A 72,089-nucleotide genomic window follows, 5' to 3' on the forward strand; every position below is an offset into this window, starting at 1 on the left:
CTGTTGTTTTGAGAGGCTCCGGCCCTCCCGGGTACTAGGATTCGCACTGGGCCCGGTGTATGAACAGGCCTTGCCGACAGTCTGGAGCACCTCGAACCACCAGCGATCCAAGTGGAAAGTGCTCCCACAGTAGCGGCCCTTAGGTCCCCCCCACACGCGTTGACGCCATTGGAAACCTAACGGTGCCATACCAAGGTGTCGCCAAACACTTTACGGCCGCTACCTACAACTAACACACACTCCTATAGCATACACACACAAAAACCCAAACCTACACCATGCCGAAAAACATCAACTCTCGAAACAACACCACGCCGACGGCTACTAGCAGAAGAGAGAATAATGTAGTCCGACAGCCCAAACAAACACCAAAAGAAGAGGAAAACAGCATCATCCTCACAACGCTGAACCTAAAAAGAAGAACAAAGCCAACCAAGCTTCAAGACCAAGAGGCGAGAGAAGAAACAACGAACCATATGCGAGAAGCTACTCCACCCAGCACAGCCTGGAAGGAGATAAAAAAAAAAACAGCACGCCAACATCTCATCAGAACGAAAACTATGACAAAACCTTCCCAGACTCTCTATCCCCTATCCAAAATGCAAACCCAAACAAAAAAAAAACATGAAACAAAACCAAAGCAACAGCCAAATGACCCAGAAGATACAACCAATATCTCCCCTCCTCCCACCCCCACTACCTCCACCACAAATCACCATCAACTCTCCCCCTCAACATCGTATGCAGGCGAAACAACCAGCGAAGAACAAACACCAAACAGCAGCGCCGAAGAGGACTTCGATGATGAATAAAAAGAGAAGACAGAAGAAGACGGCACAAACAAAACAGTCAACCTTTTCCTCCAACGCTGACACTGACTCGGACTCTGAAGAGAACCAGAGGAAAAACAAGGACCAAGAAAGGAAAAGCACTCGCACTCCATCTTAGTCTCAAAAATGGAAAATAAATTTCTGGACCCTGCCAACATCCAAAAAACATCCTAGAGAAGATGTCAAAACTTAATTTTACAATTTTCTACAAAAAGACCATACAAGGCTTCCGTTTAACGTTCAATAGTGACGCCGACAAGCAACACATTCTCCACCGCTTCACACCTAGCAATTTTGGTCCAAATGCCAAAATATCAAACCAAGAGGCACATATCACAGAAGAACAGATAAAATCACCAAAAGCCACATTTACATGTGTCATTAAAGGAGTGCACACAACCACAGAGATCGACGGCATAAAGGAAGACATAAGGCAGCAGAAAATCACCTTCTCCAACATTACGCGGATGAGAAATGACAAAGGACCTCTACCTATCCTTCGTTATTTTCTCAGGATCCGCAACAGATAAATGAGCAGATCACCAACGGCATAACCATCCATTGCGCGAGATACCATGTAGATGCCTCCCCAAATGAAGCACGCCCCCTTCCATGTCCCAAATGCTTTACATATGGCCACACATGGTCGGAGTGCAAACAAGAACGAAAATGCTTCAAATGCGGTGAAAACAAAATCAAATCTCACTCATGCCCGGATGTGAACGCAAAAAAATTCTGCGCTACATGCAGACTGGAAGCCCATAGAACTGGGGCCAGCACATGCCCGCAACGCCCCCGAAGAAACGAAATTAGGCCCATCACGCATTTACCAAGAGGTCGCCTCACCACAACCACAAGAAAAAGTGACCGACGATTCGGACAACGAACAAATCAATCCTGCTGATCCCCAAATTCACTCACTGGACCCCATCATATCGGAAACCATTGAGACAGCCATTAAAAAAGCCACCCATAAAATTCTAAAATGGACCACCGTAGTTCTGAAAATGGCACTAACCCTAGACATGCAACAAAACCTAGAAATGGCCATTACTAAGGCTAGCCAAGACATCCTCTTGGAACGTGTCAACGCCGTCACATCCACCGACGGCCGTATACATGTGACATATGCGGAATTAGTACGCAAAAAGGACACCTGACTAAAGAAAAAAAGAGTAATTAACACCACCACGGACTCAAGACCAGATGGATCATAAGGAACAAAAGAAGCGCTAGGCAGATTAAGATCCTCTTCATCAATATACAATGAATGAAAGACAAATTTTATCGATATTCAAACCTTCCTTCAAGACCATAAAATAGATGTCCCCGTCGTAAATGAGACGAAACTCAACTCTAGAACACCATTCTTCATAACCAGCTATAAATGTATAAGAAACGACTGCACCGAACGACAAATTACCTGCGGCGGCACAGCCATTCTCATCCACAACAGCCTACCCTACAAGAAAATCCTTTTACCCAATAACCCTTCAAATAACGTCATCACCCCCATTATAATACAAATATCCACCTCCCAACCAATTTCAATTGCAACGCTATACAATAAACCTAGAGAAAATATCCAACAATGTTTCCCCTTCCTGAACTTGCTCGCGACCCTCCCCAACTTCATCCTTATGGCAGATCTTAACAGCCAACATCGCTTCATGGGAGACGTCATGACGAACAACAATGGCAAGAAATTACTCCAATATCTCACCAAAAACAGTTATCTCAGCATCAAACTCCCCGGACCAACAAGACCAGGCAGACATCCAGAAGAAGATTCAAACCCCGATAAAATACTAGTCACGCTGCCCCTGTACAAAACACGACATGAAACCTCTCTCAACCACGACCTGCCTTCGGATCATCTTGGAATAATCATGGAATTTAACAACATACAAATTACACGGAACTTAAAACAAATCCTCAACTACAAGGCAGCAAACTGGGAAGGCTACAAAACCTACATAAGTAACAACCTACTAAACATCAGAATAAACTCCAACTCGCAAGACATAGAGGAAGCAAACAAACAGATAACACAAATTCTACAAACAGCAGCCGACCAATTCATCCCTCTTCTAACAATAGATGTCAACGAAGAACGCCTCCCTCGACCAATCATAGAGAAAATACGACATAAACGCAGATTACAAAATACATACAAGTACCACAGACCGGAAACTAAAACAGCCATTAACGCCATCGCAACGCCAAAAAAATTCTTTCACGTGTACACCAGACATTAGGTATGATAATATAAGAAAATGAAGGGCGAAAATTTAATACCAAGTTCCGAACGTGTTTCCTACGGGAATCACCCTGTACACACTTTGCGAAATATACTTTGGTCTACCCTGACGGTAGCAGCTCCAGCGATGCCCCTAATTGTCACAGAGATATGTGCCATATCTCATTGGAAAGGTCAAATGACATAGATTCTGACAATGTAACATTTGCTCCCCCCTCCGTTGCGTATGACAAATTACAGTGATGCCATAGCCCCACAGGCTTCGAAAAAGTTTATTTTTCCTCGACTCCCCAAATTTTAACATGCTAGAGAGACCATGGATGTATCCGCTGAGGGACCTTCGATGTGCATGAAATGAACACCGTTGGAAAGTTTCAATCTTGCTGAAAAGATAGACACCTAAACAATCATTCCTCTAAACTGCTGACTCAATACCTGTGCCGTTAATCCTGGAGGGGTACCCATTTTAACAAAAACTGTAGATCCCGTCCTTTGAAATATTATTAACATCTTAAATGAATTCCCGACATTCTATCAATCAGCAGCAATATCCTCTCGTGTTTATATCCGATGTGGCCACAGTATTTCGAGTACTTTCTTTCCAACTCTTGGGTACTATATTGTAATTATGATGAATAAGAACTGATTTCAAGGTTAAAAATGCAATTTACGAAGTTGCGTTTCTATCATTTTCAGGTCCATTTGGTACTAGTTGTGGTAGTAGCACAACAGGGTCATTGCCAATAGTGTCTGAAGGTAATAGCAGTAGTCAAGCAGAAGCACAACAACCGATTGCTAAAAACCATAAATCCTCTGATCAATCTACATCAGTGACTTCTGGAGCAGCACTGAAAAACTTAAGGCTAGACGAATTTGTAATCCGAACCTCATCAACTGAAAAAAAGCAACTTGATCTTCAGATTGCGAGATTTATTTATGGTACCAACTCAGCATTTCGACATGGAACATACAGAGTTTATTAAAGTTGTAGAGATGTTGCGTCCAGGATACAAGCCATCAAATCGAAGTCAGATAGCGAATTAGTTACTCAATGATATTTATAACTCAGGTATCAACAATTTGAAAACAAATTTGACTGGTAGGGTCGTATGTATGGCGTTAGATGGCTGGAACAATATTCATGACGAAGCTATCGTTTGTGTATCATTAGCAGATGTGTTGGAAGAATCTGTATAATTGATTGATTCTATGGACTCTGCTGACAACAGGCACAATTCACATTATTTATTGCGTCTCGCCGAAAGTGCCATTAAATGATGTCAAAAATTTCAGTTCTCAGTTCGTAGTTTTGTTACAGATAACGCATCCAAAATGGCCAAAATGAGACAGGAATTGGCGAAATCTGAGGAACTTCAAGAACTTCGCTTATTAGACGTAATCGCTTATGAGTGTAGTGCACACATACTGAATTTGCTTGCTCATGACCTAGAAATTCTTGGAGTTACAGATAACGTCAAACAGATTATAAAGTACTTCAGGAACTGCCATTTCCCAGCTGCAAAATACAAGCAAGCAGGAGGAAAAGCGTTAATATTACCTGAAGATGTAGGTTAGAACACATTAGCAGACTGCCTGCAATCAATATTCAAAACATGCACATCATGTCAAAGTATGTACTCAAAACACAGCTGCTATTGACAAAAAGGTATTTTTAAAGGATCTCAACATTGATCAAAAAGGTGAGAGCAGAATATTACTTAAAGAAGCTAAAGTAGGTAGTTGTTACTGTGGATAAGGTCCAAAAGGATATCTACACAATTGGGGAGGCAGCAGAAATATGGCTGCAATTATTGAATGAATTCAAAGAAGGTTCCCCACCTGAAGAGTACAGCACTGGGAAAAACGGTCTGAAATTGCTATGACTCCGGCTCACTTCCTGGCTAATTTGCTAGACCCTCGCTACCGAGGAAAGCGTTTATCACAGGAACAAATTGACAATGCGAATATGTGGCGTCCTAACACCCTTCAGTTGCGCCTGAAATCGAGCCAAGTCTGCACCTTTTTGGGAATATTTGTTTTCAGGTCATGCAGTTCAATCAATAAAACCTCTCACATGGTGGATGGCACTAAAAAGTACCTTAAGTGATTAAATGACAGATGTAATTCTTCAGCTTCAAACCGCATCATCAGCAGGTATCGAGCGACTTTTCTCATCATTTGGGTTCGTGCATTCGAAAATCGGAAATAGGCTTGGATCAGAGAAAGCATCAAAGCTCGTGTCTCATTTTAAAGCATTGAACAAATTATAAAAATGAAAATTTTGACCATTTCTAAAGAGAAAAACTAAAAACAAAAATGTTTCAAAATTATATTACATAAAAAAGGTAGAATAGTTTTAAAATTTTGTTATTCAGAATGAATGAATGATGGGAGTTAATGGGGACGTCAGCAACGAGGCTATATGTCCCCGTCACGATCAACAACGTTGCTCAGGACTGCAAGGTTAAAAATGAAAGACAGGCTAAAATGAAGACAGTGCAAAGGAACGAGAGTGCTGCTAAATGAATAATAAAAGGAAAAAAGCAAAAGTGGAAGATAAAAGAATAAATAAGATAAAAAAATAACAATAACAATATACAAAAATAAACTTAAAACACGTAACAAAATATAAAAATTTAGCAGCAATAAAACAATGCCAACAGACTAAAAACAGTTCAGAGAACGTGAGCAACGCCAATATCACGAACGAACGCAAGCACCCGGCCAACAAAAGCACTATCATGGGAGTTAATGGGGACGTCAGCAACGAGGCTATATGTCCCCGTCACGATCAACAACGTTGCTCAGGACTGCAAGGTTAAAAATGAAGGACAGGCTAAAATGAAGACAGTGCAAAGGGACGAGAGTGTTCCTAAATGAATAATAAAAGGAAAAAAGCAAAAGTGGAAGATAAAAGAATAAATAAGACAAAAAATAACAATATACAAAAATAAACTTAAAACACGTAACAAAATATAAAAATTTAGCAGCAATAAAACAATGCCAACAGACTAAAAACAGCTCAGAGAACGTGAGCAACGCCAATATCACGAATGAATGCAAGCACCCGGCCAACAAAAGCACTATCATCTCCCAAAGCACGGGCGAGAACAGAAGGCAGTCCGTAACGTTCTCTGAGATCTGAGTATTCAGGACATTCCACAAGAATATGCTGAATACTCAGGGGGACTATACACTCTTCACAATATGGACGGTTCAGCCTCCGCAGCAAGTAACTGTGCGTCAGATGAGAGTGTCCGATACGCAAACGCGCCAGGAGCACTTCATCTTGACGACAATGGGACGAGGACGTACGCCACTCGCCTAGGAGTGGTTTGACTGCATGCAATTTATTCTCAATGGCCTGGTCCCAATCGGCTTGCCAGTGAGAGCGCATCAAGATGTAAAAATAAGAACGAAGATCGGAGCAAGGAAGGCTATGCTCCAGTGCAACCCCGGCCAAGGCGGCGTTCTTGGCAGCTGTGTCACCAAGTTCGTTTCCCCGGATGCCGACATGACCCGGCACCCAGCAGACAACGACGACACAACCTTGTTGCTGCAATTGATGGCATCTCAGAAGAATGTCCTGCACGAGAGTGTTCATACTGAAGGCATTCTGTATACTCAGAACCACGCTCTGAGAATCGGTGCAAACAAGCACACGACGTACTGAAAGCGTGAGAGCATGGTCTAAGGCAAGCTTAAGGGCAGTCAATTCGGCAGTGAACACGGAACAAAGGCGATGCAAATGAAATTCTGAGCTTCCCTCGTCGGTGACAAAGGCACAGCCTACAGAATCCCCATCCGGAACCGTCCGTAAAGAACACACTAAAATCGGGGTACTGAGCTAACAGTGCGGCAAACTCCTGCTGGTACACCTGGGAACTAGTCTGCTGTTTCGGACGCATAGGCAAACGTAACTCAAGGCGAGGGAGACGAAGCAGCCATGGTGGAATAGCAGAAAAGTGAACCAACGAAAGAGGGGGCCACACGGTATCGTTGCCAAGGAAACTCTCACACGCACGGATGTACCATGGACGTGTAGAGCGAGGACGTGCAGCATAGCGCTCGTATATCCGACCACCACGAAGACATGGTCTACAAGGGTGGTCTGGAATACAACGCACATGCGCAGAATAATTAAGAAGTAGTCTGCTGCGACGATATGATAACAAAGGTTCATTGGCCTCAGCATACAGACTGGCGATGGGATTAGTTCGATAGGCGCCAGTAGCTAGACGAATACCCAGGTGATGCACTGTGTCAAGTTGTCGTAACAGAGAAGCACGAGCAGAACTATAGACAATGCACCCATAATCTAACTTGGACCGAATTAGACTACGATACAAACGAAGTAGAACAGTACGATCAGCACCCCATGTGCGGTGGGAAAGGACACGAAGGAGATTCAGAGCTCGAAGACAAGAATATTTAAGATTTCGTATATGTGGTGCCCACGACAAGCGACGGTCAAAGACCAGACCCAAGAAATGGACTGTATCAACGAATGACAAACGGGTGCCATCGAGGTACATGTCCGGGTCAACAATGCAGGTACGCTGCCGGCAGAAGTGAACACATTGGGATTTCTCGGTGGAAAAGCGAAATCCAGTCTCATTCGACCAGCGAACAAGACGATTGAGAGTCAGTTGGAGCTGTCGAGTAACGCCGCGAAGGTGGCGGGAGCGACAGAAAATTAAAAGGTCGTCAACATACAGCAGACCAGACACAGGAGCCTGGAGCTGCGAAAGAACACTGTTGACAGCGACAGGAAACAACGTGACGCTAAGGACACTGCCTTGTGGAACACCATTTTCTTGTACAAAGCACTCTGAGAGATTGGATCCCACACGCACTCTAAATTGTCGCTCGTGAAGAAAATTCGAGATAAATTGGGCCATATGCCCACGGAGACCCCAGTCATATAATTGATTTAGGATTCCGTAACGCCATGTGGTGGCATACGCCTTCTCTAAGTCAAAAAATATAGCTACAAGATGTTCGCCGTGGCGAAAGGCGTCTTGAATTTCACCCTCAAGATAAGCGATATTGTCTGTAGTGGATCGGAAACGACGAAATCCACTTTGAAGCTTGCTCAGAAGTGCATTGGATTCCAAGTACCACACCAGGCGCATGTTGACCATGCGTTCAAAAAGCTTACAGACGCAGCTCGTCAGAGCAACGGGTCTGTAGCTCGTGGGGCTAGTTGCGGCTTTTCCTGATTTCAAGATAGGAAGAACAAAAGCCTCACGCGAAGCCGGTGGAAAAAACTCCTCGAGCAGAGGCGATTATACAGTTGCAACAGAGCAAGCTGTGTATCGCGGGGGAGGTTGCAGAACATTTCGTAGGGTATACGATCAAGGCCTGGATCAGTATTGGATGATTCACGAAGAGCAGAATCAAATTCAACGAGGGTGAAAGGAGCATTGTAATCTTCGTTGTTGGCGGTACGGAAGTTTAACGGTGTCCGCTCTAAAAGGGGCCTAAGGGGAATGAATGCAGGAGGATAATGTGCAGACTCAGAGATAGAAGCAAAATACTGGCCCAAAGTGTTAGCTATCTCCCAAGGGTGAGTAACTAAGACATCATTCACAGTCAAGGCAGGAACATCAACAGTAGAAGTATTGCCAGTAAGAGAGCGGACACGACACCACACCGTGAACATCGCTGTTCGACGATTGTTGGGCGAAACGTAATTTATCCAGCTTTGGCGCTTCGAAAGCTTGATAAGACATCTAGCTCGAGCACGTAGAATGCGGAAACGCTGCCATGGAACACGCCGGTGGGAAACGTCGTCACCGCATCCTGGAATGGAACCATGAGCAGCATCAAAAACAGTGTGCTCAAGAGCCTCTAGCACAACAGATACATGGAGATCATCACGACAATGAAACTCACTGAGCTCACGGAATTTACGCCAGTCAGTACGCTTCAAATTAAAGCGGCGGAGAGGAAAAGGAGGAGTAACAGGGAGACCTTCAACAAATAACGGGAAGTGATCACTGCCACAAAGATCGGGATGCACCCTCCATGTCAATGAGGTCAAGAGGCTAGCACTGCGCATGGAAAGGTCGATACAAGAATATGTGCCATGGGCAGTGGAGAAATGAGTAGGACTGCCATCACTAAGGATAAACAAGCCACTCTGCTCAAGAAATTCGGTGACCTGTTGGCCACGACCGTCAGTACGGACAGAACCCCACAGAAGGTGGTAGGCATTAAGGTCTCCTACAAGCAAGACATGCGGCTCAAGCTGATGGAAGTGCTGAAGCAGATAGGCGTTTGTGAAGGCTTCAGAGTGAGGAAGGTATAATGAACAAACTGTAAGCAGGCGAGAAAAGTATACTCGCACCGCAACGGCTTGCATTCGCGATACAATGAGAATTTGCTGAGAATGAACAGAGTGAGTGATTACGGGGGTAATGGGGACGTCAGCAGCTAGGCTATATGTCCCCGTCACGATAAACATGGTTGCTCTGTATTAAGAGATGGAAAGAAAACGGTTAAAAGAATAGGAAAAACTAAACTGCTGCTAAATAAGAGAAAGTGAAAGATAAATGGAATAAAAAAATAGAAAATACAACAATAAATAAATTAAAATATATAACAAGAACAATATATAGAAACACAATAAAAGCTGACAGAAATTAAAAATGCAGCAGCAATAAAAAAGTGGAAACACACTAAAACAGCTCAAAGAACGTGAGCAACCCCAGAAGCATTAACAAACTCAAGTACCCGGCGAACAATAACACTTGAATCCCCCAAAGCACGGGCAAGAGCAAAAGGCAATCTGAAACGTTCTCTGAGAGCTGAGTATTCAGGACATTCAACAAGAATGTGCCGAATACTCAGCGGGACTATACACTCCTCACAGTACGGACGGTTCAATCTTTGCAGCAAGTAGACATGCGTCAGATGAGAGTGTCCGATACGCAGACGCGCCAGGAGCACTTCATCTCAACGACGAGAGGACGAGAACGTACGCCACTCTCCTAGGAGTGGCTTGACTGCGTGCAATTTATTTTCAATCGCCTGGTCCCAATCTGCTTGCCAGTGAGAGCGCATCAAGATAGGAAAATACGAATGAAGATCGGAGCAGGGAAGGCTATGCTTCAATGCAACTCCGGCCAAAGCGGCGTTCTTGGCAGCTGTGTCAGCAAGTTCGTTTCCCCGAATGTCGACATGACCCGGCACCCAGAAGACAACGACGACACAGCCCTGTTGCTGCAAGTGATTGTATCTCACAAGAATGTCCTGCACGAGAGAGTTCATACTGAGAACATTCTGTAGACTCAGAACCACACTCTGAGAATCGGTGCAAACAAGCACACGACGTAACGAAAGCGTGAGAGCGTGATTTATGCCAAGCTTAAGAGCAGTCAATTCTGCAGTGAACACAGAACACAGGCGATGCAAATGGAATTCAGAGCTGCCCTCGTCAGTGACAAAGGCAAAGCCTACGGAATCACCATCCTTAGAACCGTCCGTATAGAACACACTAATATCGGGGTACTGATCTAACAGTGCGGCAAACATCTGCTTGTACACCTGGGAACTAGTAGCTTGTTTCGAATGCAGAGAAACTGGTATCATAGCGAGGTATACGAAGCAGCCATGGTGGAATAGCACAAAACTGAACCAAAGAAAGAGAGGGCCACACGAAATCATCAGCAAGGAAACTCTCACACGCCCGGATGTACCATGGAAGTGTAGAACGAGGACGTGCAGCATAGTGCTCGTAATTCCGACCACCAGGGACACGTGGTCTACAAGGGTGGTCTGGAATACAGCGCACATGTGCAGAATAATTAAGAAGGAGCCTCCTGCGACGATACGCTAGGGAGTGTTCATTGGCTTCAACGTACAGGCTTGCAACAGGACTAGTACGGTAGGCGCCAGTAGCAATCCGAATACCCAGGTGATGCACTGTATCAAGTTGGCGCAACAAGGGATCACGAGCAGAGCCATAGAAAATACAGCCATAGTCTAACTTGGACCGAATGAGACTACGGTACAAACGAAGTAGAACAGTACGATCAGCACCCCACGTGCAGTGGGAAAGGACACGAAGGAGATTCAGAGCTCGAAGACAAGAGTATTGAAGATTCCGTACATGTGGTGCCCACGACAAGCGACGGTCAAACACCAGACCCAAGAAACGGACTGTATCAACGAATGACAAACGGGTGCCATCGAGGTACAAGTCCGGGTCAACAACAGACGTACGCAGCCGGCAGAAGTGAACACATTGGGATTTCTCGGTAGAAAAGCGAAATCCAGTCTCATTCACCAGCGAACAAGACGATTGAGAGTCAGTCGAAGCTGTCGAGTAACGCCGCGAAGATGACGGGAGCGACAGAAAATTACAAGGTCGTCAACATAAAGCAAACCAGACACAGGAGCCTGGATCTTTGAAAAAACGCTGTTGACGGCGACAGCAAACAACGTGACACTAAGGACACTGCCTTGTAGAACACCATTTTCTTATACAAAGCGCTCTGAGAGATTAGATCCCACACGCACTCTGTGAAGAAAATTCGAGAAAGTGTCGCTCGTGAAGAAAATTCGAGATAAAGTGGGCCATATGCCCACGGAGACCCCAGTCATATAAGTGTTTTAGGATTCCGTAACGCCACGTGGTGTCATACGCCTCCTCTAAGTCAAAAAATATGGCTACAAGATGTTCGCCGTTGAGAAAGGCGTCTTGAATATGACCCTCAAGATAAGGAAGATTGTCTGTAGTGGATCGGAAACGACGGAATCCACTTTGATGCTTGCTCAGAAGTGAATTGGATTCAAAATACCACACCAGGCGCTTGTTGACCATGCGTTCAAACAGCTTACAGTCGCAGCTCGTGGGGCTAGTTGCGACTTTGCCTGGCTTCAAGATAGGAAGAACGAGAGCCTCACGCCAAGCCGGTGGAAAAAACTCCTCGACCCAGAGGCGATTATACAGTTGCAAGAGAGCAAGCTGTGTATCGCGGGGGAGGTTGCGCAACATTTCGTAGGGTATACGATCAAGACCTGGAGCAGTATTGGATGATTCACGAAGAGCAGAATCGAATTCAACGAGAGTGAAAGGAACATTGTAATCTTCGTTGTTCGCGGTACGGAAGTTTAACGGGTTCCGCTCTAAACGCGCCCTAATGGGAACGAATGCTGGAGGATAATGTTCAGACTCAGAGATAGATGCAAAGTACTGGGCCAAAGTGTAAGTTATCTCCGAAGGATGAGTAACTAAGACACCATTCACAGACAAAGCAGGAACATCAACAGTAGGAGAATTGCCATTAAGAGAGCGGACCCGACGCCACACAGTGGACATCGCTGTGCGACTATTGACGGACGAAACGTAATTCATCCAGCTTTGGCGCTTCGAGAGCTTGAAAAGACGTCTAGCTCGAGCACGTAGAATGCGGAAACGCTGCAGATTATCGTCAGTTGGATGACGATTAAAAGTGGCAAGAGCGTGCCGACGAGCTAGGATAGCCTCACGGATTTCCGCAGACCACCATGGAACACGCCGGCGGGAAACGTCGCCACCGCATTCTGGAATGGAACCATGAGCAGCATCAAGAACAGTCTGCTCAAAAGCCTTAGCCACAACAACTACAGGGAGATCATCAGAACACTGAAACACACTGAGCTCACGGAATTTACGCCAGTCAGCACGCTTCAAATTGAAGCGGCGGAGAGGTAAAGGAGGAGGAACAGGGAGACCTTCAACAAACAACGGGAAGTGATCACTGCCACAAAGATCGGGATGCACCGTCCATGTCAATGAGGTCAAGAGACCAGCACTACACATGGAGAGGTCTATACAAGAATATGTGCCATGGGCAGTGGAAAAATGAGTAGGACTGCCATCATTAAGAAGAAGCAAGCCACTCTCCTGAAGAAATTCCGTTACCTGACGGCCACGACCGTCAGTGCGGACAGAGACCCACAAGCGATGATAGGCATTAAGGTCTCCTACAAGCAAGACTGGGAGCTCGAGCTGATTGAAGAGCTGAAGCAGATCGGCGGTGCTAGAGGCTTCTGAATGAACAAACTGTAAGCGGGCGAGAGAAGTATACTCGCACCGCAACTGCTTGGAGGCGGGAGACTAGGTGAATCTCCCAGGAATGAAAAGAATCAGAGACGCATACGGCCACGCCGCCAGCAGCGTGACCAGCATCTGACTTATCACATCTGTACATAGTGTACCCAGAAAGAAGGAAGGACTTGGTAGGCTTAAAATGGGTTTCTTGCAAGCAGACGACAACTGGGGAGTGGTCTGAGACCAGTTGTAGCAATGCCTCACGGTGACAGTAGCAGCGACAGTAGCGAGGAAGGAAGGCCTTCTTTCAATCGACGCTTCGCATCTGTAGCAGAAACCTTCTCGACTACCATGAGTTCTCGGATACGCTTCTCGCGCTGATAAGCTGGACAATCCCGAGACCAAGCAGAATGCTCTCCCTTGCAGTTAACACAGAAGGGCTTGGTCGCTTTGCAGGGTTTCGCACCATAACTACCCTGGCCACAATTCGCACAAAGAGCAGCACTTGCATTACAGGAGGTGCTGGTGTGCCCAAAATGTTGACATTTAAAGCAGCGCAGAGGACTGGGTATGTAAGGCCGAACTTTTAAACGATAGTAACCAGCTTTCACAGACTCCGGAAGCGTGGGCAGACTAAAAGTAAGAATCAGTGACTGAGTAGCGACAAGTTCACCTGATTTCTTACTTTTGATTCGAGCTACCTCTATAAAGTGTTGGTCCGCTAATTCCGACTTGATCTCCTCTTCGGTGGCATTGAGGAGATCCCAACACGATATCACCCCTCTTGAAACGTTCAGCATACGATGAGGTTCGACTGACACCTTCACCGGTCCAATGGCAGTTAACTTAATTAACTTCGCCGTTTACTTCTCGTCTGTCGTTTCCACCAATAAAGTGCCATTCCGCAGTTTCTTTATGTCTTTAACCTCCCCGGCTTGATGAGTAATGACTTTATTGATTACAAAAGGGGATAAGCCCTTAATAGCACTCGGACGGTTTTCCTCAGTACTGGCACTTTCAACGTCTTTCTCTTTAATTACAAGATATCGGACAACAGGGGTCGCGATACTTGTCTGTTCCTCAATTTCACTATCATTCGGTTTGGGCTTCTTCCGTGAGGGACAGCCCGGTTCAGTGGAGAAAGTTTTTTTTACCCATAAAGAAAAGGATTTTTTGAAAACATTTATAAAGGAGAAAAGGGTGTGAGATCACACCAGGGCGTTAATGGAGAGAACTAACGTTACCCCCTGGCAATCCTTTCGTCACGCCCTCAAACTTAGGACCAGCGTGGGGCCGACGCGGTCAAGGGGAATGGGCGTGCAACAAAACCATTCCCGTCGACAAAAGCGCGTGGCCCCGGAAAAGGAAAAAGTACGACTAAACAAAACAGAACTGGCCAACAAAAAGATAGACCCCCACCAGCCCAAAGAAACAAAACAAAAACAAGAGGTGCGGATTTTTTGTACTTTTATTTTTTTATTTATTTTTTTTGGCTTTTTTGTTTTAGGATTTTTTTGTTTTTAATTTTCTCAACGATTCAACACGCCGGACAACACAAACACTGGACAGACAACAGCAGGCCGGGAGGGTGCACGTCCCCCCCCAAATGGAGGAAGACGTCCACTAGACCTTCCTCTTCCCGACTCCCACCAACCACTCGCGAGTCCGGTAGCGGTATTCGCGGCTGAGAAGGCATGCAATGATATGAATATGAGGGGTGATTAATGAATGACTTATGAAGCCGCCCTCTCAGCTCCACCCCTTCCCCGACGATGACGGTCCGCTACATGGAGGGGGATTTTTTTTGTCGAGTCCTTTCCAGCGATATATTACTATATCTCCTTTGCCATTTAAAATTTTCAAGACAACCTCACGTACCCCTATATGAGGGTGTCTGGGATGGACCTTTTATAGCTCAAAATCCTAGCCCCTTAAAATAATGACGGACGTGTTTTTGCGTTTTCTCATATTGGCATTCGATTCGAAGATACACGGTGTGCCAACGGTCTTTATGGATGTCCTATTATATATATAATGGGTATGTGTGTGTGTGTTTTAAACCAACATGACGTGCTTATTTATTTACGATGAATTGCAACGGATAGCGTTGTCATCATATTTATCTTTTAAAAATCTCAAAGCAACGACAGCCAACTATGTTCAAAACATTGAAAAGAATATATCACATAAAAGCATGGGCTAACACCCGCATGTAGTGTGTTAGAGCTGATAAAATCACTTTAAACTACGAGGTAGTAATAATTACAGCGACTTAAATACACTACTTGTCGCCCGGGCAAAGAACTCGACTTAGCTCCTCCCCTTGACCAACCAAAGCATAACGTTCCCCCAAATATTTGGCAAATTTTGCGCCCTCCGAATTCGGCGCCCAGGGCACAATTTCAGTTTGCCCCCTTCCTTAGTTAGGTCACTGACTAACCGTCACATGAATTCTGTGTTGGCTCAATATGGCGGATGCGCAATCCCACTTCACCCCACCAGGCTTTGCTTTCTCAGCATTGAGTGAATGCGGAAAAAAATCTGTTTATTTTGGGGGTGATATCCATTATATATGTATTGCTATGAAGAGGAAGAAGAAGTGTTTCGTCGTACGTCATAATTGTTTTCGTTAGGTGATAAATAGGGATGAAAGCATGTTAGGAAAAATCGGCTACAACCGTCGGCCCAGGTCGATACTTTTCTACATCTACTCTCTGTGTCTCAAACACTGGAAAAATAAATTCGAAGTTGTTTACCTTAGTTTCGATGTTGATGGCGAACTAGTACTGGGAACGCTGTAGTCTTCTGAACCATCATCTTGATTTTCAGATTACTTCGTCATGCTTTTGAGTAACTCGGAATATTTAAATGGATGATAAACTCGAATATGTGATCTCATATTAGATGTGTTTCCTTTAGCTCTGCTGCATGATTTTCCACACAAAATACATTTTACTTGGCTCTTTAAATTTGGTTCTTCGATAAAGTATTCCCAAAAAGGACTTATTTTTGAACTGCTAGCCATTGCAAAATCAACACTGCTGTACTGCTCTCTACTTCATCCGGTTTGGATATGCATCTTTCCAATTGTAGCACCCATGGGCGGCGATTAGGGGGCAGTTGCCCCCACTTTTTTGAAGAGACGCCCTAATTTATATAATTTCATTTGGAAATGTAAACAGGCTGTCTACACAATTTGGAGAAAAGATCTCTGACTTTTCCCTGACTTTCCATGACGAAAGTTCCAGATTTCCCTGACCCCTGAATAATTTCAAAATATAGAAAAAAGAAAGAGACTTCAGCCTCCACACTCCCCATAGTTGACCTTGTTCTTTTCCGCTTCTGTTTCTTTCTTTTTTCAATTTCCTTTCCAAAGGAATGTAAATTTACAAACATATGCATTAGGCCGAAATTGATTACGCCTACATATTACACAAACTATAAAGTTACAAACGAATGAATGAATGAATGAATAGGGGGTTTAATGGGGACGTCAGCATCAAGGCTATATGTCCCCGTCACGATTTACATGGTTGCTCTAGACTAAAACATGTAAAGAAAAAGGTTAAAATACTAGAGTGCAATAAACGAAAGTGCTGCTAAAGAAAAACATAAAATGAAAAAGAAAATAAAAGAATAAATAGTCTAAAACAGATAACAAAAACAATATATAGAAAACAATAAAAGATAACAGAAATTAAAAGTTTAGCAGCAATAAAAATCGACAACACATTAAAAACGCTCAGAGAACGTGAGCAACCCCACAAGCTTTAACAAAGTCCAGTACCCGGCTAACTATATCATGTGAATCCCCCAAAGCGCGGGTAAGAACAGAAGGCAATCCGAAACGTTCTCTGAGAGCTGAGTATTCAGGACATTCAACAACAATGTGCTGAATACTCAGCGGGACTATACACTCCTCACAGTACGGACGGTTCAATCTCCGAAGCAAGTAGCCATGCGTCAGATGAGAGTGTCCGATACGCAGACGCGCCAGGAGCACTTCATCTCGACGACGATGGCACGACGACGTACGCCATTCTCCTAGAAGTGGCTTCACTACATGTAACTTATTCTCAAGAGCCTGGTCCCAATCTGCTTGCCAGTGAGAGCGCAACAAAGAATAGAAATGACACTGAAGATCGGAGCACGGAAGGCTATGCTCCAGTGCAACCCCGGCCAAGGCGGCGTTCTTGGCAGCTTTGTCAGCACGTTCGTTTCCCCGGATGCCGACATGACCCGGCACCCAGCAGACAAGAACGACACAACCCTGTTGCTGCAATTGATGGCATCTCAGAAGAATGTCCTGCACGACAGAGTGCATACTAAAGACATTCTGTAGACCCAAAATCACACTCTGAGAATCGGTGCAAATAAGCACACGACGGAGGGAAAGCGTGAGAGCGTGGTCTAAGGCAAGCTTAACTGCAGTCAATTCAGCAGTGAACACGGAACACAGGCGATGTAAAAGAAATTCGGAGCTGGCCCCGTCGGTGACAAAGGCACAGCCTACAGAATCCTCATTCTTAGAACCGTCCGTAAAGAACACACTAAAATCGGGGTACTGATCTAACAGTGCGGCAAACTCTTGCTGGTACACCTGGGAACTAGTTTGCTGTTTCGAATGCAGAGACAAACGTAAATCATGCCGAGGTAGACGAAGCAGCCATGGGGGAACTGCGCAAAAGTGAACCAATGAAAGAGAGGGCCACACGAAATCGTCGTCAAGGAAGGTCTCACACGCACGGATATACCATGGACGTGTAGAGCGAGGACGTGCAGCATAGCGCTCGTATATCCGACCACCACAGAGACATGGTCTACACGGGTGGGCTGGAATACAACGCACATGCGCAGAATAATTAAGAAGTAGTCTGCTGCGACGATATGCTAACGAAGATTCATTGGCCTCAGCATACAAGCTGGCGACGGGACTAGTTCGGTAGGCGCCAGTAGCAAGACGAATACCCAAGTGATGCACTGTGTCAAGTTGTCGTAACAGAGAAGCACGAGCAGAACCATAGACAATACAGCCATAGTCTAACTTGGACCGAATTAGACTACGGTATAAACGAAGTAGAACAGTACGATCAGCACCCCACGTGCGGTGGGAAAGGACACGAACGAGATTCAGAGCTCGAAGACAAGAATATTTAAGATTCCGTACATGTGGTGCCCACGACAAGCGACGGTCAAACACCAGACCCAAGAAACGGACTGTATCAACGAATGACAAACGGGTGCCATCGAGGTACAAGTCCGGATCAACAACGCACGTACGCTGCCGGCAGAAGTGAACACATTGGGATTTCTCGGTGGAAAATCGAAATCCAGTCTCATTCGACCAGCGAACGAGACGATTGAGAGTCAGTTGAAGCTGTCGAGTAATGCCGCGAAGGTGGCGCGAGCGACAGAAAATTACAAGATCGTCAACATAAAGCAGACCAGACACAGGAGCCTGGATCTGCGAAAAAACGCTGTTGACTGCGGCAGCAAACAACGTGACACTAAGAACACTGCCTTGTGGAACACCATTTTCTTGTACAAAGCGCTCTGAGAGACTAGAAACCCACACGCACTCTAAAGTGTCGCTCGTGAAGAAAATTCGAAATAAAGTGGGCCATATGCCCACGAAGACCCCAGTCGTATAATTGTTTTAGGATTCCGTAACGCCATGTGGTGTCATACGCCTTCTCTAAGTCGAAAAATATAGCAACAAGATGTTCGCCGTGGAGAAAGGCGTCTTGAATTTCACCCTCAAGATAAGCAAGATTGTCGGTAGTGGAGCGGAAACGACGAAATCCACTTTGAAATTTGCTCAAAAGTGAATTTGATTCCAAATACCACACCAGGCGCTTGTTGACCATTCGCTCTAGCAGCTTACAGACACAGCTCGTGAGAGCAATGGGTCTGTAGCTCGTGGGGCTAGTTGCGGCTTTCCCTGGCTTTAAGATGGGAAGAACCAGGGCCTCACACCAAGCAGGTGGAGAAAACTCCTCAACCCAGAGGCGATTATACAGCTGCAATAATGCAAGCTGAGAATCGCGGGAGAGGTTGCGCAACATATCATAGGAAACACGGTCAAGCCCGGGAGCAGTATTGGACGATTCGCGGAGAGCAGAATCGAACTCAACGAGCGTGAAAGGAGCGTTATAGTCCTCACTGTTGGCGGTACGGAAATTTAACGGGTTTCGCTCTAGCTGAGGACGTGAACGAGCAAAGGCTGGTGGGTAGTGATCTGACTCAGAGATAGTGGCAAAATGGTGGCCCAAGATATTGGCGATCTCTGAGGGATTGGTCTCTAGAACACCATTCACCGTTAAGGCTGGGACAACAAGTAAAGAAGCGGATCCGTTTAGGGAGCGAACCCGACGCCACACAGTTGACATAGGTGTGCGACTACTGATGGACGAAACGTAATTCTTCCAGCTTTGGCGCTTGGAGAGCTTGACCAGACGTCGAGCACGAGCACGTAGAATCCGGAATTGCTGAAGATTGTCTTCTGTGGGATGATGATTAAAAGTGGCAAGAGCGCGCCGACGGGCCTGGAGAGCCTCACGGAGTTCCGCAGACCACCATGGAACACGCCGGCGAGAAACGTCGCCACCGCATTCTGGAATGGAACCATGAGCAGCATCAATAACAGTCTGCTCAAAAGCCTCAGCCACAACAGCTACAGGGAGATCATCACGACAATGAAACTCACTGAGCTCACGGAATTTACGCCAGTCAGCACGCTTCAGATTGAAGCGGCGGGGAGGAAAAGGAGGAGTAACTGGGAGACCTTCAACAAACAACGGGAAGTGATCACTGCCACAAAGATCAGGATGCACTCTCCAGGTCAATGAGGTCAAGAGACCAGCACTGCACATGGAGAGGTCGATACAAGAATATGTGCCATGGGCAGTGGAGAAATGAGTAGGACTGCCATCGTTAAGGATAAGCAAGCCACTCTCCTTAAGAAATTGGGTGACCTTGCGGCCACGACCGTCAGTACGGACAGAACCCCACAGACGGTGATAGGCATTAAGGTCTCCTACAAGCAAGACTGGTGGCTCAAGTTGATGGAAGAGCTGAAGCAGATCGGCGGTTGTAAAGGCTTCTGAGTGAGGAACGTACAAAGAGCATACTGTAAGCGGGCGAGAAAAGTGTACTCGCACCGCGACGGCTTGCAGTCCGGACACAATGTGAATTTGCTGAGAATACAAAGAATCGGAGGCACAGACTGCCACGCCGCCAGCAGCGTGGGCAGCGTCTGGCTTGTCACATCCATACATAGTATACCCAGAAAGAACAAATGACTGGGTAGGCTTAAAATGGGTTTCCTGCAAGCAGAGAAGTACAGGCGAGTGGTCAGTTAACAGTTGGATCAATTCCTCACGGTGACCATAGAAGCCATTGAGGTTCCACTGAAGAAGCGCCATACTGGGAAGGATTAACGTTTCAGGCGAACTTTCCCACGGGGTCCAATAACAGCCCACTCGGAATCCATAAGTTCGTCCTCCACCATGTCATATTTCAGAGAAACGGCAGGAGGCTTACGAACTGGCGTAGATTTTGTTCTCTTGGGAGTGAGAACAGTCTCGTTCAGCCGGCGAATATGTTGGCTGAGTTTAAGTCCGCCTATATAAGGTGGTCGGCGCTGGGCTGGAGTACGCCGAAGAGCACCACTAACAGAAACACGTGGGGTTCTGGGAAGCTCGCTTGTCGTTGAAACCGGGGTCTTCGGGGCACAACTATTCTTTGGGACCGAGTCTGTCTGGGTGGAAACGTCGGAAGTCTGGGTGGCTACAGATTTTCGGGAACTAGCTGAAACAGTAGCGAAGGGAACAGAAAGCGAAGAAGGGACGCTTTCTTTCAGACGACGCTTAGCATCAGCAGCAGAAATCTTCTCAACAACCATGAGTTCCCGAATACGCTTCTCGCGCTGAAAGGCTGGACAGTCCCGTGACCAAGCTGAATGCTCACCCTTGCAGTTGACACAGAAGGGCTTGGCCGCTTTGCAGGGTTCCGCACCATGACTACCCTGGCCACAAATCGCACAAAGAGCAGCACTCGCATTACACGAGGTGCTGGTGTGCCCATAATGTTGACATTTAAAACACCGCAAAGGACTAGGGATATACGGCCGAACTTTCAAACGATAGTATCCAGCCTTGACGTACTCCGGAAGCGTGGGCAAACTGAAAGTAAGAATCAGGGACTGGGTGGCGACAAGTTCACCTGACTTCTTACTTTTGATTCGAGCTACGTCGATAACGTGTTGGTCCACTAACTCCGACTTAATTTCCTCTTCGGTTGCATTGAGGAGATCCCAACACGATATTACCCCTTTGGAAACGTTCAGTATACGATGTGGTTCGACTGACACGTTCACCGGTCCAATAGATGTTAACTTAAGTAGCTTCGCAGTTTGCTTCTCGTCTGTCGTTTCCACCAATAAAGTGCCATTACGCAACTTCTTCATATCTTTGACCTGTCCGGCATGGTAAGTGATAACTTTATGAATAACAAAAGGGGATAAGCCCTTAATAGCACTCGGACGGTTTGCATCAGAAATGGCACTATCAACGTCTTTATCTTTTATTACAAGATACCGGACAACAGGTGTCGCGATACTTGTCTTTTCCACTATCTCAGGTTCAGTTGGTTTGGGCTTCTTCCGTGATGGAGAGCCCGGATCAGAGTTTAAAGTGTTTTTTCCCATAAAAGTGTGATTTAATGAACATTTTTGAAAAGAAAAAGGGTGTGAGGTCACACCGGGGCGTTAATAGGGGAGCTAACGCTACCCCCTGGCCATCCCTTCAGCACGCCCAACACCTTAGGATCAGCGTGGGGCCGACGCGGTCAAGGGGAATGGAAGTGCAAAAACCATTCCCGTCGACAAAAACGCGTGGCCCCGGAAAAAGAAGAAGAGAAACAAAACAAAAGAACCTGGCAAACAAAAAGATAGACCCCCACCAGCCCAGGAAGAACAAAACAAAACTAATGGTGCGGATTTTTTTGTATTTTTAATATTTTTTGTTTTTTATAGGATTTTTTAGTTTTTTTTCATTTTTTTGTTTTTTATCTATATTTTTAAAGACTCAACACTCCGGACAACACATACACTGGACGCAGACAACAGTAGGCCGGGTGGGTGCACGTCCTCCCCAAGTGGAGGAAGACGTCCACTAGACCTGCCTCTTCCCGACTCCCACCAACCACCCGCGAGTCCGGTAGCGGTATTAGCGGCTGAGAGGGCGAGCAATGATATGAAGATGAGGGATGATAGATGAATGAATGATGAAGCCGCCCTCTCAGCTCCACCCCCTCCCCGACGATGACGGTCCGCTACTTGGAGGGGGAAAGTTACAAACGAAAGTGTGCAGTATGCAGAGTACTCCAGATATGAAAAAATACACATTATATGCTTACACATTTTAATACCAATTACACAGCATTATAATATTGCCTATAGTAATATACAGTTCATACATGATTTTACTGATTATTAAAAAAATACACACAGACACACATACTTTTGCTAGTGCAGTTGTTAAATGCAACACATTTAAAAATTTGTTTTCATCCTTTCTCGCATAGTTTTCTTCTCATTGTTCTCAATATCCTTCTTGTTGTCTCCGCAGTTTAATTTTCTTTTCTTCTTCCTCCAGCTCCTTTAGTTGTTGCTGAATCTTCCGTTTCCCTCTTCTCTTCTCGTCTCCAGCATTTATTTCTCTTTTCTTTTCCAGATACACATGGTATTCTCATTGAACTTCTCACTGAATTTATCATATCTCTTGTAATTATTAATCCTGATTATCCACGTATTTTCATCACAGAATCATATATGATCCATTGAGCCACCCGAGATTCTTCTTGTAAGTTGTCAACAATGAGAATTTTATTTATTGTGAAACCACTTTCAAAAAATGCGTTTCCGTGAAAGAAGATAAAACACAACTTCATGACTGACCATAAGTCAACGAAGTTCTTCCCATTTTCTAAGACTAAGTAAAAAAACTCATCAAGTCCAATACAATATCTATCATTGGCTATGAATTCATTCGAGTGTTCCTTAAATTCTTCAGTTGAGCTTTTACTGTGAGTTGGAGAAAATATTTCTTCGCGTTCTCAGTCACTTGTCCAGATATCCTCATGGTACCATGCAATTTTTCTAGAACAGCGTCTACTCTTTTGAGCAAATATGCCAGGATGCAGTTAGATATGTCTTTTTCGCAGAAAATTAGTTTCAACAACTATATCAGAGAAAACTACATTTTGCATCCAGTAACAGTATAGATACCAACCCTATTTCATAAATTCAGTAATTGAACAATGGACCTAAATCGATTTTTCCCTGACTTTCCCTGACTTCACCTGATACATTTATACTTCCTTGACTTTCACTTATTTACAAGAATGTGGACACTCTGTTAAAGGTTTTGTATGTATTACTGTTTCATAGGAAAAAATGGTGAAATATATTTGCAGTTGCGTGAGTACGTATTGGATATTTGTCTTCCCGTGGAGTTAAGAAAGCTACAGGAATTGCGTTTTACTTGCAATTCAAAGCAATTAATATTGCAATTGCATATTTCCTTAAATGTCATAGCATATGCTTGCAGTACTTACTGTATTTCATTTTCTAAGAGAAAGTTCTTATGGAAAATATTGAAAAATGGCCTCAAATTTTGCAAGGGGTTTTATTTGCACATAGAACATCAGTGCATTCTTCTACCAGATATTCGCCATTTTATGTTTTGTACCATAGAACTCCTGTGCTTCCTGCGGATGTATCAAGAAAAAAATCCACGGCAAATGAAAGTTCCATATCTAGTTTTTGTGAACAGTCCCTTGACGTAGAACACTTTGAGAAGTGTATGGAGTCAATGTTGCAACTGAGAGATTCAATGCATAAAGAAGTCAAGTGTAACATTGGCATTGCGCAAGAAAAGCAAAAGGCTGAGTATAATAGAAGACACGAAACACGTACAAACATAAATGTTGGAGAGAAAGTTCTTGTTAGAAATCTGAAACGTGAAAGCAGAAAGGGAGGTTGGGCATCAATGCCATGGAATGGGCCGTATGAAGTTGCAGCAATTAATGCAAATAAGACAGTAGAACTCAAATCCCTCGACGGAAAGAGTTTGCTCAAAAAGAAACAACACATAAAAATTTAAAGAAGTACAAGGATTCGTCATCTTCATATAAGCCAGAAACGCAAACAAGAAGAGAAATTGAGGCACTCAATGGAAGCAAAGAAGATTCTTTGGGAATACCTGTCACGTACGAAGGTCATTTAGAACATTCGTACTTTCCTGTAGATGCGGAATGGCAAACTGACAAAGCAAGGACACTTAATCTGCATGTAATAAGAAAATTAGAAACAAAAGTTGACGAAACCGACAAAAGTAGTAACTGTTAAAGGCGATAGAAACTGTTGGTTTCGGTGTATATGTTATATGGCGACGAAAATATGCATAAAGAAATACGAACCAAACTAACTACTTTTATGCAAAAGAAACTTTCAAAAGAAGTTATAAACTACAGCGGTAATGAGAAGTATTTTTCACATTGGACAATGGTGAATGAGAGAGAGTGGGCTACGGATGTTGAGATAATGGCAACTGCAGCCTGGCTTAAAACGGACATTTTTGTCTACACAAAGGTCCAAAATAAGGGAGAATGTGTTTGGCAACAATTTAGTAGTAGCATTCGACTGTCTTCTGTGAGCCGGTGCAGACTCAAAAAAAGAAAACATTTAAGTGAACCATTACTGATAACAAAATCCATATATATTGAAAATATGAGTGGTAGTCATTACAATGTAGTGAAAGAAGTATATTTGTAAAAGAAGAAAATGTATAAATTACTACTAAATTGTACTGTATATATGTTAGTAGTTAAATTATGATAAATTGATAAGTTTCTATGATTTTAGTTTATTATTGTTATTTTAATGGTAGTTTTTTGTTTTTTAATTGAAAATAAGAATAGGTACAGTTAACTGAGACATAATTATGTTGTTTGATAATAGTAATGGTTTTTATACAATCAGATAAGTAAAGATGATTGAAATAAGATAGACATCAGATAAGATCGGAGAGCCCGGATCAGATTTTAAAGTGTTTTTACCCATAAAAGTGTGATTTAAAGAAACATTTACAAAGAAAAAAAGGGTGTGAGGTCACACCGGGGCGTTAATGGGGAGAACTAACGCTACCCCCTGGCAATCCCATCAGCACGCTTAACACCTTAGGATCATCGTGGGGCCAACGCGGTCAAGGGGAATGGAAGTGCAAGAAAACAATTCTCGTCGACAAAAACGCGTGGCCCCGGAAAAAGAAGTGAAACAAAACGAAAGAAACCTGTCTAACAAAAAGGTAGACCTCCACCAGTCCAGGAAGAACAAAACGAAACAACCAGGTGCGGATTTTTTTGTATTTTTAATTTTTTTTTATTCCTTTTATTTTGCGTTTTTTTCTTTTTTATTTGCGAACACTCAACACTCCGGACAACATAAACACTGGACGCACACCACATTAGGCCGGGTGGGTGCACGTCCTCCCTAAGTGGGGAAAGACGTCCACTAGACCTTCCTCTTCCCGACTCCCACACACCACCCGCGAGTCCGGTTGTGGTATTCGAGGCTGAGAGAGCATGCAATGGCATGAAGATGAAGGGTGATAATGAATGACTTATGAAGCCGCCCTCTCAGTGCCACCCCCTCCCCGAGGATGACGGTCCGCTACATGGAGAGGGAAAGCAAGCTGGGTATCGCGAGAGAGGTTGCGCAAAATTTCGTACGGTATACGATCAAGCCCTGGAGCAGTATTGGTCGATTCACAAAGAGCAGAATTGATTGATTGAGTAGGGGAATTAATGGGAACGTCACCAACGAGGCTATATGTCCCCGTCACGATTAATTAGGTTGCTCAGGACAGCACTATTAAAAATGAAAATAATTAAAGCCAACAGTGTTTACAAAGACAAAAGTGCTGCTAAAAAATAATAAGAACAAACCAAAGCTAGATAAGATAAAATAATAAATAAGATAAAAAGATAACAATAACAATATATAGAAAAAACACTAAAAACGGGAGAAAAGATAAAAATGTAGCAGCAATAAAACAATTACACAAGCTAAAACTGCTCAGAGAACGTGAGCAACATTAATGGCCGATACGAACTTAAGTGCCCGGCTAACACTATCACTATTATCCCCCAAGGCACGGGCAAGTAAACAAGGCAGTCCAAATCGTTCTCTGAGATCTGAGTATTCAGGACATTCAACAAGAATGTGCTGAATACTCAGAGGGACAATACACTCACGGACGGTTCACGTGACATAATAAATAGCTATGTGTGAGATGAGAGTGTCCGATACGCAGACGCGCCAGGAGCACTTCATCTCGACAACAGGACCAAAATGACGTACGCCACTCTCCAAGTACAGGCTTAACCGCGTGTAATTTATTCTCAACGGCCTGGTCCCAATCAGCTTGCCAGTGAGAGCGCATCAAAGAATGGAAATGATTCTGAAGGTCGGAGCAAGGAAGGCTATGGTCCAGTGCAAACCCAACTAAGGCGGCATTCTTAGCAGCTGCGTCAGCACGCTCTTTTCCCCGGATGCCAACATGACCAGGCACCCAGCAGACAACGACGACACAACCCTGTAGCTGTAATTGATGGCACCTCACGAGAATGTCCTGAACGAGAGAGTGCGTAGTAAAGACATTCTGTAAGCTAAGAACAACGGACTGTGAGTCAGTGCAGATAAGCACACGACATAATGAAAGCGTTAAAGCATGGTCCAAGGCAAGTTGAATTGCAGTCAATTCAGCAGTGAACACAGAAAACAGGCGATTTAAATGGAATTCTGAGCTGCCCTCGTCGGTGACAAAGGCACAGCCTACAGAATCCCCATCCTTAGAATCGTTCGTAAAGAACACACTAAAGTCGGGGAACTGAATGAATGAATGATTGGGGGTTAATGTGTCCCCGTCACGACTAACACGGTTGCTCTGGACTAAAAACGTGAACAGAATAAGTTTAAAATACTAGAGCACAATAAACAAGTGCTGCTAAATAATAAGAGAAAACGAAAAAGAGAAAATAAAAGAATAAATAAGCTAAAACAGATAACAATAATAATATATAGAAAACAATAAAAGCTAACGAAAAGTAAAAATTTAGCAGCAATAAAAAGCGAAAACACACTAAAACAGCTCAGAGAACGTGAGCAACCCCACAAGCTTTAACAAAGTCAAGTACCCGGCAAACTATATCTCTTGAATCCCCCAAAGCGCGGGTAAGAACAGAAGGCAATCCGAAACGTTCTCTGAGAGCTGAGTATTCAGGACACTCAACAAGAATGTGCCGAATACTCAGCTGGACTATACACTCCTTACAGTACGGACGATTCAATCTGTGCAGCAAGTAGCCATGCGTCAGATGAGAGTGTCCGATACGCAAACGCGCCAGGAGCACTTCATCTCGACGACGATGGCACGAGGACGTACGCCATTCCCCTAGGAGTGGCTTGACTGCATGTAACTTATTTTCAAGAGCATGGTCCCAATCTGCTTGCCAGTGAGAGCGCAACAAAGAACAGAAATGACGCTGAACATCGGAGCAAGGAAGGCTATGCTCCAGTGCAACCTTGCCAAGGCGGCGTTCTTGGCAGCTCTGTCAGCACGTTCTTTCACCGGATGCCGACATGACCCGGCACCCAGCAGACAACGACGACACAACCCTGTTGCTGCAATTCATGGCATCTCACAAGAATGTCCTGCACGACAGAGTGCAGACTGAAGACATTCTGTAGACTCAAAATCACACTCTGAGAATCGGTGCAAATAAGCACACCACGGAGGGAAAGCGTGAGAGCGTGTTCTAAGGCAAGCTTAACTGCAGTCAATTCAGCAGTGAAGACGAAACACAGGCGATGCAAATGGAATGAATGAATGAATAGGGGGTTTAATGGGGACGTCAGCACCAAGGCTATATGTCCCCGTCACGATTTACATGGTTGCTCTGGACTAAAACATGTAAAGAAAAAGGTTAAAATACTAGAGTGCAATAAACGAAAGTGCTACTAAATAAAAACATAAAATGATAAAAGAATAAATAGTCTAAAACAGATAACAAAAACAATATATAGAAAACAATAAAAGATAACAGAAATTAAAAGTTTAGCAGCAATAAAAATCGACAACACATTAAAAACGCTCAGAGAACGTGAGCAACCCCACAAGCTTTAACAAAGTCCAGTACCCGGCTAACTATATCATGTGAATCCCCCAAAGCGCGGGTAAGAACAGAAGGCAATCCGAAACGTTCTCTGAGAGCTGAGTATTCAGGACATTCAACAAGAATGTGCTGAATACTCAGCGGGACTATACACTCCTCACAGTACGGACGGTTCAATCTTTGCAGCAAGTAGCCATGCGTCAGATGAGAGTGTCCAATACGCAGACGCGCCAGGAGCACTTCATCTCGACGACGATTGCACGACGACGTACGCCATTCTCCTAGAAGTGGCTTCACTACATGTAACTTATTCTCAAAAGCCTGGTCCCAATCTGCTTGCCAGTGAGAGCGCAACAAAGAATTGAAATGACACTGAAGATCGGAGCAGGGAAGGCTATGCTCCAGTGCAACCCCGGCCAAGGCGGCGTTCTTGGCAGCTGTGTCAGCACGTTCGTTTCCCCGGATGCCGACATGACCCGGCACCCAGCAGACAACGACGACACAACCCTGTTGCTGCAATTCATGGCATCTCACAAGAATGTCCTGCACGACAGAGTGCATACTAAAGACATTCTGTAGACTCAAAATCACACTCTGAGAATCGGTGCAAATAAGCACACGACGGAGGGAAAGCGTGAGAGCGTGGTCTAAGGCAAGCTTAACTGCAGTCAATTCAGCAGTGAACACAGGCGATGTAAAAGAAATTCGGAGCTGGCCCCGTCGGTGACAAAGGCACAGCCTACAGAATCCTCATTCTTAGAACCGTCCGTAAAGAACACACTAAAATCGGGGTACTGATCTAACAGTGCGGCAAACTCTTGCTGGTACACCTAGGAACTAGTAGCCTGTTTCGAATGCAGAGATAAACGTAAATCATGACAAGGTGGACGAAGTTGCCACGGTGGAATAGCACAAAAGTAAACCGACGAAAGAGAGGGCCACATGAAATCGGCGGCAAGGAAACTCTCACACGCACGAATGTACCATTGACGTCTAGATCGAGGACGCCCAGCATAGCGCTCGTAGATCCTACCACCACGGAGACATGGTCGACACGGGTGGTCTGGAATACATCGCACATGCGCAGAAAAATTAAGAAGTACTCTGCTGCGACGATAGGCTAACGAAGGTTCATTGGCTTCAGCATACAGGCTGGCGACGGGACTAGTTCGATAGGCGCCAGTAGCTAGGCGAATACCCAGGTGATGCACTGTGTCAAGTTGGCGTAACAGAGAAGCACGAGCAGAACCGTAGACAATACAACCATAGTCTAACTTTGACCGAATTAGACTACGGTACAAACGAAGTAGAAATGTACGATCAGCACCCCACGTGCGGTGGGAAAGGACACGAAGGAGATTCAGAGCTCGTAGACAAGAGTACTTAAGATTGCGAATATGTGGTGCCCACGACAAGCGACGATCAAACACTAGACCCAAGAAACGGACTGTATCAACGAATGACAGACGGGTGCCATCGAGGTATAAGTCTGGGTCAACAATGCATGTACGCTGCCGGCAGAACTGAACACATTGGGATTTCTCGGCAGAAAAGAGAAATCCTGTCTCATTCAACCAGCGAACAAGGCGATTGAGAGTCAGTTGAAGCTGTCGAGTAATGCCGCGAAGATGGCGGGAGCGAGAGAAAATGAGGAGGTCGTCAACGTAAAGTAGACCAGACACAAGAGCCTGTATCTGCGAAAGAACAGTGTTGACAGCGATAGCGAACAACGTGACACTAAGTACACTGCCTTGTGGAACACCATTTTCTTGTACAAAGCGCTCTGAGAGACTAGAAACCCACACGCACTCTAAAGTGTCGCTCATGAAGAAAATTCGTGATAAATTGGGCCATATGCCCACGAAGACCCAAGTCATATAATTGTTTTAAGATACCGTAACGCCAGGTGGTGTCATACGCCTTCTCTAAGTCAAAGAATATAGCCACAAGATGTTTTCCGTGTAGAAAAGCATCTTGAATTTCACCATCAAGATAAGCAAGATTGTCAATAGTTGAACGGAAGCGACGAAAGCCACTTTGAAACTTGCTCAAAAGGGAAAGCGATTCCAAATACCACACCAGGCGCTTGTTGACCATTCGCTCTAGCAGCTTACAGACACAGCTCGTGAGAGCAATGGGTCTGTAGCCCGTGGGGCTAGTTGCGGCTTTCCCTGGCTTTAAGATGGGAAGAACCAGGGCCTCACACCAAGCTGGTGGGAAAAACTCCTGTACCCAGAGTCGATTAAACAGCTGCAATAATGCAAGCTGAGATTCGCGGGAGAGGTTGCGCAACATATCATAGGAAACACGGTCAAGCCCGGGAGCAGTATTGGACGATCGCGGAGAGCAGAATCAAACTCAACGAGCGTGAAAGGAGCGTTAAAGTCCTCACTATTGGCGGTACGGAAATTTAACGGGTTTCGCTCTAGCTGAGGACGGGAACGAGCAAAAGCTGGTGGGTAGTGGTCTGACTCAGAGATAGTGGCAAAATGGTGGCCCAATATATTGGCGATCTCTGAGGAATTGGTCTCGAGAACACCATCCATGTTTAAGGCTGGGACAAGGACAGAAGCGGAACCATTTAAGGAGCGAATCCGACGCCACACCTTTGACATAGGTGTGCGACTACTGAGGGACGAAACGTAATTCGTCCAGCTTTGGCGCTTCGAGAGCTTTACCAGACGTCGAGCACGAGCACGTACAATGCGGAACTGCTGAAGATTTTCGTCTGTGCGATGACGAGTAAAAGTGGCAAGAGCGTGCCGACGAGCCAGGATAGCCTCACGGAGTTCCGCAGACCACCATGGAACACGCCGGCGGGAAACGTCGCCACAGCATTCTGGAATGGAACCATGAGCAGCATCAAGAACAGTCTCCTCAAATGCATCTGCCACAACAGTTACAGGGAGATCATCACGACAATGAAACTCACTCAGCTCATGGAATTTTCGCCAGTCAGCACGCTTCAGATTGAAGCGGCGGAGAGGAAAAGGAGGAGTAACATGGAGACCTTCAACAAATAACGGGAAATGATCACTGCCACAAAGATCAGGATGCACTCTCCATGCCAATGAGGTCAAGAGACCAGCACTGCACATGGAGAGGTCGATACAAGAATATGTGCCATGGGCAGTGGAGAAATGAGTAGGACTGCCATCATTAAGGATAAGAAAGCCACTCTCCTCAAGAAATTCGGTGACCTCGCGGCCACGACCGTCAGTACGGACAGAACCCCACAGACGGTAGTAGGCATTAAGGTCTCCTACAAGCAAGACGGGCGGCTCAAGTTGATGGAAGAGCTGAAGCAGATCTGCGGTTGTAAAGGCTTCTGAGTGAGAAACGTATAATGAACAAACTGTAAGCGGGCGGGAAAAGTGTACTCGCACCGCGACGGCTTGCAGTCGGGATACAATGTGAATTTGCTGAGAATGAACAGAATCGGAGGCACAGACTGCCACGCCGCCAGCAGCGTGGTCAGCGTCTGGCTTATCACATCTGTACATAGCGTACCCAGAAAGAGGAAAGGACTGGGTAGGCTTAAAATGGGTTTCTTTCAAGCAGACAACAACTGGCGAGTGGTCGGAGACCAGTTGTAGCAATTCCTCACGGTGACTACTAAAGCCATTCAGGTTCACTGAAGAAGCGCCATACATGAATAATTCAACGTTTAAGGCGAACTTTCCCACGTGGTTCAATCACAGCCCACTCAGTATCCATGAGTTCGTCCTCCACCATGTCAGACTTCAGAGAAGCTGCAGGTGGCTTACGAACTGTAGTAGATTTCGGTCTCTTCGCAGAGAGAACCGTGTCGTTCAACCTGCGGATATGCTGGCTAAGTTTGAAGCCAGCCATGTAAGGTGATCGGCGATGGGCTGGAGTACGCCGAAGACCACCACTAACAGTGTAACGAGGAGTGTTCGGTCGTTCGCTACGCGTTACAGCTGGAGACTTCGGATGTTCGCTCGTTGTTGCAACGGGAGTCTTAAGAAGTTCGCTCATCTTTGTAACTAGGATCTTCTAATCAGAACTCCGCTTTCGGGCCAAGTCCGTTTGGGTGGAAACGTCAACGGTTTGTGTAGCTACAGATTTCCGAGAACTAGCAGCGACAGTGGCGAAGGGAACAGAAAGCGAGGAAGGAAGGCTTTCTTTTAATCGACGCTTCGCATCTGTAACAGAAATCTTCTCGACTACCATGAATTCTCGGATACGCTTCTCACGTTGAAAGGCTGGACAATCCCGAGACCAAGCAGAATGCTCACCCTTACAGTTGACACAGAAGGGCTTGGTCGACGTACAGGGATGACTAGCCTGGCCACAGTTGGCACAAAGAGAAGCACTCGCATTACACGACGTGCTGGTGTGCCCAAAATGTTGACATTTGTAGCAGCGCTAGGGACTAGGTATATAAGGCCGAACTTTGAGACGATAGAAACCAGCCTTGACATACTCCGGAAGCGTGGGCAAACAAAGTACGAATCAGTGAGTGAGTAGCGACAAGTTCACCTGTCTTCTTACTTTTGATGCGAGCTACATCTACAACGTGTTGGTCCGCCAACTCAGATTTAATTTCTTCCTCGGTGGCATTGAGGAGATCCCAACACGATATCACCCCTTTAGAAAGGTTCAGTAGACGATGCGGTTCTACGGACACGTGCACTGGGCCAATAGTTGTTAACTTCATGAGCTTCGCTGTTTGGCGCTCGTCGATTGTTTCCACCAATAAGGTGCCATTCCGCAGTTTCTTAATATCCTTAACCTGTCCGGCGTTATATGTTATAACTTTATTAATAACAAAAGGGGACAACCCCTTTAGGGCACTCGGACGGTTAGCTGTAGCATCGGCACCATCATTTTCCTTATCTTTAATTACAAGATATCGGACCACAGGTGTCGCGATACTTGTCTTTTCCACATTCTCTACAACAGAACGGTCAGTCTCGTTCTCGTTAAGTTTGGGCTTTTTACTAGAGGGCGAGCCCGGGCCCGTTTTTAATGTTTTTGTACCCATAAAATAAGTTTTTTAAATGAACATTTAGAGAAAAAAACGGGTGTGAGGTCACACCGGGGCGTTAATAGGGGGACTAACGCTACCCCCTGGCAATCCCTTCAGCACGCCCAACACCTTACGATCAGCGTGGGGCCAACGCAGTCAAGGGGAATGGAAGTGCAAGAAAACCATTCCCGTCGACAAAAACGCGTGGCCACGATTCACGGTTAAGGCTGGGACAAAAAGTAAAGAAGCGGATCCGTTTAGGGAGCGAACCCGACACCACACAGTTGACATAGGTGTGCGACTACTGAGGGACGAAACGTAATTCATCCAGCTATGGCGCTTCGAGAGCTTGACCAGACATTGAGCACGAGCACGTAGAATACGAAACTGCTGAAGATTTTCTTCAGTGGGATAACGATTAAAAGTGGCAAGAGCTCGCCGACGACCCTGGATAGCCTCACGGAGTTCCGCAGACCACCATGCAACACGCCGGCGGGAAACGTCGCCACCGCATTCTGAAATGGAACCATGAGCAGCATCAAGAACAGTCTGCTCAAAAGCCTCAGCCACAACAGCTACAGGGAGATCATGACGACAATAAAACTCACTGAGCTCACGGAATTTACGCCAGTCAGCACGCTTCAGATTGAAGCGGCGGAGAGGAAAAGTAGGAGTTACAGGGAAACCTTCAACAAACAACGGGAAGTGATCACTGCCACAAAGATCAGGATGAACTCTCCATGTCAATGAGGTCAAGAAACCAGCACTGCACATGGAGTGGTCAATACAAGAATATGTGCCATGGGCAGTGGAAAAATGAGTAGGACTGCCGTCATTAAGGATAAGCGAGCCACTCTCCTCAAGAAATGCGGTGACCTCACGGCCACGACCGTCAGTATGGACAGAACCCAACAGACGGTGATAGGCATTAAGGTCTCCTACAAGCAAGACTGGCGGCTCAAGTTGATGGAAGAGCTGAAGCAGATCTGCGGTTGTAAATGCTTCTGAGTGAGGAACATACAATGAACAAACTAAGCGGGCGAGAAAAGTGTACTCGCACCGCGACGGCTTGCAGTCGGGATACAACGTGAATTTGCTGAGAATGAACAGAATCGGAGGCACAGACTGCCACGCCGCCAGCAGCGTGGGCAGCGTCTGGCTTATCGCATCGATACATAGTATACCCAGAAAGAGGAAAGGACTGGGTAGGCTTAAGATGGGTTTCCTGCAAGCAGAGAAGTTTAGTCGAGTGGTCAGTGATCAGTTGGGTCAATTCCTCACGGTGACCACAGAAGCCATTGAGGTTCCACTGAAGAAACGCAATACTGGAAAGGATTAACGTTTGAGGCGAACTTCCCCACGGGGTCCAATAACAGCCCACTCGGAGTCCATAAGTTCGTCCTCCACCATGTCAGACTTAAGAGAAACTTCAGGAGGCTTACGAACTGGCGTAGATTTTGTTGTCTTGGGGGTGAGAACAGTCTCCTTCAGCCGGCGAATATGTTTTCTAAGTTTCAGTCCGGCGATATAAGGTGATCGGAGATGGGCTGGAGTACGCCGAAGAGCACCACTAACAGAAACACGTGGGGTTCTGGGAAGTTCGCTTGTCGTTGCAACTGGGGTCTTCGTGTCACAACTATTCTCTGGGACCGAGTCTGTCTGGGTGGAAACGTCGTATGTCTGTGTTGATAGAGATTTTTGAGAACTAGCTGCAACAGTAGCGAATGGAACAGAAAACGAAGAAGGGACGCTTTCTTTCAGACGACGCTTACCATCAGCAGCAGGAATCTTCTCAACAACCATTAGTTCCCGAATACGCTTCTCGCGCTGAAAGGCTGGACAGTCCCGAGACCAAGCTAAATGCTCACCCTTGCAGTTGACACAGAAGGGCTTGGCCGCTTTGCAGGGTTCCGCACCATGACTACCCTGGCTACAAATCGCACAAAGAGCAGCACTCGCATTACACGAGGTGCTGGTGTGCCCAAAATGTTGACATTTAAAGTAGCGCAGGGGACTAGGGATATAGGGCCGAAACCTTGAACGATAGTATCCAGCCTTGACGTACTCTGGAAGCGTGGGCAAACTGAAAGTAAGAATCAGGGACTGGGTGGCGACGAGTTCACCTGACTTCTTACTTTTGAATGAATGAATGAATGATTGGGGGGTTAATGGGGACGTCAGCAACGAGGCTATATGTCCCCGTCACGACTGACACGGTTGCTCTGGACTAAAAACGTAAACAGAAAAAGCTTAAAATACCAAAGCACAATAAACAAGTGCTGCTAAATAATAAGAGAAAACGAAAAAGAGAAAATAAAAGAATAAATAAGCTAAAACAGATAACAATAACAATATATAGAAAACAATAAAAGCTAGCAAAAAGTAAAAATTTAGCAGCAATAAAAAGCGAAAACACACCAAAACAGCTCAGAGAACGTGAGCAACCCCACAAGCTTTAACAAAGTCAAGTACGCGGCAAACTATATCTCTTGAATCCCCCAAAGCGCGGGTAAGAACAAAAGGCAATCCGAAACGTTCTCTGAGAGCTGAGTATTCAGGACACTCAACAAGAATGTGCCGAATACTCAGCGGGACTATACACTCCTCACAGTACGGACGGTTCAGTCTTTGCAGCAAGTAGCCATGCGTCAGATGAGAGTGTCCGATACGCAGACGCGCCAGGAGCACTTCATCTCGACGACGATGGCACGAGGACGTACGCCACTCACCTAGGAGTGGTTTGACTGCATGCAATTTATTTTCAATGGCCTGGTCCCAATCGGCTTGCCAGTGAGAGCGCACCAAGATGTGAAAATAGGAACGAAGATCGGAGCACTTCTTACTTTTGATTCGAGCTACGTCGAAAACGTGTTGATCCGCTAACTCCGACTTAATTTCTTCTTCGGTTGCATTGAGGAGATCCCAACACGATATTACCCCTTTAGAAACGTTCAGTATACGATGTGGTTCGACTGACACGTTCACCGGTCCAATAGATGTTAAGTAGCTTGGCCGTTTGTCTCTCGTCTGTCGTTTCTACCAATGAAGTGCCATTACGTAACTTCTTCATATCTTTAACCTGTCCGGCACGTTAGGTGATAACTATGAATAACTAAAGGGGACAAGCCCTTAATAGCACTCGGACAGTTTGCATCAGAATTGGCACTATCAACGTCTTTATCTTTAATGACAAGATATCGGACAACAGGGGTCGCGATACTTGTCTTTTCCACTTCTTCAGTTTCACATTGTTTGGACTTCTTCCGTGAGGGAGAGGCCGGATCTGATTTTAAAGTTTTAGTGCCCATAAAAGTGTGAATTTAAAATAACATTTACAGAGGAAAAAAAGAGTGTGAGATCTGCTGTAGATTTTCATCATAATAAAAGAATACATTAATAGGCAAAATTGTAACTAATGAGGACCTACTGATTTGCAATGCGATTTGGACTTTGTTCATGTATTCATTTATTACACATTTATAACAAAACAATGTATTTACTCTTTTACTATGTAATGTATTAAATGTATGTGCCATTTTCTTTCATTATTCTGTATACGTTTGTTACTTTTCTTTTCACTTTGTTTATTCTTTTCTTTTTGTAATGTCCGTCTTTATTAGTTTTACTGTGTAATTTTATAAGGAAAATACCTGTAATACCTATTGTAAAGGGAGCAATAGCTCTGTAATAGGTAATAACGATAAATAAATAAGTAAGTAGTGTGCAAATTTTTCGCTTTTCTTCCAGCCTGTGCAATAAAAAATGGTATGTATTGTTATAATAATAGTAGAAAGTTGATATGTTAAAACAATTCGTTACGTTTATTTTTTATTGATAATTTCGCTGTTGTTATTAGAGATGTTGAATACTATCACTATCTATGATTTTCTGACCATTGGTTTATATAGGAAAGTACTTTATTTTGTAATCTACTGAAAATGTAAGTTGTTATATTTTAATGAATTAGTTGTCAGATGTATATCGTGAACATAGAAATTCATGCATATAATTCTAATTATTAATAATAAAAGCTAATTTTAGTGATATTGAAATTATAGGTAACTAAAAATTATTTTGTGTAAACAAGGAACATGTAACAAGAATTGCGAAAGAAATTAGTAAAATCACATCAAGGAAATTCCAGTTTATTCAAGATAAAAGTACATAAATAATTTTCCATATTAATTAATGTCTTGAAGTCAAAGATGGAATAGATTCTTATTAACGTTAAGTAGAAAATGATTTACCTTTCTACTGCTTGTTAATACAAGTTTTATGATGAGAATCAAGCAATAAAGACCGAATATCGATGTTCTTTTCTTACAGGAAGAACGACATGTGTGATTATCTGTGTAATACTCACGGTTATGCACATTGTACACTGCTTCCCTTGTAAGGGCTCTGAGGAGGAAGTAAGAAGCATTCTAATAGCATCAGAGAAAGTACTCAAAAGTAGTGTCAATGTACCTAAGGGAAATGGATTTTGGATGCCAGTAGCTACGGAAGTGAATCCTGGAATCCTGCAGAGACAAAAAACGTATCACTCGTCAAATTACATACCTCAGGACTAGATATCGGCAAACTGAAATTTTCAAAGTATGCTTCATTGCCTTCACGAAGATCTAAAAACAAAAAACGGAAGTGAATCAGTTGCTTATCATGAAATGGACTTAACAAACGAAAATCCTCTAACTGAAAATGTAGTGACCGCAAATAGCACAAGGAATATTCCTATGGGATTCATCGCAAATGAGGATATCAATGCAGAAGCATCAGTACAGAAAACGTGCCAAGATTGGATATGTGCTAGAGAAAAGGAAAGTAACAGAATTAAAATAAGAAAAGCATCTTCTAGTGGTATGATACCCACTATGTATCCGGGAAGTTTCAGCTTTATTTTATCTAAAGATGAATAGTCTGAAGTAAGTCCTTCAGCAAATAGTAATAATAGATTACAATTGAATAAAGGGTGGACAGATTTATTTTACCATAAATTTTCTCAATTTAACAAAGAATGTGCTATATTATTTAAATACCATTGAATTAGAAAAATTAGTTTATCTGGAAAGATTTTCCTTCAAGCAGATGCAATATGTAAGGATAAATCACGCAGAAAATACAAATTTATCATTAAAGCTAATAAGTTAAGCAATGAAATTCCAGTGCATGTATTCGGATTTGGCAATTTTAGACACGACAAAAATCGCATACAGAGGTGTTTCACGAGAGGAATTGATTGAAAACAAATTGGATATAAGTGTATGATAGATACACCAAGGGTACGAGAAGAACTGTACAGAACAGCAGATGTAACCTCAGTTGAAGCTGGGAATCTTTCCCGTTGCCCTTCGAGACATGTTATTAAGCGAATCTAACATGAGAAACTGAAAGAAAAAGAATCTCCATTCAGACAGCTTCTTCGATAATTTTGAAACAAGAAATGAATACATCAGAAAAGAGAACACTTACATCCGTGAGATAAGTTATATTTCCTTTAAAGTACAATTATTTAGTACAGAACAAATTCAATTGTTTGCAAGACGATGTGGCCAGAAAGAACTTTATCTAGATTCAACAGGTATTGTTGTGACGAAACCAACATGGTATAAAAGTAAAAGTGTTTATTATTATGCAGCATGTTTTCAAATGTCTTACGCAGAAATACACATTCCGCTTGCTGAATTCATTTCCGCAGAGCACACTGTTCCATCCTTAACATATTTTCTTTCTAATCTTCATAGAGAATACAGTTTTGTCTCGTCGCAAGAGATATCTTTAGTTGAAGTTAATTTTAGTTTTGCGTTACTGCATTTTGCAGGGAGAGTCTAACATCTTACATTTTTCCATCATGGGATGCGTGTTGGGAGGAGGGAAATTTCTTTGGAACATATGTTCACATCTGTAATGCACAGCTGTCTCATGCAGTTTCCGCCTACTTAGCACGAAAAAAGTCCCAAAGAGCGTGCGAATTCTTATTCTTTCCGTTATCCAAAAATTACAAGAATGTACGTCATTGAAGGAATGTAGTGATATATTTGACAATTGTGCTGTTGTTTTATATTCTAAATTCAGAAGTGCCATATGTAAAGATGCACCTACCATATTACAAGACGATAGTTTCGGATCACTTAATGACGACATTACTCTTCCGGAAAAGTATAAGCCAACAGCAGAATTCAAAACACTACGAGACAATTCACCATTTTGCCAACACTTTGTTTCAATAGCAAAGAAAGTTCAAAAAAGACAATGGTATTTGAAAATAATAATGGCAACTTAAATGATTTTTACTCAGAAATTGCTGCTGATGTAATACTTAAGAATTTTATGCCTTACATATCTCTATGGGGAGCGTTGATATTGAGCAAGAAAAAACGGTTACATCGGAAAGTTCGTAGTAGTAATTCTACAGTAGAAGGATATCTCCACTACATTAAGAATCATCTTCTTCAGTCAAAGTTATGGAGGAAACCTGGTAGATTCATTAGAGAACTTTGAAAAAATGTTGAAGGCAAAATTAAATTATATAAATTTGAAGGAAAGAAACTCCAGCGGAAACAGAAAAAAAACGAACAGTTTGCAACAAAGAAATAGTCACGAAGGCGTCAGAAGGGCAAACTAAAGAGAAGAATAAGCGAAAATATAAATAGGCCAATGAGAATTTCCTAGAGTGGGAGTATGCCTTCCGGATATGACTTAAATGATTCATCATCATGTATATTTGTTTGTGATGAGATTCGGAAGGAAAGGAAATTCACACCAATAGATACAGAGTGGAAAAAAAGAATTTGTATTAAACTAAAGCTTTCATTTCATGCAGAGAGTCATCCGAAAAATGGATCTCATAATGAAGAGCTCAGGAAACCTACAAAAACAGTGCAAGTACTGGGAGACGGGAATTGCCTTTTCCGTTGCATAGGTTACGCAATTATTGTTATCTTAGGCTGTATATAGTAGACTATATGATATTGAATAAGAGATTTATAGAAGCTGTAATGGATGACGATTTCGACTCAACTATTTCTCAAATGAGTAATAATAGAGTTTTAAGAACAATTGATCAAATATTAACATTTTCTGCATTTCTGGGCGTCTGGTGCAACAATATAACCCATTATGAAAACATCAACGAAGAAGGACCTGGCATTTATCTTTATCATAAAAATAATAATCATTTTGATGTTGTTATTAGTGTGGAATGTACAAAAGAAAGTGAAATGTAAAAAATTCTCGTAACAATAAAACAATACAACTTCGAATGTCATAACTCGATCATATAATTAAGACCTACTGATTTATGTTGTGTGCTCAATTCCCAGTTTTCGATGATCATTGCAAATAAATAGTTTATAGCAAAGATATGGTTTCAGCAACATTTTTAGTCGTTGTAGTTTAATGAGAATAAAAGCAGTTGTTTGAATATGTTGTTTTAAGGACATGTTATCAGCCATTTGCAAGTGAAGGAAAACTCGAATATAAACAGTTGCACAAGGTAAGGAAAATGAATGTGATCTTAACGGTTTACAGTGAAATTATCGAAACTGGTAAATATTCACTAACATCTGAGAGACATTCATAAAAGCTATATTTCGAGAAGAGACCGGAAGAAGGTATAACAAATTTGATTTCATGCCGGGGCGATCGACAACGGATGCAATATTTGTACTTAGGATGGAAATAAAAAAGAACAGAAAATATCATATGAACCTTCATCTTGTTCTCGTGGACCTAGATAAAGCGTATGATAAAGTGTCACGGCATCTTATTTGATGTGCTCTGAAGAATAAGTGTATTCCGAACACACACATCTTTATTATGCAATGTAGGTATGATAGACGTAGGACGGAAGTGAAGAGTGTTTGCTGAAGAACAGAAGAGTTCGCATTTCAAGTTCCGCTTCATCAGAGATCCAATCTTCATCCTAACCATTTTCAACTGTGATGCACGAAATTTCAAAGGATTTCAGGAGTTAGAACTTTGGCATATGCTATTTGCGGACGATTTCGGGCTGGTGGGTGAGACGAAGGTTGCACTGCAAGAGAAACCAGATGCCTGGAGATGAGCATTGAATAACAGAGTCCTTTGAACCAGTTGAACTAAGGCAGAATATTTACATTCTTATTTAATGAAAAATGTTATTGAACATACAACAACACAACTAGACAAAAAGAGGTGGTAATGACAAAGAAATTCAAGTAATTGGTAGCAGCTTTCGAGGAGAATGCAGTAGTATAATAAGATGTAAACAGCAAAATTAGAATAACCTGAACGAAATAAAGAGAAGTGGTATGAATTTTGTGGGACCTAGGTTACCATAACCGTTGCCGGGTTATGTATTTCTTGAACCCTGTATATTGTTTTTAGGACATGAACCATTCTTCGATTTAAATCTTATTCTAGCAAAAAAAAAAATCCATTTCCTTTCTTCGATGGGAACAGCGTAGAACTTTATTTTTTATTGCAAATAAGGACCAAATAAACTTTCATCGTTCACCCAGAAATATATACGAAATGTTTTTACACAGTTAAAATATTGAAGTGACTAAAAAAGACTAGATTAATTTTCTGAAGTATACGTGTGTGAATGGTACTTTTAATACCTAGCCAATTCAGTGTTGCACTTTTTGTCATTAATTTGCATAGGCTATGATATACAATAATTTGAAACTGGTTTCTTTTGTTCGGTTTCTTATGGTAATAGTAACTGTCAAGGTGCATTGAGCGAATGTCTGCCGTTGATCGATGTTGGCGAACATCATCTTATCTCAAGGTTCTCAGGTTTGAACTAATCTTCTCTTCTTCTACATTGTGACCATTGAACTGTGAAGTAAAGAAAATACCTTAGACATTTCACTTCCATTTTCATATTGTTGTTGAAACCAGATAGCACTTTCAAATCAAGTACCTAAATTGAACAGTTGGCCAGTCCAATTCCTACCCCGAGGTACCTCAACTCGAAGAGTCTGTGCGATATATAGTTACATTTCAAAGCAAATGTTATAGTATAGTCGCCAAAGGCCATTATTAGCGATTAGCAACATATAATTATTTCCCCAATCCTATTATTTAGCTCGGATACGTAATTATCGGTTCTTATCAACCCTTTTGGATTCTACATTGCGATTGCAAGCGCTTATTCCATTGATATACCATTATAATGTTTGGTTTATAATTATGATCGCACCAGTCCGGCATTTACTTCGACTCCCAGCGCTATTCCACAGTTTTGACCATATTGTGCATCATTTAGTGGTGTGAGAAAGGCTTTTTCAGTGGCGTGAGAAAGACTTTTTCAGTGATGTTCGAAATATAAAATTTCATTCATTCATGTGATAAAGGTTTACAAGAACTATTAAGTGTTATTGAGATGTGAAGTGTGCTTTTAGTGTTTATAAAAGTAGTGATTTGGTTACATCTATACTTGTTATGATCAATTATATTCTTCTGCGAAATTATTTTTATATATAGTGCATCTAAGAATATTGGTATTTTATTTAATGAGTTGTTCTTTCATGTGATAATAGTGGTTTTGTGTGTTCAGGTCTGAGCAATCCTCTGGATGTACACGAGAATTTTAAGCAGAGACATCCGATTCTCTCGATGCCTTATACTCGTTTCTTTCCTTTATTAGAGAATGATAAGGGAACAGTTTAATATTAGCTTTTCGTAAACGTTCTTCGATATCTTATCCAGGTAAGGTATGATGTTTTAATAGAACTAAATTGTTGGAGTACAGAAGGAGATTTTGAGAATGGTTACATATCTAATACGCCTTAAATGAACCGTTTAGAAAGAGGTAGTAATATCTTCATTATTATTATAGGGATCAGAATGTGGAACGACAAAGAAAAGAGGAACCGAAGTTGCATGTAGCAGAGATGACACTGCAGTGGTGGATTATGCACTGATGTGGTAGTAAAAATTTAAGAATGAAGTGATGCGGAGAACAGTAAAGGTGAGAGCAGTAGTAGAAATACTGCAAGAAATTAGAACAGTAAAGGTGAGAGCAATAGTAGAAATACTGCAAGAAATTAGACTGAGATGGGATGAATATGTAAGATGAAGACCTTTGCAATACGTAGCACACCGAATGGATGCTGTAGAATTGAATGGTGAAATAGCCCAATGACGGCCAAAGAATTGGGGAAATTATGTCGTGACATAGAGAAAACATGTTAGTGCGAAGAAAATGATGTCACACTTAATATAATTCATAACATTTGTTAGTTCTTCTAAGTGTTTCATTGAGCAGTAAAACAGAAATTAATTTTTCATATTAAGTTTTAGCTGTAACTAAGGTACTAAAAATATTTTATGTTAATATTTGTAAATTCATTTAGACGAAAACCATTGTTGATCACAACTTCAATTATGATATTACTGTAACCGTACTTCATTACGAATTAAGAGCACCGTCCTTTAGCACTAAGAATCAGTGGTATAATTGATACGTAGCTGGATTCCTATTTACCAAATGATAGGATCGATGCTCTATGTGAAATGAGATTTTCCGTAGCTTTATAAGAATCACACTAAATGAAGATCGAAATTCTACCAGAATTTTAGGCACGAGACAGTTACTTCCCACACTTCAAACATTTCCCACTTCGAACACACACTAGGAAACTTACAAATCTTTCGAGTCAAGTATATCACACTCATTTCTAATTGTGAAGATACGATTCGCGACGCTAATAATCATGTTCATTCTCTTCGCTTAAACCCATCTCTCGTTCCTCATTGCCAATATATCACATCATATGATTTTATTATTGATTGAAAACAAATTGGAAATAAGTGTATAATAGATACACCAAGGGTACGAGGAGAACTGTTCAGAACAGCAGATGTAACCTTAGTTGAAGCTGGGAATCTTTCCCGTTGCCCTTCGAGAAATGTTATTAACCGAATCTAACATGAGAAACTGAAAGAAAACGATCTCCATTTAGATAGCTTTTTCGATAATTTTGAAACAAGAAATGAATACGTCAGAAAAGAGAACACTTACATCCGTGAGATAAGTTATATTTCCTTTAAAGTACAATTATTTAGTACAGAACAAATTCAATTGTTTGCAAGACGATGTGGCCAGAAAGAACTTTATCTAGATTCAACAGGTAGTGTTGTGACGAAACCAACATGGTATAAAAGTAAAAGTGTTTATTATTATGCAACATGTTTTCAAATGTCTTACGCAGAAATACCGATTCCGCTTGCTGAATTCATTTCCGCAGAGCACACTGTTCCATTCTTAACATATTTTCTTTCTAATCTTCACAGAGAATACAGTTTGTCTCGTCGCAAGAGATATCTTTAGTCTAAGTTGATTTTAGTTTTGCGTTGCTGCATTCTGCTGTGAAGTCATTTTACAAGGAGAGTCTAACATCTTACATTTTTCGATCATGGGATGCGTGTTGGGAGAAGGGAGATTTCTTTAGAACATGCGTTCACATCTGTAACGCACACCTGTCTCATGCAGTTTCCACCTACTTAGCATGAAAAAAAAGTCCCAAAGAGCGTGCGAATTCTTATTCTTTCCGTTATCCAAAAATAACAAGAATGTACGTCATTGAAGGAATGTAGTGATATATTTGACAATTGTGCTGTTGTTTTATATTCTAAATTCAGAAGTGCCATATGTAAAGATGCACCTACCATATTACAAGACGATAGTTTCGGATCACTTAATGACGACATTACTCTTCCGGAAAAGTATAAGCCAACAGCAGAATTCAAAACACTACGAGACAATTCACCATTTTACCAACACTTTGTTTCAATAGCAAAGAAAGCTCAAAAAAGGCAGTGGTATTTGAAAATAATAATGGTAACTTAAATGATTTTTACTCAGAAATTGCTGCTGATGTCCTACTTAAGAATTTTATGCCTTCGATATCTCTATGGGAAGCGTTGATATTGAGCAAGAAAAAACGGTTACATCGGAAAGTTTGTAGTAGTAATTCTATAGCAGAAGGATATTTCCACTACATTAAGAATCATCCTCTTCAGTAAAAGTTATGGAAGAAATCTGGTAGATTCATAATATAGACCTAAATATATTTCGAAGTCCTAGTCAATCAGCAGTTAAATCTATCCGGCTTTTAGTAGTACCTCTGTTTGCCACCGCGCTACTGTTCAGCCATGCAATGTAGAAGGCGCACACCCAAAGTATACGTGAGGAAGTTCATTGAGTTGTGTTATTATTTTCCGTATAAAACTGAAATGGTTAATTGTTGTGTTCCGCGGTACAAGAGTACGAATTTCCATGTGACTTAAGTTTAAGAGAAAAATGTTTGGAAGCTTTTTGCAAAGGTACGCTTGATATAGAACGTTGTCAACCATCCGATCGTAGTGTAGTTTGTAGCAGACATTTTTGACAGGAAGATTATAGAAATGATTGTAAGAGGAGAGCCCTAAAAGCAGTTACTCCATTCCTATTTCAAAGTTATTCTTGTTATATGCAATTCATAAATCTCCGAGAAAACCTTTACAAGAAACGAAGTGACTTCCCGTCAAAAGGAATGTTCGTGGGAAAAAAAGAAAATTCAATCTAATTTTTGTCAGTTCCCTTGACGACGACATAAGCAATCAAAATTTAAGTGAATTAACAAAACTAGACAGAAATTACCAGCTGTTAGAAATGAAAGTCAAATATTCTGAAGGAATGAAATACTTTATTTTGCAGCTGTTCACTTTGCACACACTAAAAAAGCTACGGTCACACCTCGCCGCCAACACTACCACTACTTCTTCTAATAACTGATCTACAAACCGTGTACAGTGTTACGAGTTGCTGTTTCCAACGTCCCCCCACCTTATGTCATGTAACGGGATTAGTGATTCAACCATCCAAACACTAAAGCCGTGAGTTTATCAAAGAATTATTCAAGGTTCCACTGAATGTACTGTCTCAGTAATGAAGAAAAAGAAAACAAAATTCTTTGAGTAGAACATATTTAATTTTCTGGGAAAACTACTCTTCATAATCTACAAAATGATCTATACCCTCCGAATCTCTCTGTTGGTGAAACATTCGAAATGCATTATGTAAGGCAGATTTGTTTGAAACAGTTGATTATGCACTTCAGTCACGCTAGTCCTAGACATTCCAAGAATACAGCATCGTAGAATGTGAGCAACATATTATAAGGTCTAGGGGCTTGTAAGGAACAAAAGGATACGATTAATCATGTTCTGAGCCAAACCAAACTTGTAGATCTAATTGTTAATCACAAGTACTTATGTCTGGCTCAATATTTCTTTCAGTATTGAATCCACTAAAGGACATGAGTGAAGCTATGTTAGCAGAAAAATATGTCACAGCTTCAGCGATTTCGCCTCTATATCAACAGTTGAAGGAAGATACGAAAGAAATTGATGCTTGAGAAGCTCAGTTTACTGTGAAAAAAAGTACAAGTTACGAATACAGAATGTAGAATCGATAATGAAACTGAATTTAATTAAAGTTTTTCAGTATTCACTGAAGCTCATGAGGAAAATTATACGCTACAGCAACCTCTGGCGGAAGTGGAAATTACCAAGAAACTAATAACTACATTGAAACAATGGTATGAGAAAAGACTAACACAAAGAACCTATTAGCCCCTAGTTTAAATGTCTTGTATTTTGATGTGTGGTTTGTCAGTAATTCGTTGTGAAAATTTTGTCAGTAATACAAAAGCAAATAAACATGGTAACTATTCAAAATGCCGAGAAATATAGTCCTGAGCAGAAGAAAAAGCTAGACTTTGTGCAGCATGTTTAAAGAATAAAATATCACAGATGGAAGAAGCGACTGAAGTGATAGTGTTTATATATGAACAAGATGAATGCTGAAATAAATCCTTTCAAGCGATGAATGGTGCAAGAAAAAGAGTTGCGTCCTCTTAGTAAATTAACGAGGAAATATGTCTGTATACCGACAATAAACGTTCCATCAGAGAGTGTGTTTAGCTTGGGATGCAATGTTGTTTCAGATCATGAGATGTCTTTGTCACCAGAACACGTGATAAATTGATTTTTCTTTCCAGCAACAAGCATCCTATTCCAAAACATCACTAGTCTTAGTTCAGAATGAGACAGAAACATAGTGTATTAGAATGTTCTTCTTTAAATATGTTAAATATTATATATTGAAAAGTGAATAGTGCACAAATCACAAAGGATTGTGTTACTGCAGCAGATTGTAAAAAATACGTCACAGGTAAAGAAACGTACATAAAAGTCATTCACAGCCATTTATTCTGCTTCATTATTTTCAATGAAATTATTGCATAATACATGTATAAAAATATAAACAGTCATTTTCTACAATTTTGTTTCGAAATCTTGCTCCATTACTATAAGTTACGTTGTTATTGTCCATTATCCCTAGTAATAGAGACAACTTGCAAACCTCCTCCTCCATGTAGCGGACTGTCATCGTCGGGAAGGAGATGCAACTGAGAGGGCGGTTTTATTCTTCATTCATTTATCACTCCTCCTCTTCGCATCATTGCATGCCCTCTCAGCCGCGAATACCGCTACCGGACTTGCGGGTGGTAGGTGGAAATCGGGAAGGTCTAGTTGACGCCTCCCTCCATTTGGGAAGGACGTGAACCATCCGAGCTGCTGTTGTGTTCGTCCAGTGTTTGTGTAGTCCGGTGTGTTGAGTCTTTGAAAATCTAAAAAATGAAAAAAATCCGAAAATTTAAAACCCAAAAACATAAAATAAAAAAATCTGCACCTTTTGCTGTTTACTGGGCTGTCGGGGATCTGTGTTTTAGTTGGCCAGGTTCTTTCTTTTCGTTTCACTTTTTCCTTTTCCATGGCCATGCGTTTTGTCAACGAGAATGGTTTTGTTGCTCCCATTCCTCTTGACCGTGTCATCCACACATTCATCCTATGGTGCGGGCGTGCCAAGAGGATTGGTAGAGGCTAGGGTAAGTTATGCTCCCTAACGCCACGGTGTAACGTTGCGGCGTTCACACCTTTTACCTTTATAAATTTTTAGTTACAATCTTTTTCTATATTACTAAATATTAAATAGTGATCCGGGCTCCCCCTCGCGAAAGAAGCCCTAACCGTATAGCATTCGGAGATATGGCCATTTTTTAAAAATTCTTTCGCCTTTCTTTATTGAATTTTAAAAAACCCTTCCTTAGTGGTACCCTATATCGCATATCTTATGTACTGTCCAAATTTTCAAGTTTATAGCTTAAATGGTTTGGCCAATATATTAATCAATCTGTTAGTCAACCACTCATAACTTTGTCTTTTGTAGATTGAGATGTATGTATGTGTTTAAGCCAATGGAATAACTAGAGGGGACCAATATTGCCCCAGAATACCATTGTACTATGCGGTCACTGAAAAATTCTTTCAATTCTTAGAAGGGTCCATGCTCGCCAGCTAAATATTCTAGTAACGTTAATGGTTTAAGCCTCCCCTTTAATGACTTTTGGCTACACCACTGACATACAGTGCATGTTTGTGTAACATTTGCCTGCAAAGTGGTGTCGTTAAGTATAAAGTCCAGCCATAATACAAGTGTAAGGATGAAAATATCTTCACAAGATGGCAGCAAAAGTGTGAAAGGAATTGCGTAATTTTCTTTGTTCAATTCTAATGGCAAATACAATGTTAAAACTTGTAAAACTTTTTATAATATAAAGACTCGAGTTAGTTTCAGAATATCTTTTATCTCTAGTCGGTGCGCGCACATTCAAAAGTGACGGGAAATCAGAGAGCAAAGTACTATACATAGTATATGTATGCGGTGCAGTGTTGTACAGGTTAAGTGGGAAGAAATCACTAGTGTCTAAAAAATGGTAACTGGACATGTGCTTGTGGAGTGGGATTACGGAAAGAAATCAGTGCTTCCTCTATCACGCTGTGAAGAAGAAAATGCTTGCATTAACGTAACATGAAGTGGAAAGAAAGGAAATTGTACAATAGACTAAAACATTGGTAAGTCTTTGTGCATATTTCGTATAAAAGTATAGCATGTTAGATATGTGTATTAACTTACAATACGTAGAACTTTAATTAAAATGCTTTTTCATTTTTCTTACTATGTTTATCTGTCTGTACATACAATGAAGCATAATATTAGGCATACAAATTAAGAATCTGTGATATATTTATGTAACATTGAAAATAACATTGTAAAAAATTTGTGTAGCCGGTATCTCACAAGCCTTTCAACTAAGGATAAGCTGAAATTGGGTATATTAGCTCTTGATTAAAAATGAGGAGACACGTGTTCCAGTATTTTTGAAAATTCCCTCTTTTTGGGATGGGAGGGGTTATTTTCTATCAGTTATGATTTCAGGGGATGGCCGGGGAAACTTTCCCCGACGAAAACAAATATCTTATTTTGCTCAACGTGGGTTACCAGTATCCTTGCAGTCATTGTGCGGATTACATGTTTTTCCCAGGATGTGTGGCAAATTCCACCCATATATGGTTGAAAATTTTCTTCTCCAGAGGAGGATAAAGTTTTGTCAGAAAAGGAAATCCCAGGCATCTCGCCGTCAATTCGCACACTGCAGGCAGTACTGCAGGGTTGTCCATATGTCTTAATATAGTGGATTAAAAAACAGTGGATTTAGAAACAAATATGATTAAAGCAAATCTGACTCCGGAGGGCGGACTTGGGTAAGGGAGCTACCAATTGATGCATGCGCCGCCATCTTGGTTCCAGGTTAATTTTTTAAATAGGAAGGTAGGCATGTGACACATCAATAAACACTGCTCTGCAGGGAAACGTAGCCCCGCAAGCAGATATGCGTTATCATGTCCCGTTCCAAAGTTATGATGCCCTTAAGTTGACGATTTTCTGTTTCCTTCTAGGGAGAGCGACATGGCACCAACGTTGCAAGACGTGACGCCCCAAATTTGACAGGTTTTCTTTTCGTTGCAGGTAGAGTGAGATGGCAATGACGAAGCAGGAAAGAATTGAGATCATCCTAATGTCTGGGGAAAGAAGCAGTCGTGTGATTGCCCAGGACTTTAACGCGCGCCACCCCGAATGACCTGCAATAAGCCACAACACCGTTAGCTACCTCATTAGGAAACTCAGTGTAACTGGTAATGTTGTCGACAGACCACGGTCAAGTCCACTACGAACCGCAACAGATGAGGAGACATCCACAATTGTGCTTGCTGCGAGTGTGAAAAATCTGAAGCGCTGCACAAGACAACTATCAATGATAACAGGCGGACCACGTACTTCCGTGATGAGGATTCTCCATATGAACAATTCCTTCAAGCTCCAGCTTGTCCACAACCTTTCAGAGGATGATCCAGACCGGCGCATGGAATTCGCCTATTGGGCTTTGTCGCAATATGACTGAGATCCGCATTTCGCAGCCAGCGTTCTCTTCATAGACGATGCAACATTTTATGTGGATGGAGAAGTGAATTCACCGCAACATGCGATATTGGTAGGATGCAAATCCACATGCGATCAATCCCTGCAAGAGGGTTACCCCTGCTCATATTATGGTATGGTGTGGCATATGGAACACGTCGATCATAGGACCCTTATTCATCCCTGGTACCCTAAATGGTGTCCGATATATACACATGTTACATGAGACAGTGTTTCCGTTGTTTTTCCGCCCAGAGGCCACCTTGCCGCGATATTTTCAGCAAGATGGTGCCCCACCGCACTACGCGCTGCCTGTGCGGGAATGCTTCGATCTGCATTTTTCTGGACGTTGGATCGGTCGCCGAGGCCCTGTGGAGTAGCCAGCCCGGTCGCCGGACCTCCTCCCATAGAATCTTTTAACGGGGACACTTAAAACACCTGGTGTATCAGAAGATCCTGGATGTTGCACACCTACAGGGACGTATTCAGGATGCTTGTGATAATACCACCTCCGCTGTGGTGTTACGGGTTCAGAAGGCCTGGATTAAGAAACTCCGGTTTTGAGTTGCAATGGACGGGCAACATGTGGAGCACATCCTGTAGGTGGGATTTTGCGGCGTCATAACTTTGGAACAGGACATGATAACGCATTTCTGCTTCAGGGACTGCATTTCCCTGCAGAAGCAGTGTTGATGTGTCACATGCATACCTTCCTATTTAAAAAATAACCTGGATGCAAGATGGTCGCCATTCACTACGCATGCATCAATCGGTAGCTTCTTTACCCAAGGCCGCCCTCCGCTCGTCAGATTTCCTTTGTGTTTATTTTCAAAATAATCCATAGTACTAAGATTTATGGACCACCCTGTACTTTAACCCCGTGTGAGTTGAAATTCCCTCCGGAAAAAGTCATCACTGCTTTCTATATAGGTTATAAATCAAAAAATCGAAAACGGTCAATATTAGTGTCAGTGGCGTATTTACGAATGGCTATCGGGCTCATGCCGTCCCGAAATAAGTTATCATTTTATCGCATCATAAGTGCAACAAATGCTTCTTACTGTTTCTCAGGATCTTCAACGAAAGAAAATACTAAATATGCCACTGAATGGTGTCGAATCTATAGTTGCTGAGATTGTTGACATAATTAATAATATACCCGAAACCATTCAAGTCTAAGATTAGCCCCCGTCAGCTTGAGGGCAGCATCGATATTGGGGAATGAGGCAAAAATTGTCCTAATTGATCGACATTAGTGTCGAATTCATAGTTTTCATAGTCACTGAAGTGAATAGTGACAATTCTGAATCCATTCAAGTACAAGGTTAGCCCCACTGTTTAAAGTGCAATCCGAACCACGCAACCGTTCAAATGCTCTCACCGGGACTTCGTGCACCGAATGTGCACGCGCCGGTAGCAATTAGACCAGCGAAGAGGGCTTTCATGACAAATGTGTACATCTGTGTGCCTCCGAAATAATTAAGAATTCTGTGCGAAAATTATATGATTTATCTTTGTATGTATTTGTTTACATTTCTGTTTCTGCTTTAATATTTAGTTTTTGTAAACGTTAGTATTTCCATTCCGTTTCAGAGTTACATAGTGCTAATGAGCTAAAACTAGACATTAAGCTTGTCAGTAAAGCACAAGAGAAGTCAATTGCAGGACAGTCAAAGTGATTTGAGATGTAATTCGCTTCCGACAATAGGAAAATTGTGTACCATGTTCGCAGAATATCCTAAGTAGTGCAAAGAGGTTAACAAACCTTCAGATAAACCGGATGTACGATTTTGTTTTTTAAATATTGCATATAATATCCTAATCAGTAAAAAATCTTAGGTGATGGAAAAAATTAATCTTGAACGCATTTATCATATGCACATATGCATAGGTTCGGTGAATTAGCTTGGCTTTTAACTTTAGTCTCCCACAGTTTTCACTGTAAGTTACGTAAACTTATATAAAGTTAATGAACTACACCGATAAACTGACCGAGATAATTCCTCACATTAAAGCTCTGGTTGCCAAACTGTCGATTGCGAGCTGCCATTACTAATTACAATTCATTTTTAGGCATAATTAGGTACAATGTAACTTTATGTCAATATACAAAAGTAAGATATTTTGTTTTAATGTTGGTAGCTCAAAGTAGGATTTAAAAAAGACGATATGATAGCTCAAACTTCATGAGTTTGGCGACCAATGAATTAAAGTAATAATGATTTATTTCAAACAAGTGGAAATATAGAATGACTATTCATATCGGCGTGAAGGAAGTCATACACATACCACTCCAGAAATGGATATTTCAGTAGTGAGTGCGCAGAAGATTGCCCACATGGCGAAATTTCAGAAAGGATAACAGACTCCAAGATATACTCGGATTTAAAGGTAAGTCCAGATAGGCAAAAATGAAAGTCTTGGTAGCCGTGAACACGTAATGTGTTGGTCAGAGCTCAGCGGTATTAGTTACCGCCAGATCCATGTTTGCTCGCGTTCGGAGTAACGCATGCTGCGATGTTTTTTTCCACGCTTGTGGACGTCCTAACTTCGAAACTAACAAGGAAGGGTCACGCAGTGGCTCCGCTGAGATCCGAACGAGACAATTGTGTTTGCATTTGATATGTTATAACTAGATGAATCCCAAAGTTATACGTGCCACCGGGCGGAATATCGTGAGTTACAACATATTTTGTAATATAAAAGCTACAAAGCTGGAAGAATAGTTTGAACCGAGTCATTTGTTCGGAAACGGTTGGGTAAATGGAAAACTCGGACAATACGTATCCCATTATTTTCAAGGACACATTTTTTCTGATTAAAAAAAGTTTGCCCCAGGGTCCTCGCAGGGTCCCAGACGGGGTCCAACTCAAAATTTTCAAATAGCAAGGGGGGTTAAGTAGCACATCGTTTGAAAGCTGTTGTAAAATGAAAGAAAATGCAGCAAGTCTCGACTCTCTACGACAACCCTGTGCAAAATGGCGGAGGGTCAAAAAATAAACAAAAACTTAATTGAAAAGTCTATGGTCACCCCTATAAATTTGAAACGGTGAGACAAATGTGAAAATAAAAAAGGGAGTGTGGCATTATTTTCAAAGTACAACAATTTAAGTTAAAACGTCTTGTCCCAGGGTCCCCACAGGGTCCCAGGTGGGGTCGTCTAACTAAAAGGTTTCAAATGGCAAGAGGGGTTAAGTAGCTCATCGTTTTCAAGACCTTGTTAAATGAAAGTAGATGGAGCAAATCTCAACTTTCTACGACAACCCTGTCCAAAATTGCGGCGGGTCAAAATGTAAACAAAAGCTTAATTGAAAAACTATGGCCAGCTTGAATCCAAGATGACCACTTAAAACCTATGTCATTCATAACAGTACAAATCTGAATCTCTTTTTTTCTCTATTATGCATTTAGAAACAATATGAAGACTAAAGAAGAATTGAATTTCTATTCACTTCAACTATTATTTCATTCGGTAACAACACCATATATGTTTTGTTCTTAATGCACGTTCGTCACGGTTCTCTCGGCATCATTTACTTGAATATAACGAATATGCGATGAACACACAACTCTGACTTCCTACTCATACTGCTAAACAAAAGTTGAATACCTTCGGATATTTTTCTAATTTTGTCATAAGTAGTTCACGCATAAAGAACTTGCTGCACCAGTAGGTTAGGGGCTCTATTTTAACGTATTCGTGATGGTTACATTTGCATGTCATTCGTTGGTTTGATCGCAATACTTCAAGCACTATCAGATATACAAAAAAAAAAACAAAAAAAATCATTTGCAAGATTGGCGAGTAGTACCAAACCATATGTAAGTCATTTCAGTACATCGAGCTATGTCACAATATTCCAAGACATAACATATTTATATACAAACTCATTTTTCACGCCATATTGGATTACAGATTATACTTTTTGATATTTTGTGGATATCTACTATTAACCATAAACGTAAATACCACATTTCGCTTCTCCAACACAAGTGGTGTGAGCTGAACATACGTTCGATACATAGTGCGGCATTTTGAACTCAATATGTCGCGTTTTTGAACATTTCGTATATTCTCGTCACCTACTAATCAACATTCATGCCAAATTTGGTTTTCGTAGCTTCAGCAGTTTGGTATGCTTATCCTTTCGATATAGGGTTTAAGCAACCATCTTGGATTCAAGGTGGCCACAGATTTTCAATTAAGCTTTTGTTTACGTTTTGACCTTCCGCATTTTGGACAGATATCGTAGAAAGTCAAGACGTGCTCCATCTTCTTTCACTTAACAAGAGCTTTCAAACGATGTGCTACCTCTCTTGCCATTTGAAACGTTTTAGTTGGACCCCACCTTGAAACATGTGGGGACCATGGGACAAGACGTTTTCACTTAAATCGTTGTACTTTGAAAATAATGCCATACTTCCTTTCCTATTTTCATATTTGTCTTATCGTTTCCGATTTATAGGGGTGGGCATGGACTTTTTAATTAAGTTTTTGTTTACAATTTGACCCGTCACCATTTTGCACAGGGTTGTTGTAGAGAGTCGAGACTTGCTGCATTTTCTTTCATTTTACAGCAGCTTTCAAATGATGTGCCACTTAACTTTCCTTGCCATTTGAAAATTTTGAGTTGGACCCCATCTGGGACCCTGCTGGGGACCCTCGGACAAAGTTTTTTACCCCAAAAAGTTTGTCGTTAAAAATAATGGGACACGTATTGGCCGAGGTTTCCACTTACCCAACCGTTTCCGAACAAATGACTCGGTTCAAACTATTCTGCCAGGTAATTTTTTTGTAGTTCTTACATTACAAAATATGTTGTAACTCACGATATTCCGCCCGGTGGCACGTATAACTTTGGGATTCATCTAGTTATAACATATCAAATGCAAACACAATTGTCTCGTTTGGATCTCAGCGGAGCCACTGCGTGACCCTTCCTTGTAAGTACTTTCTCTTCATGTCAACATGATTTTTTATGTAAGTAATCACCTCTTGCAGTTTGTAGATGTGGTTTATTAACACACTGTATATACTGTGTATTAGGCAAGACAATGTACTTCGAAACAGTGAGCATTAAGCATGCATATGCTTCTTGACGTGATAAAAAGGAGCATTGTCCACTTGGTCACAATAAAGAATCAACTTGTAATATTTGACGTTAGTTTCATTGCACGTAGAGTTTTTTTATTTATTTTTTCACAGGAGCAAGTGGTGATTGTGAAAGACGCCTTAAAACTTGTGAAAATGATACAGATAGAGAAAATGTTTTAAGTGTTCATTATCCTGAACACGAAGTGTCTCCAACACGAAAAGAACAAACATTGCAAGAAGAGTTTGAAAACTCATACCTTACAGCAACCGGTAGTACTACAACAAATGCCACTGCGTCTATTTCAGAGAGTTGTGTAAACTGTAGAGAGCTAAAGAAAAAATCAAGTCCCTAGAAGAAAAATTGCATGATGAAGAACGTACTGTTGTAACATTAAGAAAAGAGCTCAGTAGCTTCCAAGCGAGACAAACGGTTGCGAATACCCCATAATGTAAAACATTTCTTAATAGAGTGGTTGGAGTTAGACTCACATGATCCTGAAAAGTCAACCCCGAATCTGGCGTGACTAATACTTTTTTCTTCCTTCTTACACTATAGAAACTTGTAGTACATCATTTAAGGATAGCTTCTACCGTAATTTTGCACGTGTTGGGTTCTAATGATGACCTTTTCGCTATTTTTATTACTATATAGTTATCGTATGGTAACGACAATGATACTAGCGAAATTGAGACTTTTTTGTTAATTGTTGGTAATATATAAGGTGATTCAAATATGACCTTTTTAAAAATACTAAAATTCTTACTGAGAACGAAACATTTTCTGCTTCACCCCCACCCCGACGATGACAGTCCGCTACATGGAGGGAGGAACCCTGGAGGTCTATACACCATCACTGCATATGGAGAGGTCGAGACAGGAGTATGTACCATGAGCAGTGGAGAAATGAGTAGGGCTGCCATCGTTAAGGATAAACAATCGGCTCTCCTCAAGAAATGCCGTTTCCTGACGACCACGATCTTCAGTACGGACAGAGACCCACCGACGGTGATATGCATTAAGGTCTCCTACCAGCAAAATTGCCGGCTCGTGCTGATGGAAGAGCTCAATTAGGTCGGCGTTCGTAAAGGCTTCTGAATGAGGGACGTGTAACGAACAAATTGTAACCGGACGAGGGAAGTATACTCGCACCGCGACGGCTTGCAGTCACGATACAATGTGAGTCCGCCGAGAAGGAAGAGAATCAGAGACACAAATGGCCACGCCGCCAGCAGCGTGACCAGCATCTGGCTTATCACATCGATACATAGTATACCCAGAAAGAAGGAAGGACTGGGTAGACTTAAAATGCGGTTTCTGCAAGCAAACAAGTACATGCGAGTGATCAAAAACGAGTTGTGTCAATTCCTCACGGTGCCTACAGAAGCCAATGAGGTTCCACTGAAGAAGCGCCATACTGCAAGAAATCAACGTTTAAGGTGAACTTACCCACGGGGTTCAATAACAGGCCACTCGGAGTCCATCAGCTCATCCTCCACCATGTCAGACTTGAGAGAAGCTTGCTACAGGTTTCCTAGAACTGGCTGCAACAGTAGCGAAGAAGGGACGCTTTCTTTCAGACGACGCTTAGCATTAGCAGCAGAAATCTTCTCAACAACCATGAGTTCTCGAATACGCTTCTCGCGCTGAAAGGCTGTACAGTCCCGAGACCAAGCTGAATGCTCACCCTTGCAGTTGACACAGAAGGTTTTGGCCGCTTTGCAGGGTTCCGCACCATGACTACCCTGGCCACAAATCGCACAAAGAGCAGCACTCGCATTACACGAGATGCTGGTGTGCCCAAAATGTTGACATTTAAAGCAGCGCAACGGACTAGATATATAGAGCCGAAACCTTAAACGATAAAACCTGCCTTGACGTACTCTCGAAGCGTTGGCAAACTGAAAGGAAGAATCAGTGACTGGGTAGCAACGAGGTCACCTGACTTCTTACTGTTTATGGGAGCTACATCTACAACATGTTGGTCCGCTAACTCCGACTTAATCTCCTTTAATCTTGCAGTCTTGAGCAACGTTGTTAATCGTGACGGGAACATATAGCCTCGATGCTGATGTCCCCATTAATCCCCCTTTTCATTCATTCTTTCATGCCATTATTTGCTCAGTAAAGTGCTTCCGTCCCAATTCTGCCTTTCGACTTCCATTTTGCTTACGATTGTCTTCTTACCTCGCCACTAAAGCACAGACGGTGGTGGAACAATTTTTGGGAGGGGTTTCCCACGACAGACATTTCTTTTACAAATCCTGAAATTTGTGGGGGTAGATCGACGCTTATGAGCATGAGAATGACTTCGCTTGTTCCTTCTTTTAACTTCGTTAGTTTTCTTAGACCTGGAACATTAAGGGGAGCTTTAGCCCAAAATTCCCTCCATACATCCGCCACTACCAAAGCTTGTTAATAGAGTAACAATGCCACGAAATTCACAGCGGAGATGATTACAACCTTTCTTATCATTTAGCATCACTAGTCGTTTTTCTTCCACGCTGCACTTACTTAGGTTGACAGTGTGCACCCTACTTACATTTTTTTTTAATAATAACTCTGTGAGTAATGACTGCTAGTTTTCAATTTTTCTTATAGTTGAGTTTTACTAAATGAAAAATTTTTGTATAGAAAGTGTTATTTCTGGTTGAAAATATCATTTTTGGTTTTTTGATTGGGGTTTAAAATGTACCCCACACCGCACTCCGTGGGAACAAATTATTGCAACGTGTATTCTTTCACATTTGGCCTGGTACTACTGCTTCGTACCATAGTAGAGTCCAAGAGTAATGACGATAAACATTGAAATTGTCACTTGTCGTTGAGTATAATTGTGCAACAACTAGTTAAACATGCAGAATAGACCATGCACCTCTGACCGATCAAGAAATAGAATCTGAACTTCTTGGATATGATTCTTCATCTGAAGAGGATTATGTTGAGTATTTAGAAGAAGAATGTGACTACCAAAATGATGAAAATGATAACATCAACATTTCTACTGAGGACACCGGTATTTCAAGTGATAACAACACTGACACTTTAATGGCTCGTGGGAAAGTTACGTGGTGCAAGTAAGCCCCCTGTGCTTTGACAACTCCCGCTGTTAATATTTTGACGGGTTCACTTGGTCTCACTAAGAATTCTAGGAACGTTGAATCGATAAAAGAGTATGAGTAAGAGGGTAAGAGATCAGTATAATTCGCTACTACGGTGGAAGTAGATAGGACAGCATCAACAGGGAAAAAGGTAGAGAGGCAGAGGGGCAACCCTCTCGCCTAGCGTAATGTTATTAAGACGATCACCTCCTCTATAGAGCAGGATGATGACACAAGATAGATACATTGAAAGGGACACAAGAGAATCTCACTGAATTTGCTTTTACTAGTATTACTTGTGCATTTCATAATTTGCATAAAGGTGATATGTTTACATATTTTAAAAATATTTTTCTGCCAATTCATAGGCAAAGTGCACATTTCAACCTATTGTTATTTGCAAAAAAGACTATAAGAATAAATCACGGTTATTTGCTGGTTCTACAATATGAATTTACAGGTGGAAATTAATTTTTTCGTTTCCTTTAAAATTTCATTTTATTATATACCACGTTTTTGCATATGCCGATTAAGTTGTTGGTTTCCGTCAATTAGTTACTAATCGCTTACTGACGAAGAACAGCACACTGAATTAAGAGTACAAATAACATCTTTTGTGACTAAAGCAGATATTAGAGAATCTACATTTGCATACAGACGTAATGACCATTATTTTGAAGACTGGAAGATGCTATTTGAAGTTGAGTGGGTAACAGATGTTGAAATTATTGCAACTGCTGCCTGGCTTGAGACAGGTGGCTATTTTTAACCTAAGTCCAAAACCGAAATTTAATAACTTGTGAATACTTCAAGAAAAATGCATTGCGTTGTTTCCGTGTTTCAGTACAAAACATTTGCCGTACCAATTCTCAAAAACAAAAGAAAGGGAGAGGTTTATATATCGATAAAGCTTCATATATCGATATCGGTGTTCTGTGAATGTCTTGGAACACTTCTGGGAATCACTATAGTGTGACTTTGGATGTAGGTAAGAAAATTGTTTCAAATGTATTTATTACAACGACGTATTAAATTAATCTCGTATTCCTTTGTCTTACAATTTTATAAGACACGGTGTCTCAAAGGTAATGATAGAAACTGAAACCAGGATTCCTGTCACCAAACAGACAAGTTATCTGCTAAAGCATAAACGTTACCCTCAGAAACCCGAGAATGAGATTAAACCATGTTCCCAAAGTGACGCACAAGATTTTCTGATTAAAAATGTAAACGTTGATGAACAACTAAGAGAACAGGTTTTTCCTAGAATGCGACCTGATAACATTTCCCTTACTGCCAAAACCGATCCTCTAATATATGCATTCGGATCACGCTTTCTGAAAACTAATCGCCAAAGACACCATGTAAATATAACTTCTAGAAAAATGAGAGAACTAGCAAAGTTCTTGATTGAAATAAAAAAAAAAGAGAGAGACGCAAGTATTAAAAGCCTAATTAATACAAGCTTTCAAAACATGTAAATTTGACGTGTTAGTGGAAGCTGCAAAAGCTTCTGCAAAATACGATGCAACATAAGAATAGTAGAGTACTTCTTCTATGCAGAAAGAGCTGCTGAGCTGGCAAGATTTACCATCCGACTGTGTAAAGATGCAGACAACTCAAAAGAATATGAGGAGTTTTTTGATGCTGTAACGTTTGTAGAGCAAATATTGATCAAGAAGTTTAGAAGAGTAGTCATTCAAGGAAAGCGTAAAACGACACCAGTTTTGTTTAATTTCGACGTTCAGAAACACATTGAGCTTTTATTGAAAGTGAGAGATAATTTCGTTCCTTCGAACAATCCTTACTTATTTTGTAATCCAAGAACAAATAATCCTATCACTGGGTATAAGATTCTATCGAAGCATGCAAAAAAGAGCAGGTTTGAAAAATCCAGATGCGATTACTAGCAGTAGATTAAGCAAGCAACTTGCAACAATAAGTTAACTATTACATATGTCGGACTAAGATATTGAGCACTTGCCCACATTCATAGGGCACACTGGTATGATTCATCGTAAGTAATATGATTCCTGACCATATCTTCCAAACAGCAAACATCAGCAAACGGTTGTTAATGATGGAAACAGATTTACCTTTTAATATCAGAGGGAAACGTTTGGACGAAATTGATATTGATTTAGAGGAAAATCTGTTGGTACCGCAATTTGATCAGGATGGTTAAACAACTAGTTCAGATGAAGGGGACTGTGAAGGAAACCACCTTGAAGAGCCCATGTTTAATGCAATAAAGGATTTTGCAAATCTTTCTGGATCTAATATTAGATGAAGTTGAAGCAAAAACAACGTAGTTGAAACAAACAAAAAAAAACTCGCGCTTCCGTTTCCTGGACTGATGGTGAGAAAAAGGTGGTTAGCGTCTTCTTCAAACACCATATTGTTAAAAAAAATCTTCCAAAAAATGAGGGTGTGAACAGTTTATTCAGAAAATCTTGTACATTTGCGAAACAAAACTTGGCTGAAAGTAAAAGTGTTCGTTCAAAATTGTTACAGAAAAAATATTGTACGACTAGTCTTGAATAATTTTCTCAAAGCTAAAATTGTAAGTAGGTCACTGAGGAAGTCAAAAGATCATATAGAGATTCAGTGAAGTTCACTAGCCCTTTCAGCCTCTGAGCAGCCATTATCAAGTTAAACGCTAAAACGTAAATAAAACATACCGAAACCAAATTTGATTTAATGGCCTTTGTAAATTTTACCCGTTAACTTTTCGCCTGATGATGATTTCACTGACGGGTAGAAAAGAATTAGTGACTTAGGCGAACTTCCCCACAAAGTCCAATTACAGCCCACTACGTGTCCATGAGTTCGTCCCCCACCATGTCAGAATTGAGAGAAACTGTAGGTGGTTTACGAACTAGCGTAGATTTCGTTCTCTTCGGAGAGAGAAGCGTCTTTCAACCTATGGATATGCTGACTAATCTTAAGGCCAGTGATATAAACGGGATTGGCGATGGGCTGCTGTACGCCGAAGACTGCCACTCACAGAAACACGAGCGGTTCTAGAAGTTCGCTCGTCGTTGCAACTAGGGTCTTGGGCTCACAACGATTCTCTGGGACCAAGTCGGTTTGGGTGGAAACGTCAGACGTCTGGGTTCCTACAGATTTCCGAGAAGTAGCTGCAACAGAAGCGAGGAAGGAAGGCTTTCTTTGAAACGACGCTTCGCATCTGCAGCAGAAATCTCGACAACCATGAGTTCTCGGATACGCTTCTCGCGCTGAAACGCTGGACAGTCCCGAGACCAAGCCGAATGCTCACTCTTGTAATTCACACAAAACGGTTTCGGTGCTGTACATGGCTCCGGGCCAAAACTAGCCGGGCCGCAATTCGCACAAAGAGCAGCACTCGCAATACACGACGTGCTGGTGTGCTCAAAATGTTGACATTTAAAGCAACGTAAAGGACTAGGTGTATATATGGGCGAACCTTTAGACGATAGTAACCAGCTTTGAAGTACTCCGGAAGGGCTGGCAAACTAAAAGTCAGAATTAGGGACCATGTAGCAACGAGTTCACCTGACTTCCTACTTTTAATGCGAGCCACATCTATAACATGTTGGTCAGCTAACTCAGATTTAATTTCCTCTTCAGAGGCATTGAAGAGATTCCAACACGATATCACTCTTCGAGAAACATTCAGCAGACGATGGAATTCTACTAACACGTTCACGGTTCCAGTTGTAGTTAATTTAAGTAGCTACGCCATTTGCCGTTCGTCCATGTTTCCACCAGTAAGGTGGCATTCCGCAATTTCTTGATGTCTTTAACCTGTCCGACATTAAAAGTGATAACTTTATTAATAACACAAAGTGTTAACGCTTAATAACACTCGGACGGTTTGCATCAGAATTGGCACTATCAACCTCTTTAATTACAAGATATCGGACAACAGGGGTCGCGATACTTGTCTTTTCCGCAATATCACTATCACTTGGTTTGGGTTTCTTTCGCGAGGGAGAGCCTGGATCATATATTAAAATGTTTTTACCCATAAGAAAAGGATTATAAAGGAACACTAAGAAAGGAAAAAAAGGATGTGAAGGTCACACCGGGGCGTTAACGAGGAGAACTAACGTACCCTCTGGCAAAGAACTAGGCACGCACGCACGCACCGCAGGATCAGCGTGGGTCCGACGCGCTCAAGGGAATGGGAGTGCAGCAAAACCATTTCCGTCGGCAAAAACGCGTGGCCTCGGAAAAGGAAGAAGTCAAAAAAAAAAAAGGAAACAAATCTAGCCAACCAAAAGATAGACCTCCATCAGCCCAGAAAAAACAAAAGAAAACCAAAAGTGCGATTTTTTTATATTTTTCTCGGTTTTTAATTTTTAATTTTGCGAATTTTTAAACTTTTAAATAAGCGACACTCCGGACAACACAACACTGGACGCACACAACATTAGGCCGGATGGGTGCACGTCCTCCTAAGTGGAGGAAGACGTCCACTAGACCTTCTCTTCCCAATTCCCACCAACCACCCGCGAGTCCGGGTGTGGTATTCGCGGCTGAGAGGGCGTGCGAAAGATTCAGATGAGGGGTGATAGATGAATGAATGATGAAGCCGCCCTATCAGCTCCACTCCTTCCCCGACGATGAAAGTCTGATATCGTGTTGGGATCTCCTCACTGTCACCGAGAATGATAGTAAATCTGAATTAGCGGACCGACACGCTATAGGCGTTGCTCGCATCAAAAAGTCAGGTGAACTCGTTGCGTTCGGCGAGTAAGAAGTCAGGTGAACTCGTTGCTACCCAGTCACTGATTCTTATTTTCAGCTATATATCTCATTCATATAACTATCTCGTTCAAATATCCAGCTTCATTACTTGTGCATTATCTTCTATGTTATATTAAATGGTAGCTAAGTAGCTTACGAATCAGAAAACCTCTCCCAACAGTCACTAAACTTTGTGTTTCGTAAATAAGTTGACATTTTTCTGCACTCTTCTTCCCGCCAGAACATAGTGTAGTGTAGTGTTGCAACCCTCTGCAGGCAAATGGCCTCCATCACAAATAAGTCACTGAATGCAAGGTGTAGTCAGATCGAAGACACAACAAGCTCGAAGATAGAATGACTAATGTACTAAAGCAACTAACAGGAGATAGTTCAGACCAAAATCCTGAGCCGAGTATCTCCACGCAAGTTCAAAAAGAGTTATTACAGCCATTTGAGGACTTAAAAATTACTCAAGAAAGAAGTATCCGATTTGAAAGTGGAAATAATGGACCAAGGCGAGTGAGTCGATCAACTGGAGCAATATAGAGGGAGGTCGTGTCTGGTCCTCCACGGAGTAGCTGAAACACCAAATGAAGATCCCAGGGCACTTGCTCTTGAGACTTTCGGCAAAAAGCTTGGCGTAAATCTCACCGTAGACCAAATCGATCATTGCCACAGGCTGGGTTCCTTTGGTCATGGTCGAAGTACTGCAGAAGTTATGTGTAAGGGATCCCGTCCCATCTTTGTAAAATTTGTGTCATATCGGTCTCAGGATCAAGTTTGGAAGGTAAGAAAACTATTGCAAGGCAGTGGACTCCTGCTTACCAAATCCCCGGACCTTCTACGACGTGCCAAGGATGCATTCGGAGTACGAAATGTGTGGACAAAGGACGGAAAAATTGTGATCCTCATCGGTCGTGAAAAAACTCTGTGACAAACGAGCGTGAGTTGCTATCTCTACTTCCAAAATGTAGCGCATTTTTATCACATGGTTTGTGTGTCAATATGAATGATATGCTACGAAAATACTGCCAAGTTCCATTAATAATTATTTATGTGTCTAGTGTTACATGTTTTTCTTACTTCTTCCCTACATATTATAGTGTAGTTAGTGTTCTTCCAGTGCATGATTGTGTCTGTAACAGTGCAGTGGTCCTCAGCGTCTTCTAGGAGTCACAAAAGCAGGGTTAGTGTAATTATTTTTTTCACATTATTTTTTCTGCTATTTTTCAGTTAAGTTATGTGAAACACAATGTATTCAAAGTTATTAATTTTCATCATATAAGATCAGGTTTAATTCTAATACGTGGTAGAAAATATCCTGTTTATGCAAAGACCTCATGAAAAAACAGAAAAGCTCATAAACAGTGCACATTACTGTCGTCGCTAATTACAGAATGCATAGTAACAAAGTAGATAGTTTTGAAACACTGAGCCAGGGGTCTTCATTCTTTGGGGAGCTGTGCGGCATCAACGTTGGTGTCAATGACCGCACTCTTCCCTCCCTCTCCTGCCCTTCTCTTCTCACTCCCGGTCTCCAGTCAACCACCAAAATCCTCAACTTCTGCACTTAAACGCACGAAGTGTCATAAAGCACCACGATGAAATTACGGCCATTCCTAGTCCTCTCTCTATGCATGCTTTGCTGGTTTCTAAATCTTGGCTGAAACCTGCCTTACTCGACTTATTAATAAACATACACAACTACAGGGCGATAAGATGCGACAGAATAGGGAAGAGTTCCGGGGGGCGTCTTGGTATATGTTAGAGAAAACGTTAAAGTGAATATACTAGATCAATCCCCCAGTTTATATTCCACTTCTGCAGAATACCTCATGTGCGATCTGGATATACAAAATAAACATACCTGGGTTCAATTCCCGGCTGGAGCTCATGGGGTTCGGATTCCACGTTAATCAGTAGGCCCACGGCTCATCTAGCCTCGCTGCTGAAAGGGACGTTAAACCAGAAATCAATCAATTAGAATAAACATATTCTATTGATCTCCGTTTACCGCCCACCTAATACAAACTTTTGAAATTTTGAATAAGCGATCTCCAAAGTTATCCCCCAGTACAGTAACATGATAATTATGGGGGGACATGAACTATGGTCTATTGACATCTAAATCCGAGGTGCTGCGATATGAAAGCTATATTAATTCTCTAAATCTTTCAACGTATTTTGTTAAAAAGGCATTCCCTACTTGGTGCCGGATCAGTTGCCCACTTTTGTTGGATTCCTAGACACGTTGGAATTCTTGATAATGAGCAGGCGGATCTGTGGCAAAAGTTGCCGTTTTTCGTGGTGCTCCACTCGTGACGCCCCTCCCTTACACTGATCTTTACACTGTATTCACATCTCATGTGGATGTTTTCTTGTATTTTAATTAACTTATTCCTATCGTAGCTAGCGTCTTTGTTTTTATGATTAAGTAAGGTCTTTGTATGGGTGCAAAAAGACCTCGCCGCTGACGCACTCAAATATCTCCAGTTCTGTCGAAAAATATATTTTAGTGCTGATTGTAGCTTTTTCTACTCTCTTGTCGACCTTCACTTCAACTGTCATATTTTCGCACCCTGTTCTAGAGAAACTGACAATTCGATTGCCTTCGATTTCTGTCAGCAACATTTTATAATGGAGCTATTAGGTGGTATCTCTTAAACTATGTTTTTTTTTTTTTACATTTGTAGTTGTAAAATGTACTGTAAAATATTTTATTCCAATATTACGTTTTTGTTTTATGTTTTACTTTTACATATTTCATGTTATTCAACATGCAGAAGAAATGCAGCACAGGGCAAATGTTGAACGCAAAATAAAGATGAAACAAACACTTTTGAGACAAATTTCTGCGGAAGCAGCAAGAACAACTAGATTTATGCTTACCTGTGTCACGCAATTGTAGCAGACAATATTCCATTCCATACTATAGAAAATCCAAATTTTAAGAGATTCCTGAAACAATACTGCCATGTTTCGTTCGTCTCTCAGTGGATGTTACGCAAGAACTATGTGCAATCCACATATCACGAATCAATATCCAGAATATGAAATGGCATAGGAGCTTCTTCTATTTGATTATCCGTTGATGGAGCCCACTGGTGACCTAGGACGATCCATTTGTAACTTAGTTGTTGGGAAACTAAACTCTGAGGCACCATCAAGAGCTTACCTTATTTGCGCCGAACAATTTTCAACAAGCAATGCGGAAACAATAGCACACTTTGTAATCAATGGACTAAAAATATTGTACCCAAACAATCTTGATGAGAAGAATGTGCTTCTTATCTATACAATCCTGCATCATTTATATGGTTGCTGCAATGAAGTTGCTGAAGGTGTTCTATCCCTCCTTTGAGCATGTGACATGTCTCGACAATCGTCTCAATCGTGTTGCCGAGAAGATAAAAGTAGAACTTCCAAAGATCAACAACCCCCTCCAGGTAGCGGACCGTCATCGTCGGGGAGGGGGTGGAGCTGAGAGGGCGGCTTCATCATTCATTCATCTATCACCCCTCATCCTCCTATCATTGCGCGCCATCTCACACGCTAATACCGCTACCGGACTCGCGGGTGGTTGGTGGGAGTCGGGAAGAGGCAGGTCTAGTGGACATCTTCCTCCCCTTGGGGGGGACGTGCACCCACCCGGCCTAATGTTGTGTCCGCCCAGTGTTTGTCTTCTTCGGAGTGTTGAGTCTTTGAACATAAGAAAAAAAAACAAAATCGCAAAATATAAAATAATAAAAAACAACATAAAATTAAAAATACAAAAAAATCCGCAACTTTTTGTTTTGTTTTGTTCTTCCTGGGCTGGTGGGGTCTATCTTTTTGTTTGCCAGGTCTCTTTTGTTTTGTTTCCCTTCTTCTTTTCTCTGGGACCACGCGTTTTTGTCGACGGGAATGGTTTTTCTTTGCACTTCCATTCCCCTTGACCGCGTTGGCCCCACGCTGATCCTAAGGTGTTGGGCGTGCTGAAGGGATTGCCAGGGGGTAGCGTTAGTTACCCTGTTAACGCCCCGGTGTGACCTCACACCCCTTTTTTCCTTTTTCTATGTTTACATATCATCCTCTTTTTATGGGTACACAAACTTTAAAATCTGCTCCCGGCTCTCCCTCACGGAAGAAGCCCAAATCATGTGAAACTGAAATTGTGGAAAAGAAAAGTATCGCCGCACCCGTCGTACGATATCTTGTAATTAAGATAAAGATGATTGTGCCGCTTCTGATGAAAACCGTCCGAGTGCTATTAAGGGCTTATCCCCCTTTCTTATTCATAAAGTTATTACTTATCACGCCTGACAGGTTAAAGACATTAAGAAATTGAGGAATGGCACACTATTGGTGGAAACGATTGATGAGAAGCAAACTGCAAAGCTACTGAAATTAACAAGTATTGGACCAGTGAACGTGTCAGTAGAACCCCATCGTCTACTGAACGTTTCTCGAGGGATGATATCGTGTTGGGATCTCCTCAATGCCACCGAGGAGGAAATTAAATCTGAGTTAGCGGACCAACATGTCATAAATGTAGCTCGCATAAAAAGTAAGAAGTCAGGTGAACTCGTTGCTACCCAGTCACTGATTCTTACTTTCAGTTTGCCAATGCTTCCGGAGTATGTAAAGGCTGGTTACTATCGATTGAAAGTTCGGCCTTATATACCTAGTCCTTTGCGCTGCTATAAATGTCAACATTTTGGGCACACCAGCACCTCGTGCAACGCGAGTGCTGCCCTTTGTGCCAATTGTGGACAAGCTAGTCATGGTGCGGATCCCTGTAAAGCAACGAAGCCTTTCTGTGTCAACTGCAGGGGTGAGCATTCAGCTTGGTCTCGGGATTGTCCAGCCTTTCAGCGCGAGAAGCGTATCCGGGAGCTCATGGTTGTTGAAAAGATTTCTGCTGCTGATGCTAAGCGTCGTTTGAAAGAAAGCCTTCCTTCCTCGCTTTCTGTTCCATTCGCTACTGTTGCAGAAAGTTGTAAGAAATCTGTATCAACCCAGACGTCAGACGTTTCCACACAAACCGACTTTGTACCAGAGCCTAGTTGTGACCCCAAGACCCCAGTTGCAACGACAAGCGAACTTCCCCGAACCCCACGGGTTTCCGTTAGTGGTGGTCTTCGGCGTACTCCAGCCCAACGCCTATCACCTTATATCGCTGGCCTGAAACTAAGTCAACATATTCGCCGGCTGAACGAGACGGATCTCAGTCCAAAGAGAAAAAAATCTACACCAGTTCGTAAGCCACCTGCAGTTTCTCTGAAATCTGATATGGTGGAGGACGAACTGATGGATTCTGAGTGGGCTGTTATTGGTCCTCGTGGGAAGATTCGCCTTAAACGTTGACATCTTCTCCAGTGGAATTTGAATGGCTTCGGTAGTCACCGTAAGGAATTGATACAACTGGTCTCCGACCACTCGCCAGTTGCTGTCTGCTTGGAAGAAACGCATTTTAAGCCTACCCAGTCCTTCCTTCTTTCTGGGTACACTATGTACAGATGTGATAAGTCAGATGCTGGTCACGCTGCTGGCGGCGTGGTCGTATGCGTCTCCGATTCTATTTATTCTCGGCAGAATCACCTTGTCTCTCGACTGCAAGCAGTTGCGGTGCGAGTCTACTTCTCTCGTCCGCTTAGTATCTGTTTTTTATACATTTCTCACTCGGAAGCCTTTTAAACCGCCGATCTCCTTCACCTTTTCCGTCAGCTCGAGCCACCAGTTTTGCTAATCGGAGACCTTAACGCATACCACCGCTTGTGGGGCTCTGTCCGTACTGACGATCGCGGTCGTCAGGTAACGGAATTTCTTGAGGAGAGTGGCTTGCTCATCCTCAACGATGGCAGTCCTACTCATTTTTCCACTGCCCATGGCACATATTCTTGTATCGACCTCTCCATGTGCAGTGCTGGCCTTTTGCCTTCACTGACATGGAGCGTGCATCCTGATCTTTGTGGCAATGATCATTTTCCTTTGTTCCTTGATGGTCTCTCTGTAGCACCTAGTTTACCTCTCCGCCGCTTAAATTCGAAGCGTGCTGACTGGCATAAATTTAGCGAGCTCAGTGAGTGTCAATGGCGTGATGATCTCCCTGTAGCTACTGTTGCAGAGAACTTTGAGCAGACTGTTCTTGATGCTGGTCATGGATCCATTCCAGAATGTGGTGGCGAAGTGTCCTGCCGACGTGTACCATGGTGGTCTGCGGAGATCCCTGCGGCTATCCTGGCCCGTCGACATGCTCTTGTAACTTTCAATCGTCATCCCATTGACGTAAACCTTTAATAGTTCCGCATTCTGCGTGCTCGAGCAAGACGTCTTATCAAGCTCTCGAAGCGCCAAAGCTGGAAGACTTACGTTTCGTCCATAAATAGTCGCACATCCATGTCTACTGTGTGGCGTCGGGTCCGCTCCCTTACTGGAACTTATTCTTATATTAATGTCCCTGCTTTATCTCTGAATGATGTACTTGAGACTAACCCTTCAGAGATATGTGACGTTTTGGGACAGTATTTTGCATCTATCTCTGAATCAGGACACTACCCTCTCACTTTTGCACGTATTAAGACTCGGTTAGAGCAGCACCCGTTAAATTTCCATAGCGCTAACAGCGAGAAATACAACGCCCCTTTCACGCTTGTTGAATTCGATTCTGCTCTTCGTGAATCCTGTAATACTGCCCCAGGGCTTGACCGTATTTCCTACGAAATGTTGCGCCACCTCTCCCGCGATACTTTGCTTGCTTTATTGCAGCTCTATAACCGCCTTTGGGTAGAGGAGTTCTTTCCGCCTGCTTGGCGTGAGGCTCTGGTTCTTCCCATCCAAAAGCCTGGGAAAGTCGCAACTAGCCCCAGGAGCTACAGACCCATTGCTCTTACGAGCTGCGTCTGTAAGTTGCTTAAGCGCATGGTCAACAAGCGCCTGGTGTGGTATTTGGGATCGGATTCACTTTTGAGCAAGTTCCAAAGTGGACTTCGTCGTTTCCGGTCCACTACAGACAATCTCGCATATCTTGAGGCTGACATTTTTTGATTTAGAAAAGGCGTATGACACTACATGGCGTTACGGAATCTTAAGGCAATTACATAACTGGGGTCTTCGTGGCCATATGGCAGATTTTATTAGGAATTTTCTTTACGAGCGACTTTTTCGAGTGCGTGTGGGAACTAGTCTCTCAGAGCGGTTTGTGCAAGAAAATGGTGTTCCACAAGGCATTGTCCTTAGTGTTACGTTGTTTGCTGTTGCCGTCAACAGTGTTCTTTCGCAGATCCAAGCTCCTGTGTCTGGTCTGCTTTATGATAACGACCTTGTCATTTTTTGTCGCTCCCGCCATCTTCGCGGCATTACTCGACAACTTCAACTGACTCTCAATCGTCTTGTTCGCTGCTCGAATGAGACGGGCTTTCGCTTTTCCCCTGAGAAGTCCCAATGTGTTCACTTCTGCCGGCAGCGTACTTGCATTGTTGACCCGGACTTGTATCTCGGTGACACCCGTTTGTCCTTCGTTGATACAGTCCGTTTCTTTGGTCTGGTCTTTGACCGTCGCTTGTCGTGGGTACCACATATTCGTAATCTTAAGTATACTTGTCTTCGAGCTCTGAATCTCCTTCGTGTCGTTTCCCACCGCACGTGGGGTGCTGATCGTACTGTTCTGCTTCGCTTGTACCGTAGTCTAATTCGGTCCAAGTTAGACTATGGCTGTATTGCCTATGGCTCTGCTCGTGATTCCTTGTTGCGCCAACATGATACAGTGCATCACGTGGGTATTCGGATTGCTACTGGCGGCTACCGCACTAGTCCCGTTGCAAGCCTGGACGTTGAGGCCAATGAACCTTCCCTAGCGTATCGTCGCAGGAGGCTCCTTCTTAATTATTTTGCACGTGTGCGCTGTATTCCAGACCACCCTTGTAGACCACGTGTCCGTGGTGGTCGGACTTACAAGCACTATGCTGCACGTCCTCGTTCTACACGCCATGGTACATTCGGGCGTGTGAGAGTTTCTTCGCTGATGATTTCGTGTGGCCCTCTCTTTCTTTGGTTCGGTTTTGTGATATTCCACAATGGCTGCTACGTATGCCTCGCCATGATACCAGTTTGTCTCTGCATTCGGAACAAGCTACTAGTTCCCAGGTGTACCAGCAGTTGTTTGCCGCACTGTTAGATCAGTACCCCGATTTAGTGTGTTCTACTACCGCTACCGGACTCGCGGGTGGTTGGTGGGAGTCGGGAAGAGGAAGGTCTAGTGGACGTCTTCCTCCATTTGGGGAGGACGTGCACCCACCCGGCCTGCTGTTGTCTGTCCAGTGTTTGTGTTGTCCGGCGTGTTGAGTCCTTGAGAAAATTAAATAAAAATAAAAAAATCCTAAAACAAAAAAAGCCAAAAAAAGTATAAAAAATAGAAGTACAAAAAAATCCGCACATATTTTGTTTTGTTCCTTTTGGGCTGGTGGGG

General features: G+C 42.4%; 1 protein-coding gene across 1 annotated transcript; it reads left to right on the forward strand.

The window, feature by feature from the left end:
• Nucleotides 1-23,778: 23,778 nt before the first annotated feature.
• LOC145689656 (uncharacterized) lies at nt 23,779-24,297 on the forward strand. The gene has a single exon (XM_081763845.1). The coding sequence runs from the start codon at nt 23,779-23,781 to the stop codon at nt 24,295-24,297; it is 519 nt and encodes a 172-aa protein (XP_081619971.1).
• The last annotated feature ends 47,792 nt before the right edge of the window (nt 24,298-72,089 follow it).

The sequence above is a fragment of the Thermobia domestica genome, chromosome 7 (genome assembly GCF_964235325.1).
Source record: "Thermobia domestica chromosome 7, izTheDome1.hap1.1, whole genome shotgun sequence".
NCBI classification, from domain to species: domain Eukaryota; kingdom Metazoa; phylum Arthropoda; class Insecta; order Zygentoma; family Lepismatidae; genus Thermobia; species Thermobia domestica.

Excerpts from the sequence above, each read along its gene's own strand:
- LOC145689656 (XM_081763845.1), top strand. The coding sequence starts at position 23,779 with ATGGAAAATATTGAAAAATGGCCTCAAATTTTGCAAGGGGTTTTATTT.